This window comes from Serinus canaria, chromosome 1, assembly GCF_022539315.1.
Source record: "Serinus canaria isolate serCan28SL12 chromosome 1, serCan2020, whole genome shotgun sequence".
Lineage (NCBI taxonomy): Eukaryota > Metazoa > Chordata > Aves > Passeriformes > Fringillidae > Serinus > Serinus canaria.
Genome location: NC_066313.1, coordinates 48,296,264 through 48,368,352, shown reverse-complemented (window position 1 = coordinate 48,368,352; position 72,089 = coordinate 48,296,264).

The following is a 72,089-nucleotide window of genomic DNA, read 5'->3' as shown; positions in this document are numbered from 1 at the left end:
AAAGTGCACAAAATGCTCAGTGTTTTAAATACAGAAAGTATAAGAAATGTATAAACATTTTTTCTCTTCTTTCCCTCAGATACCGAGCCATGTCACTATTTGGAACAGTGCAACAGGTTCTGCTATCAGCCAGGACTGTCGTGCTGCAACCAACATTTCATTTTATTCATCTCTGAGTGAAAAGAGCACAGGCCTGCTGCAGGGAAGAGAAGACAAAATCTCCCACCTTTCCTGTCTGGCTCAAGCTGTTCAGTTTAGAGTTCACGTCCAGCATAGATCCAAACTCACTCTTTATTGCTTGTCTCCAGAAACAAATGCATAAACAGGGTGTATGTGGAATAACCCTTTCAAGGCTTTCTCACACATCTATCAGAATTATATCAGGACACTGAGAAGTAAAACAAACCTCAAAAACACCTTCCCCTCACTCCTTCCTGCTCTGTACATCACCTCCTGCAGCACTGCAGGGAGATGCAAGATGGGGGTTGTGGTCAGTTCACCACATGTTTTGGTTGTTGCTTTCTCCTTAGGGAAAGTATTCCTTCCCCTGCTGCAGCATGGGGTCCCTCCCATGGAAGACAGTCTTCCAGGAACTTCTCCAAAGTGAGTCCTTCCCATGGGCTTCAGTTCTGCATGAGCTGCTCCAGCGTGGAGCCCTTCACAGGATGCAGTTCCTCAGGAAGAGACTGCAACAGTGGGGTCACAAGTCCTACCAGAAATCCCACACCAGGGTAGGCTACTGTCTCCATGAGTCCACAGATCCCTTCCAGGACCTGGGCTTCCCTCATGCCTTCTTTTGGTCATACAGCTGTTCCAGCATGGAGTTTTACCATGGGCTGCAGGTTGGATATCTGCTCCTGCGGGGAAGATGTTTTCAAAATTTGGTTTACTTCTCATTATCTTGTTCTGATTTTGATTGTTAACAAATTCAGTTAATTTCCCTAAATTCCTTGTTTTGCCCATAATGGCACTTGGTGAGTGATCTCTTCTGGTCCTTTCCTCAACTCATGAGATTTTTGGTGTATTTTCTGTGCCCTGCCCAGTTGTGGTGGAGAGTGAGAGAGCAGCTTTGGTGGGTGCCTGGCATTCAGCCAGGGTCCACCCACCACATAGGGCAAGGGAGAAATTGGTCATGCTATGACATCCAGGGATTTTTTTTTAAAATCCCCCTGCAGAAATGTAAGAAGCACAGTTTAACTAAAACTATTATTGTAACTGTTCATCTCAGCTGTTTTTTAAGGAGTGTGTCTGTGGATTAGTATTTTCTACTAAGCACCAAACTCTCAGTTTATATGCAAGTACTGTTCTGCCATTAAATCACATTTCTTGTTGTTGTTTGTTGGCTCTTAATTGCTAACAGCAGCGTGACTTAGATGGTCTGTTTCTCTTCCAGAGTGAGACTGGATGCAGTTAACCATAACTTTTAAAAGCAGAGAACAGCCTGCTGTTCTCTCATACTTACACTGGAGACCACTGCTAGCAGAAAGGCAGACATGGATCATGATTTGTTTTTTAAGGAACAGAAAGGTCTATCATTTTACAGAAGTGGCAAGTTCCCTCTCTTACATCAAGTTAGTCATTTTAGAAATAATTTTAGGAGCATATAGTTCATGAGAATCCTGGAGGGAGGAAGAAATTTAATAAGAAAACACAAGAGCATCACTATGAAGTGGTAAAAAGAGGTGTTAAAAATTGCCTAGCAACATAGTGTTTTAAAGTATATTCATAGAATACATGAAGCAAGAATATTCAGTGCAAAAGAAGACTCTTTGTTCCTAACAAGTACTTCTGCATGGCTTTTCTGATGCACAGCATCACTTTTGTTAGTGGTGTAGCTATATAAAGTTCCAGCTGTGCACAGGGCTGTACCTAACAGTTTCAGGAACTCAAAAGTTTAGCAGAATTTTAGGAAAGGAAAGCAGCCTTATACCAGTATTTCTGATAAGGTCATAAATTAATTACAGAATAATTCTATACTATTTCCTACAAATAATTCCTTTTGCAGTGATGGTATTCTGCAATAGGAGAATGTAACTGAAGCCAGAAAATTTTTAGTGAAAGGAAGCAGCTGATATAAGATCAATAAATATTACTAGGAAAAAACAAACTACAGGCAGGTTTTTGGCCACACCACTTTTCTTTGAGTCTGAAATCTGAAAGAATTTCAGCTCTTTAAACTTTTACTCCCTATTGTACTACTGAAAGAAATAAAATAGATTAAATTGCATGGGAAAACAAAACGTGGGTCCCACCACACCGCCTTGAGATGGAGATAAAAACACTGTGTATCATTATATATAAACCACTAATCATTTTTGAAAGGCAGTGATGTCACAAATCTTTGGAGGACTGGAAGAAAGTAAACTCCACTATGCTCTTCAAGAGGGGCAAGAGGGGAGAGTTTGGGGAACTCCTGGCTGGCCAGCCTCACTTCAACCTCTGGGAAGATGACGGAGCAAATAATTTTGAAAGCCATTTCCAAACACAAAGTACAAAAAGGTGATTGGGAGAAGTCAACATAGACTTACAAAAGAAGAACGATAGTTGATACATTTCATACTTTCTGGCATGAGGAAACTGGGTTGAATGTTGTTTACCTTGATTTTAGTAAGGCTTTGATGGAGTTTCTCATCACATACTCACTGAAGAGCTGATGAAGAGGAATTACGGGAACAGAAAGGTGGGATCAAAGTTGACTGAGCTGCTGGGCTCAAAGGGTTGTGACCAGCTGTGACAAAGTTTACCTGGAGCTCAGTCACTCATGGAGGATCTCAAGCATTAATACTACATCCACTACATTTTAACAAATTCTTTGGCCTGGAATAATGGAACACTCTTAGGAAGCTTGGGAAGGATGCAAAATTGAGAGCAGTGGCTAATACACCAGAGGGTTGTGCTAGCCTTCAGAGAGGCCTTAACCTTCTGGAGAAACAGGCAAACAGGAATCTCATCAAGTTCAGCAAAAAGAAATGCCAAGTCCTGTTGAGAAGACCTCACATTTGAGATGGAAATGAGCTGAGACACACACTCTTGTCTGTCAGCATGAAAAGGGTCCAAATTTATTCTCCTTCACAACTCAGCCATCCTGACTCCAACTACAGCAAACTTCCACTGTAGGCTCCCCTTACAGACTTTGACTGCAGATCCAGATTGACCTCTCAGCAAATCCTTCACAGAAGTAATTCCCTCTCCTCTTTAGCCCATCCACCAGGCCTTCTGAATCACTCACACAGTTCCCCTTCCCCAGGATCCTCCCCTGCCTAGCCAACCCACCCTTTTGTCACACTCATCCTCATTGGATACAGCTGTGCCTCATCAGGGCGAGGTTCTCTGTAATTCCTTCTCCTAGGAGGTCCTGCCCCTGCAAGGGGAACAATAAGCCTGTGCAGCAGCACACACTGGTCACTGAACCCCTGGAGACCAGCTTTGCAGGAAAGGATTCAGTGGCTCTGCTGGACAAAAATGCAATGCTCCATTGCAGGAAAGATCAACCCCCCCTCCCACACTGCATTGCCAGCCAGCCAAGGGAGCTGATTCCTCACCTCCACTCAGCACTGTCAAAGACGTATCTGCAGTGCTGTGTCCAGTTCTGGGCTCTACAGAACAAGAGAAAGATGGATTTACTACAGGGAGCCCAGTGAAGGGCCATTAACATGACTGAGGGACTGGAGAGTCTGACAAGCAAGAGAGGCTGAAAGTGCTGGTATAGTTCAGCCTGAAGAAAAGAATGTAAAGGAGAAAGGTCCTAAGATATGTTTTGGCTGTAATAATTGTAATTAATTGTAAGGAAAAGAGATTTTAAAGGTTATAGACATTTTCTGCTTCTTCCTTTGCACTGCTGGGTGAAGGGAACATTTGATTTCAGGTATGAAGTTTTTCCAAGTTTAAGCTAACCTGCCCAGTTATGAAACAATTTTATTTTTCTCTGTATGTGTCCAGGTTGCAGTTGACATCCTCCAGAAAATTCTATATGAAGTGTGTAATACTGGTTGTTTGTACCGTGAAGCACTATGTAGTCCTTGTGAAATGAAGACAATTTAGGCTTTGTATGTGAAATTTGAGGACACTTTTTTTTTTTTCAACTTCCAGAAATGTCAGTGTCACAGGCCATTATCTAGAAGTCCATGAAAGTGACTTCTTGTTGAAGTGGACAGCAATGTGACCTTCAGTGGTCTTCCTCACATGCTCGGGAGAGGCATATGTTTACACACATACTGAATCAAGTCTTCTGGTGGCAACAGATTGGGTGGAAGAGCTTTTTAAATCCATCAGCTGAAACCATACAGATGACAATATTAACTAGGCAGTGCTTCCATCTCCCTTCCCACCTCATATGTATGTCATACCATACAGTCTACCCAGTGATTCCTTGGGTCACTTCCTTGTTTTTCCTTTGCTTCATGTTGTAATTATTTGCCTGCTATCATTCTGTAATACCATTAGCATTATGCAGTATAATGCAGTTGCAGAATATTGATGCCACTCTGAGTCGACCCAGCAATTACTGTGGAAAGGCCCAGAAAGACTACTGTACATTATAAAAGCATTAAAATGTGAGCACTACACGATAATGATGGAATTATCCCTATTTACTTCCTGCCGCCTTCTGAATGTCACACACAAATTGAATACTAGATAATCATATTCCTACCTGGTCATTTTCCACCTCTAGACTCTATATAATGTCATAAACAACTGCATCCTTTTACTGCAGCAGTTGTATGGGCTCTACTAACAAAACCTTGCATAAAGAATTAAATATGTTAATATTGTAGAATAATTTCCTGTTTTGTATTTTTTCCCCTTCACTTTTTGATGAGCTATATTTCTATTCAAGCTCTAATTCATGCACTGGAAGAGAATTCAAATTCAGACTTAGTGTGATCATTGTTAGACCAGACTCTTTTTTTTCTTTTTTTGATCATTTGTAATGAAATAGTTGAAGTCAACAGAATATGAATTGCCTAGCACAGTGTGCATATTCTCAGCACACTGAAGAACATAAGAACAGAATAAATGCTTGTCTGGGTCAGACCATGGTTCTGTCCAGCTCCCTGTTCTCCCCCTCCACTGAGAGATGACAGGAGATGCTGTTTCAGCATTGCACACAAGCCCCACCATTTTTGGCTGTCTCTTCTCCTTGTACTCCTCACAAACCCAGCTGGCATGTTAGAAACTATATATTAGAAAGAGCAGGACTTTCTAAATATTAGAAGTTTAAGACTTCTGCCTGTAATATCTCTTCATGGACCTACAGTGTATGAGTTGTTTGATACTTTTCTGAACCTGCTGATATCATCTGCATCCACAAACACTTACACTGTAATTGCAGAGGCTCACTACACTCTGGAGAGGGTTACTTCCTCTCAGATGTTTTAAATCAAGCTCCTATTGGTTTCAAAACCTATCTGTAATTCAAAGTTTGCACAGTTTGTTGAATAACAGTTCTAAATGATCTTGTATGCTGGTTTCCTGGCTTTACAAACCTTAGTCATATGCCGTCCAGATTTGTCATCTCCACAGACAAAGAGATTGAGACTTCCCCCCTTGGCCTTTTTTGTTTCTGCTTTTAAGTCATGTCCCTCTTGGTCTCTCCTGAATTTCTGAAACTAGAGATGTCTTGTCCATCTTTTTATTTTGTGCAAGTCTCACTGCAAGCACTTCTGAAACCAGAGCAATCCCCCTGTCAATCTCTACCCCTCAGAAAGAGGAACAGTAGGGTGAATATGTGCATGGGCTGTTATTACCTTGCACCACAAGAGCTGAGCATCAATTGCTTCATTTGGTTTGTTTAGCAATTGCAAGTATTTACCTCCTTTGCTTCTGTTTGAATAGGCTGTCTGAGTATTTTGGCAGTGATTTATTTTTTCAGGCAGCTGCTCCTTTTGTGTTGAGGTTTTAAGTGATGGTTTTTATTCCTGGCTATGGTACTGTGGGTTGGATGCAGACCTGCCAACCTTGTACTATTCCCACTAAGAGAAAAATAACTGCTTGAGGGAGAAATTGAGGTAATTTCAACAGATCTCAAGCACATTATTATTTCTGCATTTTATAGTGTTAGTTTCCTTTATTCTACTTATTATTCCAGCTGCTGATTCCATTTTGCCTCTTTTGTTTTTATTTGTAAAGCTCGGTCAATTTTCGAGTATAGAAGCTCTTTATAATTTTTCACTCTAATTATTAATTAATTATTTCACCATGAGTTCTTTACACTGTTCTTTACATTCTCTTCCTGATCTGTAAATAGGATAATTTGAGTTGTCCTTTCAACAGATTACTGGACAAATGGTTCCTGATATGCATTGTTGAAAATGGGCACATATAGGTATTTTTATTTCTCATTTCTCTGGAAATGGTGTGATGGGAGTGCTGAAGAGGTCATGATATGCTGAATGCTACCAGAATTATCTGATTTTTAGTTCACATTAATTTTATAATCTGGATTGGTTTTGCCTTCAGATATTGCTTATGAACCCTGATAAAGCACAGCAAACTGAGGACTGAGAAAAGACTTGGTCTCAGCACTGCTGTTTATATATGAGTTGGCTAATTCTGTCTTTCTTGTCTGGTCGAAACCTTTTGATTTTAATTGTTTCTAAGAACTGAATAGAGAAAGGGATGTAGTTGAAAAAAAAACCCTGAAGATTTTCTCCTTAGATTTAGCAGACCTTTACAGCTAACATATCCCTTGTGACCTTGCATCAAGTAGAAAGTGAAGAGCAGATCTAAGTGACAGAGATAGAAAGTTATAATATCTGTAGTAAAGGAGAAAGGAGAACAAGCTAAATCTATGTTAGCCAGGAAGTTCTACTAAGAGAACCTCTTCATATTTAAAAAATAAAAATCACTGCACAGGTGGCTGCTGGCTCACTGTTTCCTATCCATCATTGGCAGGGTAAGGGACCATAAAAATTTTATCTGATCACTTTCTACTTTTTTTTTTTATGATTTGCAAACCAAAACCTTTTACTTGAATGTTTAGAGAACACAACTGTGTTTTCTAAATGTTTTACAGTTCTGTAAAACATTCCTGTCTCAAATCAAATGCTCTCAAGTTTTCCAGCTGAACCTAGCCTTTTATTCCCAAAAGCTTAAAGATTCAAACAGCGTCTAAGCATGTGGAGGGGATCTGCTCTTTCTCTGGAACAAGAAATCATTATTAGCTTTTTTCCACATAGAATTGTAAAAAACCTTGAGATTGTTTAACTCAGTCTGTTCTGAAGATGCAGAAAATGTTTGTTTTATCAACCAGAGATAAGAGTAATGTTTAGGTGATGGTGCAATGAGTTCTTGCAAGACAAATCTAACCATAAGCCTGAAAGGACTAGTTCATTTGCAAATATTTCAAATCAAACTGCAGCATTCAGTCTGCATACAAATCCCCATGGAATTTTTATGATTTCTATAGCCATTGTTTTGAGCAAGACAAACAAAACCAGAGTGTACAGACTGGATAAAATCTGAGAGCATGGTTATCTATGCAATCTGTAATTGATATATGTTAGATGTGCCTGACACAGTCCTTTAGTTCCATGCAACCAGGGTTCAAGGCAATGATAGCCTACACATGTCCCAAGAAGTAATAAATCCCACTCTCTCAGACTCATATTTGCTCTTACATCATATAATATCAGGATTCTTTTTAAAAAGGGCCCAAGGTTAATTCATCCACCAGAAAGTAGCTCTATGATGAGGCCACAAGGGCAGGTTCTTGCTTACAGTTGGGTCAGACCTGGTGTGTCCAGCCATGGAAAGAAACACATCAATTTATGGTTATCCCATGTTAATGCAGGTTTCCTCTTTACCCTATAACACAACTGTGTAAGATGATTTAGAGCTCAAGAATATGCTTGCAGCCTGGGCTTTTAATAAAGTGTACATACATCAAGTATCGTATCTTCTTTGTTAGGCAGAGCTAGGTGATGAATGGAAGGCCCTATTTTGTGCTATCAAATCTTTAATGGCTTCTAAGTCTATTACCATCAACTGTAGCTGTCAAATCAGTCGTTCAGACTCTCATGGTGTCACAAGCATAATAAATATTAACTGCTTTTTCAGAGCAATTTTGTTATGTTGTTCTCTTCAGCAGAGGAGCCTTCCTTAATATAGTAAGTAATGCATGGACAGTATGGGTAGAAATGTTGTGGCACTTGATAAGGATTAATGTGTTTGTTTATTATGTTGGAAATTATCTTCTCCTGAGCCCTTTTAATGTTCTTGTCCTGAAAACTCTTTTCAAGGTTCATCTGTAATGATGTAAAAGTTAGTTCTCTGAATCTGAACATGTCACCCTAGATACCCTGTGTGCAAAGAAATAGGCACTCACGAGGGTGATGCTTGGGACACACATTTTAGCACAGCTCTGAGCTGCCTCCATCACCACCCTAGGGAGAGAACCTCAAACCAGGTGTTGCTGACTGTGTGATGTGCACATCATCTTTGCCTTTTCATGAAAATTGCCCACGGCCAGCTTTGGCCCAGCCTTTTCTAAGTCTTTCATGGTGCCCCATAAATAAGGCCCTGATGGATGGGATTGAACTCAAAGCAGCTAAAATAATCAGGGGGCTTGTTTTGCCGTGTGAATGTGTTTTGTGACAACATTGGGGTGCAGGGTGGTGGAGCAACATCAGGAGTGAGGCCTGCCAGGTTGTGGTTCTGGGATGCCCTCGGGTGCAGTATGCCATGCTGCCTGTCCAGGCAGGATCACCCTGCTGAAAACAATTGGTGTTTGCCGCGCTGCTGCATCGAGTGCACTTTACTCCCCTGAGAGCGGGGTGGGGGGGAGGCCGTGGCTAGCTTGGAGCACAGCAGCAGCTAGCAGCTAGGGGCACTACCCGGATGCGTCAGGGACGTCTGGGCAGCGCCTTCTTCGGCAGAGGCAGCAGTATCGAGAGGAGCGGCAAAGGCGGAGAAGCCAGAGAGAAAAGAGGGTCTTAACTCGCCTGGTGCAATCCAGAGATTTAATGTCTCATTTTCTCCAGGGGATCCAGGAAGGAAAAGGCGAGGAACAAAGGGCAACATCAGTATATGAAGGGGGTGTAACATAGGTACAAGAACCAATGGGGGAAACTGAGGAGGGGAATTGAATATAACTGACATGGACAAGAAGTAATGATATAAAAGCTAGGGAGGGGCTCGAGGCACCTGCCAAATCACTTTCTGAGGAAGGGAGAAGTTTCTGGAGAAATGGGCAGGGCCCTGGGAGATGGACAGGGCTCTGGAGGAGGGGAAAATGTAACAAGTGGGGTGGTTGCTAAGGGAACGGGGGTGGAGACAAGGGCTTGGCAGCTTTCTCAGAACAGGAGGGAACCAACTCAGGGAGAGGGGGAAACCAGGGCTGAACCATCAACATAGGCTTAGGGATGCAAAATGGGGAGAACATTATAAGATGGGGAGAACAACACCAATGGGGAAAACAATACAAATGGAAACTGAACCCACACCACAACAGGTGTTCATCATCGGGCCCTCAAAGGCAGGTATCCAATGTACATCATCTGGATTTCAGGATCTGGGAGTAAAACGGGAGCTGACAGTGCACATAGGAAACCTGGGATGAATTGTGTCACCTCCATAGATATCTGTTTCTCCACCAACTGTAAAGCCATACCAGGAAAAGTACACAGACTTTGACTTGTGGTTTCCTAAGCTAAAGCAGATTAATTTCTCCATAGACACCAGAGACACTGTTTGTCTCCTGTCCCCTTGGGTTCCTTGTGTAGCGGTGCTAAACAGGAAGGGGCCGGGTGAAGAGGAAATTGTGGGGACTGGCTCATGTCCGGGCTGCTGAGGAGGAACCACATTACAGCAAGCCTCCCTCTTATGGAAAGAGATGGTTTAAGCAGTTCAAATCAGCAGCAGGAATTGAGCACTGTGGATGGTCAGTGTCTGAGCCCACCCTTTCACAGAACCCTGTTTTCAATGCAGCAGTGTATGCCTAACCCAGGCATTGTGTTGGAGCATGCAGAACTCTAATCCTTACAAGACACAGTGGTGGAAAGGGCTTTCTCTGGAAACTCCTGGGGAGGAGGAGGAGGTGATGCTTTCCTCCCAGCTGGATACAGCATTCTCACATACAGTGGAGGATACTTCTGCTTATGAAAGCTATCCAAATTCATGTCTTCCAGAACATACCATAACCACCAGCCAGTAGACTGGTCACTGGGGAATTCTACATGGAGGACTTTTCAACCTGCTCTTGCAGGATAGATCTTCCTGAGGGAAAACAGGCCAAATTAACTCTGTCTCTCACATACGGTCTAGCTATTTTATAAAAATGTCCTTTCTGGCTGTTGTTGTCTGCTGTTATTAGATGTGCAGTGCAGGCATTATAATCTTGGTGGCAGCTGAACAGCTGTCTGAAAACTCCACCTCTAACCTGGTTTTGCAAAACATTGCTGTAGGTACAGTTTGGTAGCAAAATCAGCCTTTTTTTCTGTTACCAAGGTGTAGCCCAAACAAAAATAATTTATCTAGCAAGGTTATAGCACACCCGTATCCATGACAAAGCTCTGCCATTTCTCCATGTCTAAAACCCAGGCTGTGATGCTTCTGACTCCCCTTGATACATTGATCAGAGCAATATTTCAGACTGCTTCTGCCTCGCAATCTGGTTGTTCATGTTTCACCTTGATTCACCCTCTTTTGAGGGAACACACTTTTCTTTTTTTTGTGGGACTGTGCATATTGTTCCACCCATCCAACTGAGTTAGCACAATCTTTAATAGACTACGTGTCTATCAATCACAGCTGTCTCTGAGGACTGCTTTAAGTGGTGTTTCAGTGAAGTTGTTAGATGAGTACACATGGTGATCTGTCCTCCAGCAAGGCCTGCCCATTTTCTCCTCTGCCTGAACAGTCATCTATTTTAGAAGAAAGAAAAAGAAGGGATATGAGTTTGCAGCAGAGACTCCTGGGTTCTTCAACACCCGTGGAATAAAAAACATGTTCTGAGGTTGCTGAGTGGGGTCCACCCTTTTCTGTCTGTCCCTCTCCCTGTGATCTTATGCAATTCAGAGTGATTGATTTTGGGAGTCACAGTGTGAGTCACCAATTCTTTACTCTGGTTGTAAGAAGAATCTATTTACCTAAAGCAAGGGTTTAGACATCACAGTCGAAAATAGGTGCTTTCAATTTAGGTCTTACAGTGCCCTAAGTAGATTTTTGTTCATAAAAGTCCAATTTGTAATCCAGAGTACAAACCAATAATTTCACAGTCAAAAGAGACCATGATTACTTATTTCAGAATTGGGCAGCCTGGGTGTCTGGTGGAACTCCACAAACCAAGCACAGCAACTATCAAAACTTTTTATTATTTATTCATTTTAGCAAACAAAGAATTATTTTCATTGCCTACAAGCTACCTAGTTCTCTTATTAATTAGTATTCTGTCTTCTATTGGTTAATGATTCTCTCGATTCCCATGCTAATTACTCTACATAATCAGAATTTCTCTTGTGTTGGTGAGTTCCTTGGGTGGTCAGCGACCTGCCTTGATGGAATTATCTTTTATCTACTGGGAGATGATTTCAGCACAAATGCTGAGAGGGCTTTGTTAGTTTCTTCCTTATCTTGGGAGTTCTGCCAAATGTCCTTGTGGTCCATAAATTCTGCATTCTTTGTGCATACTGTCAGTAGGCATCCTTCTTCCCAAGATTTTTAACTTCCCTTTAGGTCTGAGAGAATTGTCAAACCCTAAACCAATTCCCAAGGCAATTGTACCATTAAGTAATTTGTTTTTATAACATCTGGACATCACTTCAAGTTTGTTATCAACTCTCTCTTTCAGGGATTAAATCTCTCTTCCTATTGATTAATATACAAAGATGAAACATCAAATATTCTTTCTTAAGAAAATTTTATATATTCCACATTTTTGCTCAGGGCTTGAATGACATATTTTCCTAGCAATTTCATTCATATTGTGACCAATTTTGAATCTACCAGTGCCAAAAAATAGAAAGCTTCTGTATAAATAATGTGTGATATAACCAGTTATGAAATACCCTTGCTGAGTGTTATCTTTTCACACAGAGTAACTTGGAGTCCTGGCTCTTAAGCCAAATCATTTGCCAAGTTTGCTCTAGCTCTCCTTATCTGGCAAAGTGAGCATATTACTGCACATCAGACTCATGTAGCCCTGGATGTGCGAGAGAGCACATGTAGATTAGGGAACTGGGAAGCACCTGAGGTGGTAGTAGTGTGGCTGAATTGCCATGCAAATATTCCCTTACCCTCCAATGTTTCAAGTGAGCATACAAGTACTGTAAATACAGCAACTCCAATATCATGAGGAGTGGAGGATATAGTGTAATACAGTTGAAATAAGAGCTTTCCTGAGCATTTACGAATTTGCAAGTTTAGAAGTATAGAAATTCAGTATATTCTAACTTGAGAAATTTTAAAATGCAAATTAGAGAAAAGTAGAAATGCCAACAAAGAATAATTTGGGAACCAGTACCCAATCCACAGTATCTACTCCTTTTTAGGCACAACTTTTAAACAATTAAATGGACAACTAATTTAGGACCAGAACCTCTCTGTACTGATGGATGTGTTCAAACAACATACATCACATTCTTCTTGCATATATCTAACCATATCAAACCCCTTTAATTAATGTCTGTTTATTCTCTATAGATCTGGATTTCATAAGCAGGATTCAGTAACCTGCTATTACTTCTGCTTTTTGAGACAAGTGAATTTTATGCCGCCACACAAAATCAATTCATCTGAAGGCAGAAATGCATACATGGTTGTCCTGGCCTATTTCACTCATCTCTTCTGTCAGCTCAAGGAATGTTAATGATTTAAATAAAAGCTGTTTGTCACAAATTATGTAAGATATTATTTTCCTCACATACAGACTTATTTTACCAGTAAATCGTGTGAGTGGTGTTATGCCCACCATTTAGCAGTTCCTCCTACTAGGTTACATGAGTCAAGTGACAGCACAGGACCTGCCCAGTCTGTAAATAGAGCACCAGTGCCTCCTGCTCTCAGCCACAGGAGTTAAACCAGATCCGTTTTTTGTTCCACTTATGCACCTTTGGAATTTCTCCATTGCCAGCATTGTGCCCTGGGGAACAAAAATGGTAAAGATTGAATCTGATCTTGCACAGACTTACTGTTTTTAAAAAAGTAGTAGCCCAGCTCATGTGCTTAACTATGTGACTGATTCTAAGAAAACTTTATAAGTAATCAAGGGTACACTATCCCACAGTCCTAGAAACAGGCAAGTAAGAATTCCAAAGGTCAACTATTGGACAATACAGGTTTACAGATATAATACATACCAGGACAGCTTTATTGTCTCTCAAAAGAAAAGAATTAACCTAGTAACCTCTAGATGGCTGACTTTTTAAAGCAAACCTCAATGGTCTGTCACAAAAATATTTATGTGAAAGACTGGCACATTTTCTGCACAGAAGGTCCTGACAAAATTGATTGCTCACTTTTTTGTTCACAGAAAATGCTCATCATCTCTAGGATATCTAAACAGTTTAACAAATCTATTAAACTGATGACTTTTTAGTTGCAGATATTAGTAATGTATGAATCTCAACACTTTTCCTCTATTTATTTCAGACGGGGTCCAATACCTGAAGATGAGAAGGGAATGAGAAGATTTATTTACTCTTGGCTGGACAGACCAGTTCCCCTAACTCTAACTCTTTTACAGATACAAATGTAAAAAAACCAAACAAAAGAAAAAAACCAGCCAAAAATCTAAACAAACAGACAGCTAATCTCAGCAAAAGAGAAAAGGAAAGAAAATAACTGAGAGAAAATTAAATTCATCAGTTTGTGCATACTGAACAAAAAGAAACATGTAGGATGACATCTTTAATGAATTAAAACAGCTTTTAAGCTTTTCTCAAATACTGTGACAATGGGAGTTTTTCAGACTCTGCTAGTAATATACTGCATGAAGACACAGAACAATCACAGTCTTCTCCTGTCCTGGTTAGAGCCAAGTCCTGCTCTTACACACATGAAGTTCAAATCGTTTATACCTCTTTTCTAGAGGCTGCACTTCCAATGAAACTGTATCTGGTATAATTTTTACTTAGATAGATTAAGTTCTATTTCTTACACCCTCAATGTTGTTATATTCAGCCTTATTTTCAAATCTGAAATCTCAGTGCCTTACACCACCATCCCTACTGGTATACAATTGAAATAACTCTTTGACATCCAAGGTAAGAAATGTTCCCGTGATGGTCCCCTGTGATATACAGGAATCATATAATATGCATAAAAAAGGGAAAAACTCAAGGAAACTCTTCAGAAGTTTATATTTCAAGTTTATATTTTTTATATTTAAGTTTATATTTTATAATCTTCAAAAGATTATATTTCCTCCTCTCATACAGAGTGCACTTCATTTTTAATCCATAGAGATTGTGATTCAGGAATAATTTTTAGGTATCTTCCTTTCACATAAAGTGCTCTATTCTACTGTCTTGCCAAAACTTTCAGATGGTGAACCAAAAGTTTCATTCCCAAATGGGAATCTGCTAGGCTGACTGATTGAAGTAACTCTCCAGTGTGTGTTCATCTGTGGGAGGTCTAATGTCTTTGCTGGATGGATGGACTGGAGGGCATGAGGTCACATTGGTGAATTAGAATTGGCAATTCCTAGGAAAGTGCTAGCACTCTCTTTGAGTAAATGCCATCTTGGCCATATTGAAATTATCACAGTAATCAAACCTCCCATACCAGCTGGATCCTGGCAACTCCACTTAGTTCTTCTTCCATTCCTACAGCTTTACTAAATCCACAAAATTCAGCCCACATCAAAACTGGATAGGCCTCTAGGCTACCAAAATATGGTTATCCAGTTATTGATGTGGGTGTAGTTCTCCCCCTGGAAAACACTACTCAGTACCAGCACCAAAACTACTGTAAATAGCTTTTGGACTTAGAGAGGAAGGAAGTTAGTTTAATTTTTATGTAATAGTTTAGTTTCATTTCCATTTAAATCCACATTTTAAAGCTACTGTGAAAACCCAAAACCAGACCAGGTGGTGAATGCCAATGCTCTTTCCATCACAGCAAGACATGATATAATATTCTTTCTGGATTTACCTGCAGTTCCGTTTGTCATTCAATGCTCCTGTTGCCATGGATGTCAAGGGAAGTTTTCCCATCTAATTCATCTGTGACATTTGGAAATTGTCCAGCAATGAACGTCCTAGAAAACTGTTTTTTTACTAGGAAAGCATCATTTGTTCTTTCTTCCTTGTCTGAGAGCTGTTTCTGTTGCTCTTCTCTCAGGATGGATGGGACAGGGTTCTAAGATTTGTGAGGAAGGAAATTATGCCTTTCTTTGGATAGGTCTTCTAAGAGGTGTTTTATCTATAGTAGAAGGGGGTTCACATCTAATCTGAACTGTTTCAGTGTCATCCTACAATTTACAGTTGAAATGGTACTTCCTGTCTTCTAAAGATTCAGTTCTTTCAGTTTATTCAGTACTGTCACTGCTTCCTCATCATTTCCCAATGGGTTTGCCCTCGAGATGAGCATAACAAGTAGAAGTGCTCCTTGAGTTCTGTCTTGGGATCTTCTGTAATTAGTGGGTCGAAGGTGACCCCGTAACTTACAAACCACAGCCATGTCAAAGGTTTATTTCAGAGAGGAAAGATGAAAAGTGTAAGGCAGACAGTGGCTGGAGTTCTGTTTTAGGCAAAATTCTGAAGCATGGAGAGAAAGCTTCCTCTGTACTGGTAAATGAAAGGGGGTCAGAAAATGAGCTTCAGTGCTGAAACCCATCAACATCAATGTTACTTAATTATTAACAGGGTCCTTGATCTCTTTTGGACTGTTCAGATGAGCTCTCATCAATTCCAATGCCAGCAAAATAATCAGGCTTACTTCCCTTTCACCTGTAGTGGCATAAGTGAAACTCCTTCCATCATTGTTAAAGAATAGCAAATCAAATTACTTTTTTTTTTTTCTTTCTAAGTGTTGAAAAGATCTTGGTTCCCCTGGACAAGTGTTGGCTGAAATGAGAAATTACTGAGAATTTCTTTTTGGTAAAATAGATCTTGATTTCTTTTAAGAAATTTCTACCTTCAGGGGATTTTTTTTTTGTTTGGTTGGTTTTGGTTTTGTTTGGGTTGTTTTGTTTTTGTTTGGTTGGTTGTGGGTATTTTTTTTATTGACATATTATGAGGCAGATGTATGTATGCATTGACTTGCTCCATGTTCCATGAAATATAGATTGATATGTAGCAGGAGGCTTTCCTGCTTTCTGGTCATACTTGCATGACAATTAGTCCTTAGAAGAATACATTTTCCTCCTTAAAATATTCACCCATGTGTATAAATCATGTTCTTTGTAATCATCTATATTCATCTACATCTGGAAAGATTAAACACAGAATGTTCTTTTAAAGTCATAGTGGGAATTTTATTTGCCAAAATGTCCATCAGCTATGCTTTGTAAAATTCTAAGAAAAAAATAGTGTTGCCTGTAAAAAGAGATGGCTTTGAAATATTTATGATAAATTTGGTGTTGTTTTGATAGATTTATGCTTTTGTGATGTCCTAAATATGTATTTACAACAAGTTTTCAGGTTGCATTTAAGCTGATTAACCTAAATCAGCAGAACAGAATAATAGAGCCTTGCCTCTACAAATATAGCAGAATTAATAGCAATTCCTTCCTTTATCTTCATTCAGCTTGTCCATCTTGATTAGAAGGAACATGGAGTTCTTCACATTCATTAAGTGCTGAAACCCCTTCTGAAATGAAAGGAATCCTCATGTAGTGAAGGTTATTTACCTTGCTAGGTCTCTGAGAACCTGTGGGATGGACACATGAATGTAAACTGCCTTCAAGCTAGGTTTATGGTGATAAAAGTGAAGCCTTAGAAAAGGAGGATCTACAGTGGTATAAAGAGGAAAATATTTGTCCTCTTCCCTACTAAGTACAGTTCACTATATTTAACACAACCACCAGGCCTAGTGTGTTAAATAAATGTGGATGTTCACATGATGTTCACTACCTAACCTACATAGACATCTAATGGGAAAATGGGAACTCTTATGACATCATTCAATTGATCTTTTTCAGACATTACCATCAAGTTTGAAGCAGTTTTGGATCTATGCGTCAAAAGGCTTGTTACCTGAACCCTATGGAGCACACTGGAACAGGGACAGGCAGAGGAGCCCCAGAGAAAATGAAGCATCTGGATCTAGCTCATTCCAGGACTGTCTCAAAGCATCAGCCAGATTTTCCAGACATGACACCAAACAGTGGGACAATAGGAGATGCTGCTTCCATCACCTTTATACACGGAGGGGGTAACTCCCGGCAAGGGTCTGGGAGACACTGTGGGGTGCAAGGGAAAACTATTTTGGATTTGTACAAACATTTGTATGAAGGATACTTAGGGAAGAACAGAATGTGGAGAAAGAAAGGGATCAACATGGTTTGGGGAGGTATCAGAGTGGTACAATAGAATGAATAAAGAAAAAAATGCGTAGGTCACGTGTATAGAGGTTGCTGACTGGTACACTTGCCCTGCCACATGTACCAATTTTGTCTGATCACAACTATAAGTCCTGTTTTCTCATTCAGCTCCATCTCTAACTATTCCTTCTGGTCAAGGCGGCTCCACGTGCATGTGTACATGGAGGCCTGAGAGCCAGCAACTGAAAGAGGGACAAAAAGTCACACGTGGGGGGCCACGTTCCTGAGATGGCAGCAGTGGGGGAGGACAGGGTGCACATTGTGTGGGTGTGAATGTCAGTGTGTGCAGGCACTAGGGAACATCAGTGGAGACTTGCCTAGGACTACAAGAAGAATCTTGAAAGCCACATACCGAGGCAATCAGAAGTGTACAGGAGAGTCAAAGTGAACTGGAATAATCTGAGGTCCTTGCTTCTGGAGTCACTAGGATCTGGATGTTTGCTGAGGGAATAAGATCAGGGCACTGGTGCTGTTTGAGTTGTGTGGGTTTTATGGTTTCTGTCTCTGCTGATTTATGTGACTTCCCATGATTTAAGCACATGTATTGAGTGCACATATAAAGACTTTCCTCTGGCTGGATGGAGGGACATGAAGCCGCAGCAGCCTTGCCTCTATCAGGCTGCTGTGTTGGTGTCTCCTAACACCCTAGGAGTGCTGGTTGTGTCCCTTGACCAGAGAGGGTCTAACTCACCATTTCACACTAAGTAATCTATGAAACAAATGTCTACATGTGGTCAGAGAAATCCCTTTCTGCAAACCTGAATGAATGATCAGCAAGTGCATGGTGCTGCCTAAGTATCAGAGACAATTCCCCTTTGCTACCTCTCACATAACCTAATTGAGAAACTCCTGAACAGTCTGAAAGCATCCCACAATGTGCAAGCACACCTCTTCTGAAATCAGCAGCCCTCCTGCTTTGGTAGAGAGTGTCTGGGGAGAGATTGCTGCTGTAAGCCACAGGCTGGGCACAGAGGTTGTGTAACGTGCTGTTCTCAACTCCAGTGAGCAGCACTTTTGAATTAAAGAAAAGTGAAGGCTTTAAAAGGCTTCCAGGCTGAAGTGCCATTTCCACATGCACAAACACTTCTCATGCAGCAAGATGTATTTGTACCTTTTTATGCAGAATGCTGTGAAAAATTAGCAAGGGCAGAGTATGTGCAGTCCCTGGGATGCCTTCCAGCATGTGTGCTTTATTATTTCCATCGGCCAAAGCACATCGCCTTTCTGATCTAAGCCCTACTGATTTTGCTTCAGGCTGTTAACTCTCAAGTCCCCTGAACACTGGAAGATTCTGGCCATTATGTCACACAAATGGAACCCATTTATTTTTAAAAGCGTAGGGCTGGATGCTGGGCTCCCCCAGAGCAAATTTGTGATACTCTTCTAAAGTGAGAGGGCTGAGTCTGGTTTAAATTAATGTAAATGGAAGTAGAAACTATTGCAGAGGTTTTGGTTTACAGAATGTGTGATTTCGACGTCAGTTTTCTATTAATTCCTATTTTCCCAGACATATGATGAACCAGCAATTAGAGCTCAGAATAATAACGAAAAGATTACTGTTGTCAGCTGATCACACAGAGACACTCCCATTGCAGTCAGCAAGAAAAAGTATTCTATTCAATACCCTAGATTGCAAAGAAAGGGAAAGTGTTTTGAAGAGGGATTGTTTGGTGGGTTGTTCTTAGAAAAATGCTCTATATTAAAAGTAAGCAATTTATAACATGTATTTTCCTTCTTGAACACTAAATATGTGTCATATAATGGAAAGTCTTGCAGCAAAATTAACTTTTATCCTGACCTTTCACTTCTAGTTTTTTCTCTTCTGCTTGAAGAACACAGTCTCAGGAAACTACTCAAAGTCTCGGGATCACTGTATGAATATATACAATTCTTAAAACCCCTTGATATTAAAGGCCTTTTCTCTAAACATTTTTTTTCATTAATAACTCATGGGTCTGTCTATACCTTTGCCTTGCAAACAAAAAAAATCTATTAAAAATACACTACAAAAAAAAGAAATCTGGAATTTGAAATGTTCATTAGTTGAATAGTTAACAGAATAGGTAAGAAAAAAAGGTTTGTCAGATGAGAATTTTAACAACACTGATGAGAAAAAGTCAAATGAATAAGAAGTGCATTTTATTACAGCACTCAACTGAGCTAATTTTGAAAAAGGGTCTGCCCCATGCACATATTTAAAAACTGACTTTACCTTGGATTTTTGTGTTATTCAGACTGATCATGTCCTTCTTTACCCTAGGCACAGCCATCTTCTTGTCTTACTCTGAAAAATTCCTCCTCTGTGTTTGGGAGGTATTTTTCAAGGTGTCAGGAAGTGTCCTATACATGAAGAATAACCTGTGCTCCAATGTTTTGGGAAATTACTTGCTACCGTACCATATTTGCTTACCTAGAAAACATACCTTTCCCTCTAGCTTAATTCCCTCCCTCCACCCTGTTCTTTGTTTTACTTTCAAACACAAAGGTCATGCCAAAAGGATATTCTTAAATTGACAATAATTTGATTTTATTGCAGGCAGAGGACATGGCCATTTTTTTTGCATACATATGGTACAAATACTACATGTGGCACTCTGATTCTCCTACAGTTTCTTCAAGGCAACAGGACATGCATTCCATTTCTTGGCTTTTCTGGCATTCTTTGTGTGATGCTGTCTGAGCACTAAAGCAGAGAAGCAAAGAAACAGAAAGTAGTCCTATAATTTGAATATGCAGATAGCTCATGATGTCACAAATTGTCCAGATATTTCGAGACCTAAGAAGTCTACTGCCTAAAGTTTTGAACATAAGCAGGCAGTTTTTGAAAGCTAATGGGTATACAAGTGCATGTTGTTCATATGATTTCATTAAACTTGTCACAAGAAAATTGAGATAGAAAATACCTGTTTAGGCAAATGCATTTCAATTTAAAACTTGTTTGCTGATGTCTATGGGAATTATGAAAGTGAAACATAATGAAATGCAGAAAGTAAATGGTGGCATCAAAGCAAAAACATTCTGGAACCTTCAAATTGGTTTCAGATGCATGTCCAGCTCTGCAAGTGTTTTATAACTCATTCTCAAGAGAGAATGTCAAGCTTTTGGACTCACAGATAATGACATGAGAGCCCATAACCCTTCTGAAGTACTCTGCCCTTTCATTAAAAGGAAACTCCTGAAGGTGGAGAAGAATACAGGAAGAAAGACAAATGGGAGGTGAAGAAAGATATCATATGAAAGAGAAACAAATTTCTTTCTTTGATTTCAGGAAGTGTCACACTTCATATTTCTGATTATTCTGTGTTCAAAGAGCTCAGTGGTGTTTGTACCACTGGAAACATTTTTCTTTTAATAACAAAATTAAAACCAGAAGAAAGCCAAAAATATATACTGGGGTAGATGTCCCTTATTTTCCTGACTCCTCTCCTTTCTTCTGGACTTCATTCTAGTCCACTAAATTTCGACTACAGAGTAAAGCAGGTGGTCAGTAAGTGTTGTTTGTAAGGTTATTTTCTTTCTTGAGCAAATTGGTACTGGGAGTTAAATTACAGAGCTTTCTCTTCCCATCTGCTCTACAACTGGAGTTTCATCTAAGAAGAAGGGAGAAAAGCATTGTGCCAGTAATAGTTCAAATGGATATCAACAGAATATTTGCAGCCCATTGCGGCTTCTCTTTGTTTAATACACACATTTAGACCTCTATGTAGAACAGACCTCCCAAGATGTGAGTGTTTCCTCTTCTAAATGTGCAACACATCAGGACTCTTTTGAGATATCTGCATCTCTGGAAGTGCAGAGAGATGTGTGAATGTCTTTGAGCACACTGGACAATAAGACATGAGCAGTAGTTGTTATAAAAAAAAGAAAAGGGACATTAGGAAGTTTGTAGATGAAGCCTATATTTAACTGTGAGGATCTAAACTTTTCAGGCTCCTTCTGTAGTCCCTAGGAAGATTTCTCCCAGGGACAATTTAGAGTGGGAACCCAACTCATTATTCTGTGAGCAGCCTCCTGGAGCAGCCCCAGGCAATTAGAAAAGGCCAAGTCAGAGAAGAGCTGCATCCTGTGGCTGCTTTTTCTTGTGGGATTCAGCTCGTTCATGTGTGGGCAGGTCCCCATCCCTCTGCTGCACTGAAAGGGGCTATCAAAGAGCTGCATGCTATAATTTTCTCTGTCAGTAGAACTGTAATCTATTTATCACTTCTTCAAATATAACATAATTTGTTAATTTGAAACACAGTCTTTAAGAGGATTACACATTAATTTTACTACATAGTGCAGGAATTTTGAAAAATTAAATGTACTTTTAAACCTTCCTCTATGCCCTGTTTTGAATGATGACGAGGATTTCATTCCAATTCCTGTTCTAGGACCAATCCACTTATGTTTTTGAGTTATCAGTACTGACAAACCTTGTTGTGTGGAGACAAAGTTCAAATTAATACAGTTCTCTTTCCTTTTCCACACAAGGCATGGAGATATTAAATTTCCTTTATTCATCTTCAAACTGTTTGAGTTTGGGAGTTTTTCCCACACTGTTATGATCAATCAGAAGGAAGGAAGGAAGGCTGCATTTAACCAGAGTACAGACTGCTGTGGTGGCAAGGATGACAGTGACAAATTATGAGCTGCATTTGGGCCATGTCTGAAGTTGGCAAAGTTATCCCTGTTGAACTGTGAGCCTGACAGCTGCCTGGGCCTGGAGAGGTGAGAGCCCCTCAACTTAGCAATGGGGCACTTCAGATTTGATTAGTTCTGCAATGTTAGTGTTCGGTTGTGCCCATTTCTGGCTGACTGATCTAAAGAAATCACCTTTTCCCTTGGTCTGCAACTGTCTCATCTGTTTGTTGGTAACTCCTGCTGTCAGCTGCTGTTTCCTCAGAGCCCTTCATGAAATCATTCCCATCAAAATGAGGACACTTATCAAACACGAACTATTTGAATCACCCACCTCAATAGGACAGAGATGAGTCAGAGGCTCCTCATGTGCACAACATTTCAGCAGATCTCAGTGAGCAAAGGACTCCAGAGGAAAAGCAGTGGTGGTAATTTCTTCAGGCAGCAGAGACAAAATGTGTTTCTTGTCTCATTCTGTGCTTAATATACAAGCAAGCCCATGCAGGTGCCTTCCAGAGCCCTAGGAGAAGACTACACTTGGGAAAGAAGAGTTTCAATTTCCAGGTTGACCACGTTCTGTCTTCAAAGGATGCGAGGCAAAGGGCTGGAGTTTCACTGTGCCTTTAAGCTCTAGATCTAAAACATTTATTTAGACCAAAAGTGGCTTGAAGAGACAGGATTTGTCTGCTGTGTCCACTTGCAGCAGCCTGGGCAGCAATAAGACATGAGTTGCATGTTCTTGCAAACTGGCTAGAATATCTAGCAAATCTAGTGCTGTTATTTGCCTTGAAGCAGTTTTTGGTTGTGTTTTTTTTGTTTGTTTGTTTGTTTGTTTTTGCGGTTTTTTTAAGTTTTCCTCTAAAGGAATAAGCCAAATAGCTCTTCTGCCCTGTAGAAATGTGGCTGACATTTCCCAGTTTCAAGCAAACTGGATTCATTTAAACTCATTACTGGAGTCTCTTTAATTTATAGGGTGTGACTTGGAGCATATTTAGGCTCGTGGGTCATGTTGTGTCACATGGGAAAGAATATCTAGAAAGTGCTATTAAAGAGATTTGATTTTCTGGATAGCCACACTTCCTGACTAGAGAAAATCCAACCAACAGCCTCCTCTAGTCTCTATTCCTAGAAAACCCTGTTTGAGACATAGTCTGGAATGATAACATGCTGAATTACTTTCATAATTTCAATTTGATGGAATAAACCTGCAAAGTGTTTTTATGATTTTGGTATTCCTACAGAGGTTGAACAAATAAATGTACATTGAAAAAAAGAAAATTTCTAAGCTGAGACTTGGTGTAAAATTATGCTTAATGCTTAGCTTATCATTAAGTACAGTATTGCCAAACAAATTTAAAGAAAGAGGCAGCTAAGAACAACTGATATTGAATCAATTAGTAAAATTTTCATATTTTAAATGGCCATGTCCATAAAAATTATTGCAGTACTGACAACCTGGAAAATGAATTGGTAACTGTGATAAGTACATTTATTATTAGCATGATCTTGTGAAAAAAATGTTAACATCCAGCTTCTTTTCATTCTATCAGTAGTGAATGTTCTAGGTAACACAATGAAGCAATGAAATAAGGGCCAGGCATTCTGATCATCACTACACAAATATTTAGCACTTATGGCAAGCTGAAATGCTGCTGAGCAAACTACAGAGAAGTTGCCCAGTTCTGAGGGCTTTTTTCTTTTATTTGAAGGGCTTTTTATGTAACTGTTCGCTTGTGAGCACTGAGGTTTTGTGGGAATAAAAATTAGAATGGCACAGACCCTTGTAGATACTGCATATAACCATGGCAAGTTTGGATAGCTGTGTTTGAGTGTCTGCTCAGCCTTACCTGGCCTCTGCAGGCAGCTGAAGGGATTGATTGGCTCCTGTAAGGTCCTGCAAGGTCCAGGGTGCCTCCTGTTCCACTCCTGGCTATGAGCATTTGCATGTGGGCATGAGTGGACAGGCACACAACCCTGACCAAAGCCCCAGTACGGTCCAGAAACAGAAGTGGGAGCTGCCACGCTCCCTGAGAAACCAGGTGGGTGCTCTGGGCAGAACACACAGAAGAATTTGCAGCCTGCACTTTTACTGTCGTTGCTGGCTTTCACCAGATGCAAAATGCAAAAACAGCCCTGGGAGAAAGCTAAACTGGCAATTTACGAGTACCAAAACAAGATGTTGTAGAGCCATGGCTGGCCAGGGCCGTCCATTTGTGCTTCACAAGAACAATAGGGTTGGCTGTACCACCAGCCATAACAGGAGTACACAGGGGCTCTACAGCTTGCCTTCAACTGGAGCAACCTAAGAAGAAAGTTAGGGTCAGAATGTAAACTTATATCTAGATCTTGCACTTCCTAAGAAAACATGTTAGCCAGGAATGTGTAATGAGAAGGGTAAAAGCCATGAGACCAGGCATATTGCCTCCCGTGCTTACATTTTGCAAGGACACGAGTAAGACACAAAGGAATTTACATTCTAGAATGGAGAAGCTTCCACAGATTTCCACAAACAATTAATAAAAAGAATCACTGGAAATGTACTGTGGAACAGTCTGTGCTAAGTATTTGACCATTGCGTTAATTTATTTTATTTTGTTTTTAAGGGGAGACGTCTAAAAAGCTTTTGTATTTCTTGGGTTTCTATGATTGTGAGTAGACAAGAATCATTGTCATTTGTTTCTGTATCATAAGCTGGAATGTCTGTATCTTTTATCTACTATATCCACTTCCGAGGTCAAGGTTACATTCCCAGCCTTAGACTTCGAGACTTAATTATCCACAAGGACCTGTGTAGCCACATAAGGGGGTGGGGAGTTTTATAGCTTGTGTGCAGTAAGAGGCAGATCAGTCAGACCAAACAACCTAATTATTTGTTTCTACCAAAAAAGAAAGTCATGAATATTAGTCTGCAGTTGTTACAGTTCTGAAAAACTCACCCATGACTCATTCAAACCACACATGACTGCCCAAGCTAGTTGAAAGCAAGCAGAGTAACTCTTTGAGATTTGAACTTCCCCATTTAACTCAGCAAGGTTTTACTCAGCTGCCCTTGACCATCTAAATTTTGGTGTGAACTGGCCCACCCTTTAGGCTAATAAACAAACAGTAAAAAGCAGAAGTAGAGGGCAGTAGATACAGGGGAGGAAAGAAGCTAAAATTCCTTACAGCCACCCAAGACCTCATGGTAACAAACTCTAGCACAGTAGGTCCAGAGAGTATATGCACCCATAACTTAAACAGCTGCCCCTTGGAATTTGATTTCCATGGTTCTAAGTGGAAACACCCACTTGTAAAAAGACAGTGTTAAATGCAGGATCTGAAATGTGATGCTCTGTAACATCAGTGCCTTTGTAATTTCACATCACTCATTTAACTGCTAATGTTCACGTTTTCCTGGATTTTCAGTATGCTCTGATCTTACCCAGCAGAAAGCTCAACACTGGTCCTTGATCCTTCCATGACCTTCCAGTGCCAGATGGGACAAACCACTTATTTTCTCTATGATTCAATTCCATTTATGAAAAATTTTCCTTATGAAAAACGAAGATAATATTATTTCCATGATTTGCAAGCCATGTTGAGGCTAATGAAAGAATGGTAACACATACAGTAATAAAATATGGAGGAAATTGCTTAGTTTAAGGATACTGGGAATAATATCACTCTTTGATTAAGGAAGAACTTACAGCAAAAAATACATAATGCAATTTTACCTCTAAGAATTTATGAATTCCTTGCTTCAAACAAGACTTAATGGGTTTCTGTGAGATAAAACATCACTAATCCCAATTAAATCTTTACAATTGCTACTGATTCTAGGCAAGCACTCTAAAATCTTACTTGTATAAAAAATATTCATCTCAAAAGCCATTATTTTGTGAGAATCATCTCAAAGCTGTTTTATTTCTAGCAGAAAAATACATTACTAAACTTTCATTTTGAGTGAACTGCATCTAACATATTAGAAGAGTGGCAATGCCAGAGTGTAAAGTGCTTTGTGACAAAAAAAAGGCCTCCAGTACATCTCAATTATAACCAGTCTGCCACTTTTGAATCTCTTACTTTGAATTGCTGGTAAGGAGGGTGTATGTTTAATAAATAGACATCATATGAGCATATATAATAAATGTCTAAATGTACACTTATCCCAGAGATATAGAGCTCAGGGTTTTTTAGTCAGATCATTCTAAAAGTTGATTCAAGTGACAATTAGTCACCATCTATTTTTAGGAAAGATCAAGAGGCATTTTGTCCAGAATGATCCCATTAGTGTGTTAACAGGATCAGGAATCAGATCATAACAGGAAATGGAATACCAGATCATGTCATCTTTTCTTCTCACATTTTGTCTCTAACATTGATAGATTTTATCATAAAATTATCAAAGAATACGATAGTCTCCTTCCCCAAAAGTTTGTCAGATCTTCACTTGGTAACATTTGCTGTATCTCTCGTCCTCTCTCAAATACATAGCATGCATTTTTGTACCTGTATATGCAAAGCAAAAGTGCTTTGTTTCAACTGTCACTATTCTTCTAGTTTCTATTCACCTCTAATTTTTTTAAAATTTAAATCTTGCTAAATATCCAGCATGGTTATGTAATGAAAATAAGTTTCCTATGAAATATACTAGCTATACAACATACAATTGATCAATTTTTTAATTTTTTATCAGTGATATTGTGGCCAGCAGGACCAGGGCAGTTACCATTCCCCTGTACTCAGAACTGGTGAGGCCACACCTTGAATCCTGGGTTCAGTTTTGGACCCCTCACTGCAAGAAGGACATTGAAGTGCTGGAGCATGTCCAGAGAAGGACCGTGGAGCTGGGGAAGAGTCTGGAGGCTAAAGAAAAATCAATTTCATTTTGATTAAATTCAGGTATGTTTTACCATTCTCCTTTTTTTTTTTACCAGGCTTAATTTCTACCAAATTCTGTCTCATCACTTTTTACAGCCCATTCACTGTGGGGTAGTAATAGTGCTTCAAAATCCAGATTCCAGATAACATCTCATAACCTTTTTGGTTTTTTTATCAAAGTCATTTGTTGCACATTACTGTAGACACAGTTGTGTCACAGCAGGTATTGTTGTTTTACTCTTCTACAACATTTCATATAAATGAATATGCCATTTACATCTTAAAAAAAAATTAATTATACTATCAGATCATAGAACTTTCTGGCAATTCAGAAATCGATTTTAATTAATATTGCATGTGTAGTATTTACTCTGCAGATTTGCAATAGATTGGCTAAATTTAGAGTAACCTGGGACCCTGAGCTGAGACAAATGAGACCAAACATTTGTCCTGTTTTAAGGGATAAAATTTTAAGTCCAAAGAAGCTTCCTAATACCTAACTGTCTCCTAATAATGCCTAGATTTCACTCAGCCCTAAATCTGGGGAAGAAAGATTTGATGAATATGTATAGTTGTGATTTCTTCTTTCTTTGCTTTTTTCATATGATAATTTACATCAACTGAATTCAGTCCCAACGTTTCCAGACTGGCTTCTTTTTTAGTCGCCATGCTTGAGCACTTGTGTTGGATATTTTGTTCAAAGAGAGAATTGACTGGGGGTTCTTTCTGACTATCACAGGTAATGGGAGAATGGGCATCCTGGTGAGTTCACCCAGAGGAGCACCTCGGGGTATGCAGGATCAAGGGTGCTTTCCTGGCCCACTGGTGTGCACACCAAAGTATGGCACCACTGTCAGACACCTTTATTTAAAACCCCTCCCAGTTTGGGAAGTAACATAATTTCTTCAGGACATTTATTTTCAGTTTGTAGCTCCACCAACAGCAGCACTGTTGTCTCCCTCCGTTGTCTGAGGGGCGACTGAAGAGGAGAGGGTATGAATCTCCCCTGCCTACAGTGACAAGAGTGAGTGCCTTTGGAAGCTTCATGGTTCAGCACCTCTCAGACAGCATTTCAGTTTCTACTCAGATTTTTGACACACCAATACGGATTCTTAAAACACATAATTTTGCTCTCATTATCATCAAGAGAAATTTGGAGCTCTATTCAGTTGCCTAAGTGTCATTTGAAATGTCCTCTAGCTGCCATTCTGCAAGTGAGGGGATATCTGCTATTCATTCCGACGTTTTTCTTCTGAGAGCTAGACAGAAAAGAATAAGAAATGTAACTCAGCCCTTTTTTTCCTTCCCCATGGGCTTCAGCCTCCCTTTCAGCATGATGGCTGCTACATCTCTGAGAGCAAATCCTGATGCCACCCAGGCTGTGTCTGGGTCCCTGGCACTGACATGCTCTCGAGTCAAGTTGTCCACATTTGCTTCTCAGACCTGCTGGGTCTGCCACTCAAAAATGGATCCAGCAGTAAATAAGTATTTTCTAGGAAACAAGAAATAATATTATTGAAGCAGAGACCAGAACATAACACTGACCCTCTTAATAGCATGATTTCCCTACTTAGGTTCAGTTTGTTCTCTGTCTCTTGCTTGTTTGCCCACTGTCCTCTGTATGGCATGGCATGGCATTTTCTCACACTGTTCTCACATCCCTTTGATTTTTTCTCTTATGCATCTCCCTCTGTATAAATCTTTTCAACAGTGTAATCACGCATGGCAGTCCTCAGACAATTTAGTTCGAGTTGGAGCTCTGCATGCTTCAAGTAGCCTGGTCTGTATTTCAAGCACAATTGTCTGAAGAGAGCAGAAACAATTTCCTTCCCTTTGCTCAGTATTGACATTCACATCATTATTTTTATTCTTTATGGGTGGGTAGTGTCCTTAGTATCAGAGCTCCATCGTATAAAACATGGCAGAAATAGAATCAGAAAGTAGAAAGGTCTCTATTCTGTATAGGTCTCTATACCAAATTATTTAGAGATGAAATATATAAGAACAAGAGTTCTACTCCTTACACTTTATGTGTGGAGAATGGGTAAAAAAATAGAACTATCCAGATACCTACAGAACAAAAGCTTGTGGGACTGTCAAAAGTGACTCATGAGGAATTTGGGAATATCTGTTTTCTGAACATGACCTAGTTCTCTGCCAAGAGAGTGATCTCATCATACCTGTTATATATCTCTGGCTCGACTTCCCTTGAGGTCAAGAAGTTGTTTTCTTTTCATTCCATCTCTGCCTGCAGAAACTGTCTATACTGCTATTCCAACCAGCTGTAAATATTACTGCATATACAAACACATCCTTGGAATGCTAACATTTCTCTTATTCAGATTACTTTTATTTTTCTGGGTCAATGTAAAAGAAGTAGACACCATTTGCAGGAACTGGCAGCTCAGGAAAGCGATAGCATGATCATAGTAGTATGGTTCTCTATCCAAAATAGTAAGTTTTGTTCAGAAATCCAAATGATAGAGTTGCTACTCTTTTGGAGCTGTACCCAGAGCTGTGATGTAATTTTCCTTAACTTCCTTACCAGTAGACCTAGCTGGTTTCAGCCTTTGCAAAGTGTAGCTATGACCAGATAGCCTAAACCTTTTGCCTGGGAAGGTACTGGAGAAAATTCCTACACCTCAGATTATAAGCACTTGAAGGATACTACAGTAATAAAAGCAGATCAGTGTGGATTTGTCAAGAGCAGTCACATGTCTCTAGTTCCGTTTCTCAGTAGGATAGCAATGCCTAATGGATAGGGTAGGAATAGAAGATATGATATGTACATCTTGACTTTAGTAAAGCTTGTGGCACAGTTCCTACATTTTCATATACAAATATGGAAAATATGGTTGAAGTGGTTTTATCAAGGATTTGCTTTCAAAAAAGGGAAAGTTCTGACAAATTGTGAGGCCCTGGAAAAGTCCCTCTCCTTTAATATTCAATATAAAACTTGAATATTTTGGTGATAAAATGGGTAGTCCTGTGAAATCTGCAGATTGCAATGCTGAGAAGTCGAGCATGCGCTTCAATGGTCAGAAGTAGAAATGAGAATGAATTCTATAAATTAGAGCACTAGACTTGAATCAATGCATGAAATTTAATAAGACCAAAGTAAAAGCTCCTCAGGTAGAACAGAAAAATTAAAATCACAAATGCAAATGAGATAAAAAATATAATTTACTGTTTAGCTAACAACACTGCAAGCAAGGCTCAGGGGGGTGGTTGCATGTAATGAGTCAGTGTTTGAGACACTGTCACAAGAGAGACAAGTCTCATTCTGAAATGTCATTACATACAAGACTTACTGATAGCTAAATATTAGCACACAAGTAATTATTAATATACTGCAAAGCTATTACACTCCTTGGAACAAATGCTAGAGACTTGATGACAACATCATATTCCATTTTGAAAACCATCATTAAAAAATCTATGGGTAATGTGGAAGGAAACCCGGAATGATGAACAAAAAAAGTAGTCTAAAAAATTTGCAGTAAAAGTTGAAGAAAATGTTCAGTCCAAAAAAGAGAGGACTGAGACAAGACAGGATAATCATGTTAAGAGATTTGAGACTGTTTGAACAGTAATCAACTGTTCTCAATTGGAGTGATCAAAAAGCAAGAGGAATTCAGACTAATTTATAATGAGATATTTAAATTAGACATTGTAAATGCTTTTTTGATATCAAGATAATTGAACACTTTATCTAATTTAATTTTTAAATTTAATTATCTCTGAAGGTTATGGAATTCCTGGAACTGGAGATTTTGAAGAACAGGTCCAGTGAAAGAAGTGTATGTCAGGAGTAGCTGAGAAACTGTGTTACATCTTATTTCAGAGCTAGGAAAGGCAGTCAATGACCTTCTGAGATATTCTTCTAGCTTTTGTTTCAATGGAGGACCAAAGGGGTTATGCTGGATCCATGGGTGGTATCCATGGGTGGTGACTATCTTCTGCTTGCTGTCTCTCTCCTCTCTCTTCTCTTTTCTGTTTCTTTCCATCTCACTACCTCACTCTCTTTGTTAAATAAATTCCAAATTGTTGACTTCTGCATATTGTCTCATTTGCACCTTAATTCAGGCAGAAGCATCTCTCACTAGTCTTACCTTACCACACATATGCAGCTGTCATTTCATCAACCAAAAATTAAAAAAAGATCAGACACCACCAGGAGAAATGTGCAGCACCATTTTCCAGCATCTATGATTCATGTCCCTAATGTGGCTGGATTTTATTTTGGATCAGTTTGCAGCATTTCCAACTGCACATCCTGATTCCAAGTCCCTGATGCTGTCACCTGCACCTTTCAAGGACCACTGGTTCACTGATTTAAGCCAACTCCCATCTGTTCATCTTTCACTGGTCTCTCCCTTGAGTGCTTTGCCCAGGCACAGTAGCTCAGTTTATTCAGATGTAGGTGTAAGGAAATATAGAAGCCACAACACATATATTTTAATCCAGTGGCCTAGTGTAAACATTTATCACTCATTCTCTCCTTCTCTGGGAAACACAAACTCAATAACATTTGAACTCATGTTGAACTTCTGAACTCTCAATTTTGAGGCAAAATTGAGACAGCTTGTACTTAGCTGACTATGGAAGAATGAACAATACTTTGTCATTCAACCCTGACAATTTTTCTGTAGTTCAGAGCCATGTTTCTGAGTATTTTGGATAATAAGAACTATGAGAGTATTTCCTGAAGCTACTCAGTTAAGTAGTGGCCCAGCTACGGCAGAAATTAAAACTCTATTCAAAGTCTCTCATCTTGAAATAAAAATAAAAGAAAAATCCTGAAGGGGAAAAAATTGGCAGTGAGTCAGGGATGGGAGAAGATTTACTGCTCCCATTTGTAAAAGATGCCCTCATTAAGCTGACGCAGAGTGAGCGCTGAAGACATGCCCTTTGGGAATGGGGCATTAAAGAGAGCTAGCTTTCAACAGAAAAATCAGGGTACATTCTGTTGGTATGAATAAATGTCTTTCTGATTATGGAGATTTTAATAAATACACTGTAGCATAGATGAAAGTTACTTACATGTTTGAAAGATCATTCTTCGAGATTGAGATTTTTAGGCTATTGAAATCTTTCATAATTCCTTAAAAATACATCCTTTTAGCGAAATCTACCGTGCTTCTAAACTCTTTCCTCAGAACCCCTTAGACCATCTCTGAAGTCAATGAATAGATGAAATGTTACTGATGTATGAGGAGAGTTATCCTCTAACCAGTGTTACTGAATATTTTTATCCTGTGCTTTACTTTGGTCAATAAGTAGCATTCCCAGTGCCCTACAGGGCACTGCACTTCACCCCAGGATTAATCTCCCCCACAATGTGTTTTTGCTTCTCTCATTTGATTTTTAACTTCAGGGATAAGATATACACACCTGCATATTGCAGAGATGTTCTGACACACCTTTTTGTATCTTCTCTGACAGATATCATTGATATTGTCTTATATCTTTCAGTTAGTGACTTGGTTGTAAAAAGTTTCAGAATTCCTGCTTTAAGGAGCATTTGTCTTTATCTGTGTTGGCTATCACAGGCTGGGCCAGCTCAAAGTTGCTATACATCCTATTGGATAGGGGACAAATCTATAATGATGTGCAATGCTGTGTGTGATTTATATTTCCCATGTATTCACAGTTGCATAAATCCTAGTTTATACAATCTATAAAAAATATAAAGGACTTATTGAGTTAGAAAGTTGACCAAATTATTTTGCTGTTCAAGTACATTTTAACAGATCTCAACAGCTCCTATGTACTGTAAGGAATCAAATCAGAACAGAAAACATTCCCTTGTTTTAAATAGGCAAGTAATCATTGCATAATTCAACACAGTACTTAAACACTGGCTTAATTCAATCAAAAATTACCTACATCCTCAATATATGAAGGCTAGAAACATCCAGCAGAAGACTGTTTCTTATCACAGGTGTTCATGTCTAGATGAATACCTTCTATTTTAGCCAAACAAATTTCAAAATTTGATGTGAATGAGTATGAAACTAATTGTGAAATGTATTGAGTGTGAATATAGAAATTTTAAAACTGTAAAAAGACCGTAATCACTGCAATAAAAATATGAAACACCATCTATTAAATTTTATCTCTGATGTCTAAGATCTTTCAAACTTCTTTCTGTGCTTCCCAGTGAGATAGCTAGAATCTAGGACTTGTCTGCTTTATTAACACTTCCAAATCACTTCCCCAAGCCAATAGGAGTAAAAATACTTAAAAATAACACTGAACTAAATATAAAAAGTAGGGTACATCAGATTTTTCTGGATAAATGGTAGGACTGGTTATCCAGAGTAAGAGTACAAACTTACAAACTCAAGTAAGCAACATTGAAGGCAAAAATTGTTGAGAGTGAAATGGAAGTTTTGTTCTGTTTAAATATCAATGTCTGCTCAATTTCACAAACAATAAGATACTCATCATTCCAGTTGTGCTTTCAGATGATGATTGGAAAGAAATTACATTAAGGGTAATACTTATTGATAATCTCCAGATTCCAACTGTGACAGCAAGCAGTTTAACAAAAATGCTTCAAAATAATGTATATCTGAAAATTGAGTTCTTTGCTGTTGTTTATTGCCTATCAATTGTCTTGTTGCTGAACCTTATTCATTTGGGATTTCAAGACACCCCGTTTCAGTAAAAACAGTAAAAAACAGAAAAAAAAACCTCTGCAAAACATCTTTACAGATCTAGGGGGGAAAAACACACAAGAAAAGAAGTTGTGGAGGCAATTTTCTCACCCTGTTTACACTTTACTTGTCTTTTCACCTACCAGTATCTGTCTGTGACCTTATTCAAATACGTGCTCTCCCTAACAAAGGCTGCCCACCTGGTGGAAGGTGTTCCTGCCCATGGCAAAGGGATTGGGATTGGAGGATCTTTAAGGTCTGGTCCCTCATACCCAAACCATTCTGTAATTCTATTATCTCCTTGTGTGCTCACTGCTGTTTGTGTGATGTCTATACAATGAAATATCACCTGATATTATGTGAAGGTACTAATTATAGAAAGGATACCTACTGCAGCTATAATGAACATTTGAGTCAAGATTTGGGAAGGCTTATCTTGACATTTGAGGTTACCATTGCATAGATATATAGCTGTAGGTCTTACTAAGCATCTTTCACAACAGACACCCTAAAAGGGAGACAGAGAAAGGAGATTGTTTTCTTGAGAGCCTAAGAACTGTTAAATTATCACCTTGCTTTCCCGACTTGCTTTAACATGCAGAGAAGATGTCAAACTAGAGATTTCTCTGAAGGTGAGAATAGCTAACTACAATTGCCTGCAGGTTAAAATCAAGGAAAAGCTGTGGTGGCAGTGTGGCTGCTGAGAATGGATATCCCAAGCCCCCAAAGGATACTTTGGTTACTGCAGAACTATGTGTAAGGGGTTCTACCATCGTGTCTTCCCTCACCTTCTCCCAAAGAAATGGAGTGTTTTTTAGAGAGTATGGTCATGTCCAGGCATACTTGCTGTGATCTGAGAACCCTGGTCACTGGCTCCTCTGGACATGGAATGAGACAAACCCAGACATTTTCTGGATCCTGGTTGGGAACCATTGTCTCTGCTGGGAGGAAACTGTGCCCATCCATGCCTGGCATCCATCAAGGGAGCGGCACTGCCCAGACAGAGCATCCTGGGTCTTCATCATGGATTTCAGCCCATCAAATGAAAAGCTACAGCGTTTTGGCACTGAGGTTGATGTCCTGCCTGGCACCTGGCTGTTGAGCTGCTGCCTTTAGCTGGTATCCTCAAATATTTCTAATCCAGGTTATTTAGCCTTTGCTCATTTTGTTAAACTACAGAACACAAAATTGGGATTCTTGTTTTGGCAATTTAAAACAAACCCCCTCCCTGGCATACAACAGATGAAAAAGAAAAGTCTGGATTCAAAAAGCATTAATAATATCAAATGCCCAATGTGATTGACTTTTAAATTGCACAGAAATCAGATGCAGAGAATTTTCTTCAGTATTCACTAGGCATTTGATAAAATAAATCGCAGCATATCAGATTTCCTTATTCTGTATAACTGGAGTCATAACCTCAGCTAACTGGATTTTTGCTACTTTTCAAGCCTGACTGTGGGAAAAAAGTGTGAAAATTGATTAGGTTAGAAAAACTGGCATGAAATAAATAATTGATAGAAATAAACTGAGTAAGAAAGGAAACAGCTTAGACACTTTGTTGGGTAGAAAAAATGAGAAAACATTTGATATCAATTCATAAAAACAATTATCTTTAAAAACATATAAAATTATTACCTTCTGAAGAGCACATGGTCATGTTACAAACACTTAAGAAACTGTAAAATCCATCACTAAAGCAGATTCTGTTTTAGGAAAATCAGAGGTTCTTTTAAAATGTAATTAATAATTGGCAAAAAGTACTTATTCCTTTGCAATTGTAAATAATTTAATAAGATGCATTTAATAATTTAACCATGATAATTAGTGATTATATTTATTTCTACCCAAACATAAGGTTGGGGGTTTTCTGGTGAAGTGAAAAGACTAATTCAGTCTCAGGATTTTACCTAAGTAAAATTATCACCTCATCAAAACAGAAAAATCTGATTGACCAAATGGAGATTACAGCAGATGTGTAGGAACAGATATATGTTATATAGTGACATGGTGGAATCAAGCTGCTATTGATATCAGATTAAGTGAACGCTGCATTTAAAATTGGAACTGTTTAGGTCACTTTAGGTAAGTTAGCAAAAAGTCGACGTTATGCTAACAACCCAGAAGAAGTGCTAAAAAAATCAAGCAGTCAAATTTTACAAAGCCACAAAGGCAGGCGATAACTCATTCAAGTCCTGTCAGCTTTGACTCATTTAATTGGAAAACCTCCCGGACACTAACAGAAAGTGTATCCATTCCTAACATAGGTGCTGCAGCAAAATGACATTTGGGAGCTGCCAAACAAGAAAATTGCTATTCCTGCCATTGAAATATGCATGAGACCTTGTGTATACAAAGGCTCTTGTTAACCAGTGGGAAACCAGTGCCACTGCTTAACTAAATTAACAATCTTGTTTCACAAAGGAAATGATTATGAAGAATTACAACCTTCAATATAAATTGCAATAAGAAGGCAAACTGGCTGTTTTACTGGCATGAGTAAAAAAGAATTGATGTCTTCTAACAAAATTCTATCTCAAAATCTGCAGTTTTTATCTGTTAGACCATTAAGAATACATGGCCTGTATATACTTGTTTTCTTAGACTTTTTTGCAGACAAACTTACTTTTTTTTCTGTTGTGAAATAGATACATTTCATTCAAAACTTATATTTAGAAGTGTAAAATATTAATTTTATTTTTTGCTTTTACAGAAGCATCCCAACATGGTATTCAGATCACCAGCAGTAGGCATATGCCGCAGGTATAATATTTACTTATTTTTATAGGAATCCAAGGTCTAGCAGCAATGAAGAGCAGGGAATTTCAGAGTGACTGAAGCTATTCCTAGGGCAGACAGACATAGGTTGCCTGTTGGAAACTTTAGTGTCTGTCTTGTAGGAGCAGCAAGAAAGGGTAAATTAATGCTTGCTGGAAGGCAATGGGAGTTTGGGCTTTATCTTCTTGAGAGCAGTTAGGAAGCTACAGTGATGATGAAAAGGACAGGAGAAAGTCACCACAATCCACCACTGCAGAGAAACAGAGAATTCCTTCTGGAAATGCCAGTTTCCAGACACTGGACCTACTCTGAGAAATCCCAGCACAGACATAGCCTGCTTGTACCAAGATGTGAGAGCTGGGTCAGGGTGCCAGCGCTGTCTGAGTGTGTAATGCTTCTCTGAAGAAGAGGCAAGCCCTGCAGCACTCCTGCATGGCTATAGTTCAAATATTCCTACTGATGCAGGCATTCAACCCCCAATAGATCATGAATATTCTCAGAAAGGTTTCTTGGAAGTTGATTCAGGGTGCTGCCCCAGTTTTCCTGTTGTATCCACTGCTGCACTCTCATGGCTCCCAGTTCTCTCAGGAATATTCTTGAGGGAAGTCACAAGACAATCCTGAGGAACTTAACCTTCTAAGTGCTGTGTTTTAATTACACTTTGTAGTGTAATTAACAACTTCTCTGTCTTGCTCATCATTGTATTCGTGCACAAAAAAATTGCTAGGAAGGCTGGAGGTGTCATCTTTCAGCCATTCAGAGATTTGTAAGACTATCTTAGTCCCAGGAGAATTTGCAGTGAGGGTCTAATACTGACATTCAGGAAGCTTAGCCCACAGGTTTGCTGCAAAATAGGATAACTCCATTTCATGTGAAAGTCTGATACCACCTCTGTGACCATGGAGAAAAAAGTACCAGATACATTGGGCAAGGTGTACAGAGAAAAGAGTTTTATTTGATAGTATAGTGGCTTGAACCATTTCTACAAGAGGGAAAATAAGGATCCCTGACTGTCAAGACATCTTTGTGTATTTTATTTGTATGACTTTTAATGCCAAATGCAGATATATTTTTGACAGCAAAGACAAGAATCAAGCCTCAGCCCAGTGGTCCAGCCAGTAGATATGACAGGTATTGTGTCACATTGCTAACCAGCGAAATCATATTTGAATCACATTGCTGAAGTGATAAAAACATGCATATCTTTATGCTTCAATCTGAAAATGGAGTTGAGCTTGCTTCCTAGAGGAGAGATCTACAAGCCAGCCTATTTCATAAAATTTATGCCTCTTTCTCATGCCAAAAGATGGTATAGAAGCTGGTAGGGAGTTTAATTTTTGTGGAGTAGTAGGTAGCCTTTGAGAAGCTGTCACAGGCTGTAGGAGAACTGGTGATGTCAGAAATTTATGCAGTAGTCACAACACAGAGATTAGGACAAGGGTTCTCTGGGGTGTGGATGATTAGTAGGCAAAGTGGGGAAAAGAGGCTGACAAAAATAAAGACAGAGAAGGGTCAAAGGTTTATGGATAAGTACACTGGAGGAAAGAAACTAGAGGCCTGAAAAGAGCCATGCAGGAAATCTATTTTTAGGGTGTGAAACCTAAGCAAATAGACTTAGATTATATGAACACAGAGATTGAGGCTGAGAAGGGGGTATGCATAAGGCAGGACTGAGATGTATCTAAACAGAAGTGATCACATAGGTGTGAGAAAGGCAGATACAGCTGTGCACACTCCTCTCCAGAGCTGAGAGTGGAGCTCAAGGCTCCTGGCATTGGCCACTCCTCCAGTGCTGTCTGGTTTCTCAGTGGGAAACTCTGCCATCCTATATTCTGCTTCTCCCCATAAAAATGATCCCCTGCTACTCCTATCAGCTGCTCCCTGGGCTGGAGTGGTGGAGCTCACTGCAATGATTCCTAAAGCTTTATCCTGCAGGGATGCTGGTTCTCTGAATAGCATTACTCTGGGCTTTGGAAGTGAGACACAAGGAGCACTCATGCTGGTGTTGTTTTTGTGTTGAATAGTCGACTGTGGAACTTTAATTTTTTTTTTTTTGGTGTGCAATAAATATCATATGGATGTAATTACTATCTACAGAATTAATAATTGCCTTGCATATCCAAGAAAGTCAATTTACTCAAGAAAAGGTCAGAAAACAGACTGTAGTATAACTCCTTCTGCCATCTGACTTCGAACGGAAAACACTAAGTTTTCTGTAGATCTCATTAAGCTTTTAAATTCAAATCTACATTTCTAAAAAGATGAATTTTCACAGGCAAGACTCTGAACTTTTTAATTAACCTGTACAGACACACACAGAGAAGAGGATGGCAATATTTACAGAGATCAATGTGATAACAGTCCAATCTATATTTCTATTATAAAGCTGCTTCCCTGCTCTAGAGACAAATAAATCTCCGCTGACTGATTTTTCCATATAAATCCTACATGAGGAAGAATCTTATGATTTTTCCTAACAATAAATAATGACAGTTTTAAGTTCCAACAAGTCAACTCAGAAATGAAGACAATCCTCATTGACTTGTGCTGATGGCTTTCTTTCTGAAACTAAGCAATAATAATGTGAAAAAACGCAAAAAAAAAAAAAAAAACCACACAAAAAACCCAACCAAAAAAACCCCAAACCAAACCCAAAACACAATAAAAAACAAAACAACAACAACAAAAAAAAAAAACCAACCAAGATAAAGCCATACTTTAGTAACTTTACAGGGCAGAAGCTGTGTGGAGACAGTTCTTTGGGACTTAAGGACACTCAGTTTTTCATAGAGCTACCAGATAAACAAGTGGCTCCTATTTTGGCATGGAGAAACAAGCATCCCTTGTTGCTACACAGGGATACTGTTTTTCTTTCTTTGCTTAACAAGATAGATAACTTTTATTTTGACATGGGGATACTGTTTTATTCCTAGTTCCTGTCCAGCTCCCGCTTTGCTGTGCCTTGCACTTCCCAGGCTCCCAGTGCTCCGAGGCACCAGCCAAGCTGTCAGGCTGCCCATGCACTTTTAAGTGCTGCAGGGAGCCACCTGGCCAGGAGCAAAATGCCAAGGAGAGGGGAAGACAAAGCAGCAGCCTAAGTGAGGGAAATCATTGAGCCAGCTTATTGAGAGGGGTTGCCTGCTCACAGTCTTCAACCAAAACACCATAACTTTTGTCACACATAAAATCACCTTCTTCAACATCTCAAACCCTGGTAGTCAAAGCACACATTACACTTTCCCCATGGCCATTGTGATGATACAGAATCATTTAAATTGGAAAAGACCCCCAGGATATCAAGTGTGTCCTTTGACTGATCTCCACCCTGTCAACTACACCATAGCACCAAGTGCCATGTCCAGTCCTCTCTTGAAAATATCCAGGGAGGCTAAAGCAAACAAGAACACGTGGACATAGCTAGAGCATGAAGATTTTGGTAGATAAGACAGGAAGGTAGGATAGATATTAGATAGAAATATAATATATTTCCTCTCTTCCTCAAACCTCAGGGATGTCACCGGGGGGAGTAGGACAAGACCAGCCCAGTGGCATCGGGGTGACTCCACCTGTGGCACTCCTATGAGCACAGACTTGGCCTTGTTAGACACACACAGCTCTGTGCCTCCTGCCACATCCCCCATGGATGGCATCAGCCTCCCCTCTCAGCCACAGTCTTGGAGAAGGTTTTAGCAGCTCTCCCCTGCCCCTGGACAGGTACAATCCATAGCACATGCCATAGGAAATGGGAGTCAAAGGGTCAAGAGAGGAAGTCTGCAAGACCCTAGCTATTTTCCCATCTGTAGAAAATTTACGTTTTCCTAATGACTTCACTTCTGGGAATCTTCTGAGCATCAGCTTGACCTTGGTGTCTGAGCTATTAGCCAGCAGCCAAACAGCTTTGCTGCTTTAGTCAGCTGTAGAGGCACTCAGGGAGGGAAACCTAGTCACCCTTAGGAAGAGAAGAAATTCGTCTGAAGATTTGACAATGCCAATATTAGCCTTAGAAGCCTAAAGAGCTGTGGGGAGATGATCCTATTTTGCAGTAATTTCCTCTTAATAACAAATACTGCTGCAGATTCACCCAATGGTCACATGGAATGGCTGTTACTGCAATAAGCACACTCACAAGCTCCAAGGGAGCTGTGGATTGCCAGTGACTTTATAGAGGCATTTCTAATAACCAAAGCTCAGTTTTCAAAGTTAGGGGAAAGAAAATATCCATGTAACGGTAGCATATGATGGTTCATGAAGATAAAATTCTTCAGTTTGTTTTGAGATCTATCTCATGGAAATCATGCACTTTCCTTTATCTATTGGCATACCATGAAATTACTTTTTTTTTTGGTGGAGGATTAGGTTAGACATCTGCTATCTATGGAACTTAAGTTATATTATTATGATGACATAAACTTTGATAACAAAGAAGATATAAAATTAAATAGCAGAGTTTGCAATGGAAAACAAATCAGGTTTAATTACACTTCAATTCCTTAGTGTCAGAACAGCAAAGTAATAAGGCATTTACAGTTTAGCCAAGGGAATTCACATTTCATGATAAAACAGCAGCTTTATCTCTTCTTATCTTTTGGTTCTTCAGAGTTTGAATCCCATTGCTAGTGAACTTGAATCTATCTTTGGAGCTTCCATACATACTTTACGTAAATAAGCTATCTGACAGTGAAGAAGTTACTGTGGAATACTGTACAGTAAAATTAAAAGGCTCTGTTTCTTCCTTGAAATGTAATGTGGCATGGAAATGGCAACACACTTCAGAACAGATTCCAAGGGGCTTAGAAAATCATACCATGTGAGTTCATTTTTGCATCTCAACTAAATATTAATAAATTTAAGTGTCCACTCTGATTCCTCTATGATTGTTCCAGCACTATATATTCTTCATCAAGACTGAGTTGTAAAATCAACAGTGTATTTATAATTTATCAGAATACTTAGTGAACTAGATTTCCCATCCCAAGAAATGCAGAGTGCCTTCTCTCCATTGCCTCAGTGGGAGTTGTGGGAATTCAGTTCATCGCTGTATCTTGTTCTTAATGCAATCTACTTGAGTTTGTGTTGTTTTTTGCTTTACAAGAATAAGATAAGCTTCTAAATTCTCATTCAAACACAGAAGAATGATAATTTTTGCTGAGATCCCTGCTAATAGGAATGCTGAAATAGCAGAACCTAATATGAAGTCAGACAGTCACACTTCCATAAATCTTTCATGTAGTAAGCAGCCGGTGGTGCAAAAGTAATAACACCCTCACTGCTACACAGCTGATAAAAACATTTTGTCTTCTGTGCTGAATTTCACTCCACCTCTCATATAGTCAGATATGTACTCAAAGTGAAAAAGGCAAAGAGAAATAGAACTGCCCTGGTTAAAAAGTCAACAATTAATTAATTCCTATTCCCTAATATCTTCTATGGGAATGCAAAGCCTGAGTTGATGCATTTGGTTGAAATGCACTTTACAGGGTGAGAGAGGGTGGGGGTCAGGCATGACCCATGAAGAGTCCTTACCATTCATGTTGTTCATGCAAGCGCAGGTGAGTCAGGTGCTCACTGTGTCTTCTGCAGCTCCTGGGGAGTCTGCACCATCTAGACTTTATGAACATCACAGAGCCAGCACATCTGCACTCTCAGGCTGAACATAAGACCCAGGAGCTCCAACATCAGCAGCAAGAACTTAAAGATAAATGTCTGCTGTCCCATGCTGCTGCAGAGCACAAAGTACATGTTCAGAATCTATGCAGAAGGTGGGACTAGGAGGTGACAGTCCTCACCTCTCCTTTCTGTGCTTTCTTCCTAGTGACAGACCCTTGGCAAAACTGCAAAGACAGGGGACAGGGAATGATCCATGGAATACATCAGCCAGAAAAAGAAATATATTAGTGTGTGTAAGTATCAGAAATACATAAACAGCAAATTATTTGTTAAATGAAACAAGAAAACAAATTTTGTCTTTCTAGTTTGTTGTGCATCTCCAGAAAGCCCTAGCAAGACACTGTTAAAATCCATTCTTCCTTGTTTGTTTCAAATTATTCTTCATTTCATTTAAACATAGATCTTTGTGTGGAACAATATACTACTTTCAGGATATGACAGCCCCAGATACAAGGACTGACCAGAAGGAACTTTATAAGGAAACTTCTGGGAGTTACTGAAGCAAATATTGCTGATTCCAATGTCTTTTACACTTCCTCAGGGACCTGACCCTTTTATGAAAATTAAAAGGTTTTTGTCTTTGCGAAAAACACTGACATGCAGTGAATAGATGACCCAAAGCTGTAGCCACTATCCCTTCTAAATGTGGCTTTGTATCAAATGCAAGGAAAATGCACACAATCTGATCGTGCTGTGGTCAGTGAAAAATCACTGTAAGCCAGCAGGCAACAGTAACAATTGCCCTTTCCTCCTTCCCAGGCTGTGCTTGCTTTCTTCCTATGGTCTTGCTTTCGGAAACTGCTGATTAAGAAAGCCCCCAAAATATCATGACCCGAGAGGAGAGGAGGAGGACAGGGAGGGAAAAGCACAGATGATATTTATGATTAAGAATCTCAATCACTCTAGCATAAACGATGAACTTAAGATCATTGGCAATAGAAATAGTTGGCTTAACAGATGGTAGTCAGCTCCTATAAGAGGAAACCGTTTTGAGCATGAGCTTAATTGAATGGTTCTGATCTGTATAAATTAACATGTTTTAAATCCGTGCATATATTCAGCTTGACTTTCAGAATAATCTTTTAGAGGTTTTAAGATCCTCTAAGTGAAAAAATTATTGTCTGAAATAAATTCCAAATTTTCAGATTCCTATAGGTAAGAAAAGATGAATGTCCTATTACCTATCTTCAGAAAGCAAATGTTTGGTAAGGCAAGCTGTAGTCTCCTCCTGGTGCTCGTGATCTTAAGAGTGTTTCTTATGGAAATTCTCTTAAGTAATTCCTAGGAATAAACATCTGCTATTTTATTAGACAAATAATTTGAATTTACAGTAATCTCCCTGTTTGATGATCTTGCAGTAAAAGTAATAATTAAAAAAATTAGCGACAAAGAGTCTCTACACTAACGTTTTTCTTTAAATTTTCACAATCCAATGGATTGCTGTGTGTTTGAGAGGACATCATCTCAATAAAATAAATTGTTTTGAATACCCAAATAGTTCTTAGCACCAGTGTGTACCTCAGTATAATTGCTCGTGGGAGCTGTAAACAAGTGCTGCACATTACACCGACATTTGCAACAGAAGTGTGAGCAGTGAGTTTTCATATATTGTGGGGCAAATACAGGGCTGGGAGATAAAGGGTCCTGAATTCAGTACAAGTAGAAGAGCAGGAATGAGATGTATTACCTAGAAATATCAAAATGACAGAATGGTGCAAATCTACTTAATTCATCAAGTTTATAAGAAGTTTAGAGGGTAGGGTTGGTACAATGGTGAGGCTGATTCTCCACCTCTTTACCCCGTGTACAAACAACCCCCAGGCTGAAAAAATCAATGGAAATACATACACAGTGCAAAAGCAGAGTGAAAATATCTGCCAAGATCTCTGTCAAAGAGCTGTGTCATTTCAGCACATCATACCCCCTAAACCAGGACACAGATCAAGTAAATTTGAAAAATACATGCTTATTAAGTTTGTGCCCTGTCCTGGCCCTCTGCATATCTGTGAACCTTTTCATGGAGTACATTTTCAAATGCTCTGATGTCTATTTCTGCTCCTAAGACCTCACAAATGCTCATTTTTCTATCATTTTTGCCAAGGTCAAAATGGTTGAGGCTAGATATTACAGAGCAGTAAAAGTGGCCTTCTGCCTGCCTGTATTTTGGCATCAAAGAACCTTTTTATTTATGAAAATACTCTCTTATTTCAAGGTAACTCACATTAACTGCAGGTGATGGTCCAAATTCCCTGCTGGCCTAAGGCATTCCAGTTCCATCAGCTTCAAGGCACTTGTGTGCCCATCAGTCATGCATTTCTGAAGAAGCTATTGTGAGTTAGTGACAGTATTGATCTACAGCAAATGCTTAACTCTGCAGTAGCTGCCTCTGTAGTTTGTTCAGCTCTGTAGCCACCGTATTTCAACAGCACTCTTTTTTCTTTGAAATATAACTTTATGTTTGTAAATTCAAATTGTAAGCAAATTTGTCAAGCAAATTGCAAATTAACATAAAGACTCCAGGCCCCTCACAAAAGAGTAAATACTTGTTTCATGTGGGTCTCCACTGAAAATGAATCAGTTACTGTTCCCAGTTGTAGGAGGGATCCACAGTGGCCAGTGTGAACAGCATTAGAGAAAAGTAGGTGGTTGTGGCCAGACCCTCTGTGAGGCAGGTATGAAATTACCTTTTTTGTTCTTTAGAGTATGAACAATGAAAGACATCTAAAGACTACAATGGTTCAAAAGCCAGATTTATCAGAGCAAAAAAAAACCCAAAACAAGGTAAGACAGATGTTGCTTCCTACCATGGCCTTCCAAGAGGCATCTTTTAATTATGCTTTCTAGTCTATTGATTTTCAGCAGCTTTCTGGGCTACCCTAATTCCCCAGGGAAGGGCTACTGTAGGTCCCCAGGACAAGCAGAGGCCTTTGTTTCTCTTGGGATGCCACGTGTTGTGCCACTGCAGCCATCCCTTGCTGAGAGTGTCTCTAGCTCCCCTGCTGCCCCACACAGCACTCTTGGAGCTGCTCCTAGCCAAACCTGTCCATCTGCTCATGGGAAAGGCCAGACCAGTCTCCTCTTCCTTGGGGTACCAGCCACTGAACTCCCTGTCCAGTACTCAGGACAATAGAAGGAGTCCTCCTACCTCCTCATTGCCTAGTTACACCTCCTAGCAAGACATAATAGATGGAATATTTACAGTAAACTGTGCCCAAAACAGTTCTGCCATCTGTCACCGTTGTGAATAATGAGTTCTTCATACTTTCACAGAGTTATGCATTCAACAATCTCTCCATAATTGCAGATAATAAATGTGGACACCTGCCATTCCACTGATGACTATATTGGTCCCAGTTAATAGATGGGTAAAACAGGGTATGAAACTATTAAAGGTAGATTTTTACCTCACATAATGACAGCTATCTAAATATAAGGCATCTTGTCTATTCTACTTAGACAGGCTCTGTCTTTATCCTATAGAAAGAGACAGGCACCTCCAGAGGGCCTCATTTATCACACATTTTCTGAACTCCAACCTTTGGAATTAACTGTCCTCTGGAAATTCCTGTCATTATTCATTGACTGCACAAAGAGGCTTGATAACCAGACTTGCAACAAAACAGCTCCCTTTTAGAAGTCTAAAATTAGGTGAGATGATTTCATGCAAGAGTTGCCATTAGGCATCTAAGTCGTGAGCTGAACCAACTGCACAGTTCTGGCCTCCAAGGGCAAGCAGAATGGCCACACCACCTTACCTGGAGGGAATGTGGGAAGAGGCAGATCCCAGCCCCAGGGATGAAATGACATGTATTGTGAGGAGTTCACACTTTTAGCATAGCTGCTGACAGCTGGTACAAAATCTAGTCTTTGGAAATTGGCATCTTGGTGGGGAGTGGGAATAAAACTTTATGGAGCAAATTAAAGAAGCAAAGTTAACAGGTACTGTAGAGGACTAACAGAAGCACAGCAAAGGTTTCTGAGATAACCAAATGATATTCACAGTCACTGAAAACCTTTCTCTTGGTATCAGATTGGTCTTGTAGATAGGACAGGTGGTTAGTGGAGCTGTTCAGGTTAGTCCTCACACCTGCCTGCTTGGAGAGAGGCACGATTCAGCTGAGCTAATGCCAGACTAAAACTTGGAAGATTTGGTTTCCAGCTCTGTCAGTCACCTGAAAAACAATTGCCAGATCCTTTTCCCTTTTCATGCTTCACTTTCCTGATTTATTGAGTGAGGGTAGTTATTCTGTAAGATTTCTTTATAAAATATTTCTGGTTGACTAAATGGAAAATCTCACTTCCAGAACTAAAGGTTCTTGATTACATGTCTAATGCCATCTTTTGAACTCACTTGACAAAAAAAAAAAAAAATCAATTTTATATTTTTTTAGAAAGGGTAGAAACCTAAAATTAATTACTAAATACATCCATCTATGTAAATACAGGGAAACATTACACTCTTAAGCGAAGTTCAGGCTCTGTTCAGGTGAATTAAACAGCAAAGTCCCACCTATATATTTAGTGTTAGAATTGAGCCAGCTGGGAGTTGTGTGGTTTGCTTTCAGGGGTGACAAATGCCAAGGATAGCAGTAGTTTGCCTTTTGATTTTGGTAGAATTAGAGGAATTTGATGGATAGGTAGCAAGAAATTTACTACATTTGGCCATGGCTTCTCCCACGTTCTCCCTACAGCAATCTGCAAATATCCCTTGGCTGTTCTGTGCACAGATTTATCAAGCAGAGATTGAATGATGGGGGCATACCACTGAGGTAGATTTATTCATGTAGTGACTGTGCTGGTGTGTTTAGGCAGTTGCTATGGCTCCTCAGTTGTTCACCAAGTACATATTTTGCATCCTTCCACGGAGCCTGTTTCATTAGGGACTTGCTAACAACAGCTTCCCTCAGGCATTCTAGTGTCTGTCGTGGAGCATGCAACTCCTTGGAGCAAAATCCTTTCCCCACTGAGATCAGTGGAAGTTTGCCATCAAGGGAAAAGTCTTTACTCTTTGTCTTCAAGACTGATTTTGTCTAGTTGTATATTTGCCCATAGTATTTTCAGATCCTTTTGCACACCTGAAAAAAGGGAAGCAGTTGTTTCTGTGGAATCCTGTGATAAGGCTTGAAATTGTACTGTGATATGATTCAGGGCCTTGAAGCAGAAGGACAGTAAGTGTAGATGAGATATTAGGAAGAAGTTCTTTTCTCTGTGTATGGCAAGGCACTGGAATAGGTTGCGCAGAGAAGCTGTGGATGCCTACTCCTGCAGATGTCCAAGGCCAGGCTGGATGGGGCTCTGAGCAACCTGATCTTGTGGCAGCTTCCTTGCGCATGGCAGCAGGGTTGGAACTAGATGATCTTTGAAGACCCTTCTAACCCAAACCATTCTTTGATTCTGATTCTATCAGTTGCTATAAGGCAGAGCAAAATACGTATGAGTGCCTGATTTGCATCACCCAATTTTCAGATTATCCTCTGTTAGATTCTATTGCTGGTTTTACCTTGTCTATGCTGCCCTGGATGAACAATGAAATAAATAGGACATACATATGGTCAGTTAGATACAAAGCTATACAGCCTATGGAAAGTATCAGAAAGTTAAAAGTGTATTTTCAAGTATAAGGGTTGTAAAAACTGGGAAGCCATGTGTTCCATCAAGAGTTTGTTCAGAAATCACCAGATCTTTCTTGGTAAGGAATATCACTTCTTTCTGTTTTAGTCCATTATACTGGCAGGAGGCAAGGCATATACGAGTCTGAAAAATTTTTATCAACATAGTTTATTGACAATAAACAGTAGAAATGTACAGCTTGTTACACACCAAATGAAAAGTCATTATTGGCAGCATCTCTTCTCAGGTCCTAGATGCACAACCATGTCCATGTGTTTGTTCCCTATGAATACTGCAAAGCTGTAGGATATGTACCCACTAATATGGAGAAGACTCATCAGCTCATGCCAGAAAGAACTCATATTTTTTTAGATACTTATATATATCAATTTTCTTCATTCCATTTCCTTTGATGCTAATCATTGTGGTGATGATAATCTTCCAGATTAAATTAACATTTAAAAGGAATTGCTTGGATTCAGAGTCAGTGAAAGTATTTGGTTGAACCAATGAAGATGTCTACCTAGTAGTGAAACCAATTGGCAACTAAGCTGCACCAGGAGCTCAGACACACAGCTCTTAGCTTTTGCAATATGAAATAGCCTAGTGCATCCAATATTCACACAGGGCTGGAGGCTCTGGCAGAGAACTCTGCCCGCTGGAACTGCAGATGGAGACCAGCTGCTGCAGCTGAGAGCACCCCAAAAAGCCACAGGACTCTGCTAAAGGTCATTGAACCAGACTCTAAGTTCAAGAGTATGAATCTGAATCCTATCCTTATTGGGGGGCAATTTTATGAGACAATATCCTCCTTGTGTCTCCTCAGAGTGTCAAGAAGATTGCCACATTTTCTGTATAAATGAATCAAAAGTGCAAATTGCAGAATCACTGGAGTTTTTAAAAGTTCTGAAAATCTTCCCAGAACTCACCAGGAGATGAAGACAGTTGGATGAAAATTTCTGTTAAAAATATACTTTTATCTAACTTAATCAAAAAATGGTAAAATTGCCCTCATGCTTCAAAAACTGTTTAAGCAAAGCTTTTTATGGCAATGTATATTGTTTTAATCTATTGCTGAGATGGAGTAGGTAGTTGTCTTGTTAGCTTGAGTGAAGCATTTACAGTACTAAGACTTATAAATTTTTTTTTAATGAAAATTTTTTGCAGTTTTTTAACTTTAGGCAAATGAGAGTATCACTAAAGATTAAGTTTCAATTACTGTTAATAATATTTGGATTCTTTCAAATACATGGTGAAATTGCCTCTCAAGCCACAACATTCAAAATGTTGAGAGCCTGGCTGTGTTAAGGAATTTGCTATCCTCTGAGGTATTAAATGAAAACTAAAATTTAGTCTGAAATAGAATTCATTTGGTCAGAGTTGCTATCAGGACAATTACTATTCATTGACTCCCATGCAGAAGTCCCAGAAAAATATGGTGGGATGCATTACTGTGCTAACCTCTCTTAATACCTCAGCACCTGGCAGAGAGGGCTCTAGATGTGATGGGGAAACAAACGGAAGGGAAAAAAATGTGCAAGATGGTTGACTTTGGGATTTTTAGCAATATATGAAACTTGAGGGTTTAGCCACCTTTGTCTGCTTTCCAAAGCATGAGCCACACAACCCACTTAAGCTGTCTAGATGATCCAGAGGTTTGTAGAGAGATACTGCCCCTGAAAACTGTCCCTGGATACCTCACAGGGATAGTCAAAAACCCCATGAGAGATCAGAAAGAAGCCTTCTCACCATCTCTGTAACTTTGGTCTCTGTTCCAGGCTAAAACTATTTTGCCTTTCCACACAGCTTCCCAAGCAGGCTGTATTCCTGTCTTTTTAAGGCTGCCTGACAACTGTGCTGATGACATTTTTTATGATAGACCAATGACATAAAAGCAGTGCTCCAGGAAGGGGCAACCTGGGTTTCCAATCTCCTTCAGGAGACGAGGGCTCAGATCCTTATTCCCAGATGCTGTCCCATAGAACACATTACAGACCCTGTGGGAGGGAAAGAAGAGTATTTTCCTGGCAGGCCTCAGCTTGGCATGCAAGATACTCATGTTTAAAAGAAAAACAGTGAAGGAAGAGCATAACTGCAAGATTTCTGTTCAAATAACAGGCCCTGTGTTTCTGCTCCCTCACCCCTGGATGATTGCTCCAGCTGAAAGTCTGCTGTGCATAACTTGTGCAGTGACAGCAGCTTCTCTGAGGTTCCAAGTTAGCATGGACAGAGCGTAACTCCAGTGCCTGGGAAGCTTTCAGGTTAGCTGCAAGGTGCCTATTGATTTTGAGCTGACAGGCATTACACAGGGCTGCGCTGCTGTCAAGGCAGAGATGCGTAAATTGCATTCAAATGCAGTGGCAGCCAGGGCTGTAAAGATGTGTACCTAATTCTTTGTCATCAGAACTTGGCCTCTTAGAAATCTTTTAACACCTGCATTTAATTCAATAGAAAAAAAAAAGTAATTATAAAAGAGATCTTTCTAGATCTAGTGGAGGTAAACCAGCAGAAACAAAGACAGTCATGCAGTTTACTGCCTGCAGGAAGAAAGCACACTGCAAACACTGATAGCAAATATGGAACAAAATGAAGTATGAAGGAGCATATCAATGAAGTCAAATCACTGAACACTATTAATTAATCACTCCCAGTATTAATGACTGTTATTGGAAAAAAAGTCAAATTTTCGAGTTCTTCAAGGAAACAAAATCATGGCAAACATCACAGAGCCACAGGGACACTATAAATATTAGACAAGATGATGCAGATATTATCAGTCTCACACAGGTACCACAGTCATGCTGATACACTGATCACAGGATGAAGAAAAGCTGAGTAGGTGGGATCCAAGTTCAGACAGTATCTTTCACTCAAGCCAGTTATCATAATATAAATCTGCCACAAAGTCTACTTAAAATACATGGTAACAATGATATCAATTTGTTAGAAACCTGGCAGTAGGAGGCTAGTTTTTCAGCAAAACATCAGCAAATGACACGATGTACAGAAAGTATATAGTAGATCCTTTAGGGCAGAAAATGCTGTTCCACAGTGCATAGAAGCTGCCTTTGTCCAATGTGGGGAAGTGTTACTACATTCATCATTGGCTCCATTTCTTTCCCGGTTGTCAGCAGCAACTACATCTGTCTTAGCAGCTCAGGATATTATTAGGTAAACTATTAACATCTTCAGAGGTTGTAGGCTATCAGGGCATCAATATATCTGTCACTTTTCAAAATCATCAATGACATGTAGTCAGTTCTCTAACTGACTCTTCTCAGTGTCACAGCAGGGAACTTGTCAGCAGCTGCTCAGTGCTGGCAGCACGGTTCCCCTTGCACAAGTCACTCCAGGTCACCTTACCAACTCACTGGGGCAACTCACCTTTCCCAGCCACCAGAGCTGCTGTGCAAAAGCTCTCCCTAATCTGCCTCCATGTAACCCCAACGAAGGAGTGATGCTGCCCAAGGTCTCATGCTTGCTCCAAAGGGTAAAATATAATGGAGCCATTGGTGCCAAAAAGCTGCAGGCAGGCTGTGGGCTGTGGGCTCACCCCAGCTCAGATGCTGCCAATGTGGCAACAGGTATCCTCAGTACAAAGCTCCTTACCACTCACTCAGAAGCATCCTCACAACAACAGCCCCATACCTCAGACATGTTAGAGATGCCTAAGGACGTTTGTCTTGGCACCTTCAGCACTAAAGAAACTCAAGGGGCAATTTGCAGTCTATCCTTGGGAACCTGCTGAGGGCACTGCACTACACACAGCACTGCACTATGCAAGGGTCATCCTCATCCTGCCAGGTCTTTCTGTTTTGGCTGCTGTGGGCTACCTGCGGCTCCCTGCAGCTTGGCAGTCCCCCAGCACCATAGCCAGGTCTCTGGAAAAGAAGCTGGGCCTTGGCTATGGAGGCCATCATGCACATACATGACTGTGCCAGGCACGTTGTCTGCAAGGGCTGGCTGATGTGCTTGCTGTCAGAAGGCTGTTGGGGCGCCTCTGGAGGCGTATGCCCAATGATAGTGGCAAACAGCACACATATTGCCCCTTTAGGCAGTTTCCTTGCCAGGGAAGATCATTACAGACAGCATTTTCTGCTCTTAGTAAGCCCAGCAAATGACATCTATTAAAAGTTTAGATTTTCAAAGGAGTGCTGAGGTCCTAAATGGTTTCTGTAAACATACATCATGCAGCTGGTGAAGGAAAAGAGACTGCAATATTTTCCAAAGCTAGAAAAGGCTCCAAGTACTAATATACTTGATAAGAAAATCTTTGCTTTCTTTTCAGTCAGGCTGACTCCATAATGCTTATTGGATACCACCATGGGGATATTACAGGAGAATAAGAAGCAACTTCAATGACTTGATTGGTTTTTGTATAAATGCATTTTTTCAAAACCTAATCTGGCTTCTCACACTTGACTAGTAGAGACAGCGTTCCCAAAGATGTTATGACCTTTATTGCTAAACATGATGATACTAAATAAACAGTAAGAATAAAATGTATATATAGGAAGGCAAATTGAGACCTGGTATTATCCCACTGAATCTTTCATATTCATGGGAAAATATGGATTTGCACTCATGCAAACACCAGCAATGAGGTAAAAGTTTCAATGGTTCTCTGTTGTGCAATAAAGAGGCTGTCATGGACAAGATGAGATTCTCTAATATACTGGACTGTCTATGATGATGGCTGCAGAACTGAAATTTCGTTTCCTGTTTTTTTTCTTTTGTCACTGGACCTAATTCTCTTCTCAGCTGTGATGGTGTAAAACAGTATTGTTGGAGCCATATTGGAGCATAAAACTAGCAGAAATAAAAAAGGTGAGGCTTCTTGCTTTCAAAAAGTACATCTTATCACTATATACTAGAATTAAGAAGAACTGTAGATGCAAGAAGGTACATTTGAAATTAATTTACATATTTGAACATTATTAATTGCTATATTCTGTATAAAATACTGAAAATACAATTAGGCTTCCTGAACACTGGGAAAAAAAGATATTTCAGCTGTCTAGGACAACCAGGACACAGAGCCCACTTATAAAAATTACCTTACTATCCAGTACCTTTTCCATAGCAAGACATTTATATTGTTGAAATACACACAGCAGGCATGCATTAATTAGTCCGTTGATTGTTATTAATACTGATAGACTGGTTGCTGAGCTAGGTTAGAACACATTCTTATCAGCAGGAACTGCTCTAAAAAAATCACAAAGTAGGAACTGTAAACTATCATCTAATTTAATCTTCAATGGCTTAAAATTAGAGACATCCCAGAAATCTCTGTTTATCAGGGTCAACCTATGGCAATATCTTTCAGATTCTCTCCCTGTGCTAATCCATACGTTTTCCAGTAAAATGTTGTGGGTTTAATAATTAATATTTTTAAAATTTAATTATGGTCAATTTGTAAATGAGAACTTAGAGGATTTAACTTTTTTTAATTCAAGGAAGTGCACATTTTTATAGTCACCTCATATCCCTTACATTTTTAGGCATGTTCTTCCCAAGTCCTTTCCCACAAATCAGTTCAAAATCTTTTCAGAATCCTCTTCTTACAGTTGCATTAGTGCAGGCCAAGCAAAACTTTGGTTATATCAGCATTGTCATGAAATCGTGATCTGTCAGCAAAAGGCTCTCCCTGGGTAGGCACAAGCTCAGATTGTCTTAACCACTTTCCCTCATGAAATTGTGGGGTTTATAGTTTCTTTTGCATAGTAAAAAGACAATTTGGGTATTAATAGGAGATTTCCCAGGAATGATAGCACACTTGTCTTGGCTTCCAGAGGCAGAGAAACACAATATGCTGAGGGTGAGAAACCAGACTTCAGTGATTTCATATAGGCACTTTTTCAAATCCAGGAGCTGATGAAAACTGACTGCTCAAAATCTCCTCAGATCTGGTCTTTTAGACTTCTATTGTCAAGTATACCCCAGAGTGAAATATTCTGTAATTGAACATACTGCAGACTGCATCCACCAAAAACATAAATCTAAGTAACATGGTCCTGAAATTATCTGACATGGATAGATCTGTGTTCATAACTTTTAGAGGCCAACATTTCTATAAAATCTACCAAGTGAATAGCAATACGTAAATACAACCTTTCTCAACCTCTTGAACTAAAGTCAACTTTAAATATTGTGATGTCTTTAGAAAAAGGAGTGTTACAACCACATTTACATTCTTTCTTTGAGATGATACACCACCAGGGAATATGTTATCATTCAAAACTTCCCCATTTTCAATGACTGCTTGCAAACACCCCGAAGGAGTGCTGGTATAATCATACATTCACAAGGGTGTACAACTGCAATTCGTAGAGATAAAAAGTCTTCCTTGTCTCAGTACATATTACAAATGTCCAAAGATGTTACTGTATTTAATTGTTTTATGTTTGACAATAGGACCAGTTTTCCTAGTCAATTTGGTTAATTTGTTTAAAGATGATTTGGAATATTCTCTGTCCTGCTGCAAAGACTCGTGGAGTACATTACCCTTTTGTACCTATTTTAATGACTTCCTTGCTGGCCTCAGCTTTTCATTAGATGCTACCTAGACTTCTAGTGTCCACAGCTAAATAAAACAGGAATATGAGCTTATAGGGCTCTCACTGTAATAATGTGGGACTGTCTTGCATCATCAATGCTCTGTCTAAGATTCCCCTACAGTCAATATGTCTCAGACAGAGAGAGTAGATGTGAGCAAAAACTAAGAAGAGAGAAACTAAGAAACTATAAACTGAGTTGTCAGGGCAGCCCTCCCTCCTTTGTCAATCCAGAGTTACAAATCAATGACATTTATAGTCCTGCATACGTATTGTGCTATTTTTTTATTGATATACTATAATGTGCAACCTACCTGAAAAGGCTATTATGGTGTCTAATCAACGGGCTAAATGTGTGTTAACTTCCAGGATTTCTTGTTCTGGGGATGGGTGCATTGTAAAGTGACTCATACAGATATGCTAAAACATGTCAGGTCTGTATCAAAACAGAGGCAGACACTCTTACAGAGAATGAGGGAGACATGTGTGTTGCCTTTACCTGCCTCCATTTATGTGCTTGATTTTTTTTTTTTTTTTGTTTTTTTTTGGTTTTTTTTGTTTTTTTGTTTGAGTGCATGAATTTAAATCTGGAGCATCTCTTAGCAGGAGCATTTCCTTTGCTCAAACAGAAGTTATTGAACTCACTACAAGGATAAATGGGTGAAATTAAAGGGCCTCTGATATATATAAGATGAGAATAGTGCTTCTAATGGTCCCTTCTGGGCTTAAACTTTATGAATCTATGTTTCATTTCCTGCTTGCTCAGTGATAGAGATAAGGTATCTCCAGGGCAAATACCTAGAGTCCTTCAGAGAACAGTGGGTAGGCTATTAATCTCAAAGTGCCTACCTGCCTGGTTCAGGCTTAGGTTAACAAGCTTATTGTCCCACTTCTATGGCTTGAGATCAGAGGGCACTTATCTGTTTTAAAACCTTTCTAGAGAGGAGAAGGGGAGAGCAAAGAGACTTGGGGAAAAGCAATGCAGGTGGACAAAGAAACCAGGGGGAGGCAACATGGTGTGACTGTGAGGCAGTAACTGTAAGGGATCGTTCCAAACGTCATCAAAAGCCCAACCAAACATAATGTCATAAAGCCTAGAAAATAAACTCAGGTGTGGGTAATCCTCAGTGCAAGTTTAATTATGTTCCCCACTTAGATAAAGTATCAGAAGAAGAATACTCAACTGTGCTCTAGAAGGTTGTTTGGGATCACTGTAAGCAGCTGCTGCTGGCAGTTTTGAAAGGATAATTGCCTCCTAAGACCAAGCCCACTCAGATCAGTCAGAAACCAGAAACCAGCACCAGTAAAAGAGACTTTGGAACAGTGACTACAGGAGTGACTGAACTGCAAAGTTTTGGTGAGGACCCACAGATCCAGTGTGACCCAAGACAATTTGTACTTGAGACAGTCAAAGGCTGTTAAGAACATACAGTCACATGTTTTAGCCATGCCTTTCCAAGTCACAGCAAATGGCTGATCAACATGTTCGCAGCCTTCCTAACCTGTTCCCTGTCACTATAACTCACAATGCTTTGCAACCCACTTGGTCTTACTGCTTAGCAGCACACCTTCTCCTATTTCCAGATGTTGTGTCCATTTGAAATTATTAAGATATTTGCTACCACAGCTAAGGGATAAATGTTGAAATCAGGAGGCGAGGTTCAGTCTGCATCTTTTCCAGAAGAGTGTCCATGATGTGGTGTGATGTATGCTACCAAGACCATGGCTCCTCATAAATAGAAACATACTTGCAATACTCAAGCTAAATATTAAAGTTCTATATTATGCCCAAGGTGTGTAGACTAGTTAGCATACATACTGAGCACACTTCATTGGTGCAACATGGCATCCAGCATAAATTATAAATCTTGCCCTAAACTCTGCCTTGCCGTAGTTGATAATCAAATCCACTGGTCTCAGGACACATTAATTTTTCTATCTCCTGTATGACTGGTTAAGCTACCATCAGTTTTTCCTCACAGTAACAACATATTTTGACAGAAAACATCCCTTACCTCTCCTTTGATTTCACATGTGGCTCTCACAGTCCCCTGGGTCTGGATCTTTCCAGGCAATACCGTGTCTTCCTGATTTGTTTTTGTTTCTCATGAGTTTGTGTCTCTTCCAATGAAGAATTGCACAGATTCTATGTTACCTTAACATCATGAGTGTCCAGTTCTGCTATTAGTTTGGTGTCTCTCCATTATTCTACCAATTTATTTCACCCAGAGCCATTCCACATCCCCCACCCCTTCTCTTGTTCCTTAGGATATAGCAGAAGGTGTACCCTCAAAATACAACCTCAACAGCCTTCACATGCTCATGGTAATTTCTTTCCTCATGGTATTCAGGAGCCCTGATCCCTTGAAAGGTTGTAAGGTAGGGAATAGCTGCATTTTTTCAGCAATAAAACTTTTAATAGTATTTGCAGGGATGCCTGCCAAGCTGGGTTATACTGATATGTCAGAAGCTCTGTTATGATAGCAGACTGTGGATATTTCAGTTCAAAGGTTGCAATATCCTGCCAAAATAAAGAGAGATAAACTTACATTATATATGGAGTGTATTAGAACAATCTATCTGTAAAAGAGAATGCAGGCAGAGAGGACATTATACAAGTTCTATCTATATGAACTTTGATTTAACCCTTGACAGCACTGGGCAAGAGCCAGGGACTGCCTGGAGGAGGCAATGAGGCCAGCTGGGGCAGCTGCTTGGCTCCTTGCTTCTGTTCAGCCTTGTGTCATTCCTTCCTTTGGGTTCCAGTTATGTCCCTACACAAGGCTGATGCTAATAATCCGCTTATATGGCAACACTAAAAAAAGCATAGCAGATGCCTATCCTGTGTTATCCGCTAGATTAAGGGCTCCCTTGCTGTTGCCTGGGACATGCTGATGGTCTCAAGAGCAGCAGTGGGAAGTTTAGAAATGCCATTATGGGGGCCAGTATCAGATCTGTCAAACCTTCTGGACCCAAAGAAGAAGTATCAAGTTTTGATGTTTTTTTGTCAGCAAACCAAGCATTTCCACAGATGATTCATTTGTATGAGTAGTGTGAGCCAAAATTAAGTTCAAACTCTGCACTTATACCAATAAAGAGTGTAGGAGGTTGTGGATTTTTTAGGAACCTGACTAAGTGATGTCTTATGTAGTTTGAAGATGATGCATTTATAAGTGCTTAAAGTAGTTCTTATTTCTTTTAGCTACAACCTATCCCTAAATCACCACTCTCCCCTGAGGTGTTCAGCCCTGCACCAGCTTCTTTCAGTGCAAATGTCAACTGTTACACTCAGTGAGTGAGGGAAAGGAGACAGAACCATGTTACTTATATAATCCGTTGTCTCTTTTGGATAATGAATATTGTATTTTACACCTCTCAATATATCCATAATCCCACACATGCATACAAGGAAAAGATGTGACTCATTTGGAATAATTGCAGTATGGAAGAAAATTTTCATGAGTCTGCAAATAAATAATTAGGAAAAGGTTGATTTAAGGCATTAAAATATTCACTTTCAATCGTCAAATCAGTTCTAAATGTATCTTCCAAGCCGCCAAGTGACTAAGAAAACAGTGCTGTTGGTGCAGGATTAGTCACTGTGTTGGGATGTGTTTCTGCACATGCCTTATGGATAGATTTCTGTGGGTTGAGATAAACTGCATGTTTCTGACATGCTCTTCAGCATGAAAATGTGGAAGTGAGTGAATGTATTTGGGTCTTCCTGTGTCTTTACCCAAAGGGCTTGAGACTAACCTCTGAAGCTGTTTTTTTGTCATGGTGTAATGACATTATCTACATTGCTATGGCTTAATGAGTGAACTTTAATTTAGTAACACCTGTTTTGGCCCATAGCCAATGACTTTCAGAGAACAGGACAGCTGACAGTGGAAGGCTGTCTGTGAAGTTCACAATCTCAGCCATGTTTTTGCCTATACTTCAGGCACCTGATCTCTTCACATTACCCAATGACTCCAAAGCGTTAATGCAAGAGCTATATTTCTGTGTGAAAGGAAGCATGGAACAAAATTGGCCAGGCCATCCTTTATCACAGTAAAATCTGTCATGGTTATTTTGTCAGCTTTTCTGTGATGCATTCCTTCAGGGCAAAGTGTGTCTCTATTTAAAATGGAGAAGAGGGTCCATCATGCTTCCAAGGTGTCCAGCAAGAGCTGCCCACCTGGACCCATGTGCTGGAATTTTGCAGTGTGTCTGTCTTCCAGACAAAATGTTTTCGCTGCCAAATCTCCCCACTCTGCTCTCGAACACAGCCATGTCCCTCCATTGTGGCTTTTGTGCAATGCTCAGTACATCTTCCCAACAGGAGCTAGAGCTCAGCAACTTTAACACTGCAACAAAGGCAACTGTGAGTGTTTGCTGCACATTGCCTATGTGGACATCAAAACATTTAAAAGACTCTACACAGCTCAGCTCACTCACACTTGCAATGAACTCTGACCACATAAGAGTAGTTCCATATTTTCTCAATAATTATGAACACAAATATGATAGATGACCGTATCAGCTTTGTTTCCCAAATTCCACCCTTGCAAATTCAGTCTGGGGTTCCAGTCAGTGAATGCTACTTTTTCCATCTCATGCAGCAGAAAGAGTAGCACAAATACTGTAGGACACTGTTAGGATCTGAGTTATCTGGCCAGATTTAGTGTCTTCAGCTGGAGTGTCAAGGACTCTTGTTTTTGCAGCACTGATGGGTCCCTAGGAATGCAGTGTGTGACTCGCACTGGCACTTCTTAAACAAGAATGTACTCCAGTTTACATTCAATTAAATTGTGTTGCCTCAGACAGGTTAATACCACAAAGGTGCTTTCCTCTTCAACATAAACAGGTGTAATCAGGAATACATATAAAAGGCTGATATGCGAAGTAAGACTGGGCTGGTATTATTCCTCATGGTCGAGTAATCCACTAAATTATTTACTCAAAGTTACATTCAACCTCTGAAAGAGAATTTCCATTTTCTAGGCTCTCAATATGGCATTTTTACCACATGATACCTCCACCAGGTTACAAAGAGATTGTGCCTTCTCACGTTACTGTTTTTAGTTTTCAAGTAAAATGTCTTGACAACTCAGTTGCAGTTTTCAATGCCAGAATAATATTGAAATGAAAAACCCCAGTTTGAATAGATTAATGTGGAGCAGAAGTACTCTTCTTGTGCACTTGAGCATTGATAGTTTGATGTGATCAGCCTATTAATTTGGAAAAAAGTATCACAACTAAAAAAAATTCTACTGAGGTATCGTATTCAGTACCCACAAATCAAAATATTTGCTTTTTGTCTCCTGAAAAAAAATTTGCAGGTATGCTTTTTTCTTACAACTTACACTTCTTCAGTGCCTTAAGCATATAAATATTTTACTAAATCTAATATCTAACATTTACTGATTAAATGGATTTAACACCAAAACGCTGACACATGGATCCTCAAGTGCTTTCCAAAATTATCTTGATGTGCAAGAGAGGGGCACTGCTGCACCCATTACAAGACAGTTAAATATGGACCATGAATTGGAGTTATTGATCTCCCAGACTAAGCCACATAATTGAGCTTAAGAGATTATTTTTTTATTTGTGTTGTGGTCGATAATTTAGCCTAAAGTTCTGAGAGAAACTGATGATCTTTGCACAGTCTTGTATGGCTTCAGCCTATCATTATTTTATTACAAAGCACCATATTCTGTCTCTGTGGAGTCCAAAATGCCTGTTCTTCAGATAAGAGTTAGACCATGGTACATCAGAATACAATGCAATGTTGTCACAAGCGCTATTTCAAAGCCCTGAGGGTGTTGTAACGCAGATTTCTTTTTCACTGGACATGTTAGCACTTTTCAGGCATAAAATGTTCTTTCTGCACTCCTTTAGTTTGGACACCATCAGCCTACCTCCAAGCTATTGGCAGTGAACTTTAGCATTCCTGCTGGGAGGAATATTAGAGGCTGGTGATATCAAAGGCAGTTCACAGCACTGACTCAGGTCCTGAGTGTTTTATAACATAAGCTTGCAAGCTGGCAAATGGAAGTCTGGAGGTTTCAGCACAAAGAATCTATGAACATTTTCTTATGTAACGTGCATACAAAGTTTTGCTTCTAAAACCCTTTCATTTTATTTTTCAGCTGTGCAAATTGTCCTTAGACCTTTATGCCCCACACATAGTGCATAGAGACAATCCAAATCATATACATGCTAGTTGTGTACTTTTGAGCCTGATAAATGTGATCACATATGGGGCTGCTGCACTTCAAAGATTAAATATTTAACTTTATTTTTGCGATCGCTGTTGCAAATTAAGATCAAAGCAATACAGCTACCTCAAGGGCAACTTATGAGATAAAAGTTAGTTGTTTGCTAGTGAGCTCATTATTTGTACTGTTCAATGTGCCTTGATCCAAGCACCATTCCTCTAGTCCTGCCCTGGGCGCTGTTCTCCAACACAGTTCTGGTATTGTCAGATTATTTAGAATGTTCACTTGGTATAAAAAGCCATTCTTTCATGCATCCATCCCACTTTTTCAAGTAGATCACAATTGGCCTGAACACTGACAAAGTAAGCAGGCAAGAAGAGGCAGGCAGACTGAAAATGCTGAAGGGAAAGAGAAAGGTCCTGAGAGAATGGGTTTAAAACAGTCTGTTAACCCAGATATTGCTTCCCTTCGACTCTCTAGTGGCTGGCTCACATAGAAATTTCATTTTCTATTATAGAAGATCAACTAAAAAGAACTTCTTAATAAAAAATGAAAGTTTTATATCTGCAAGCTGCTGGAGAATTACACACTTAAAAATAACCTGCACAGTCTAGATGAGAAAATACAAAAACTTGCCACTGAATAGGGTCAGAATTTTAATGAAAGAGAAAACATCGTCAGCCTCCAAAAATTCTGCTATCTGTCTCCTGTCCTAAATCCTTGTGTGTTTGGTACATGTTTCTCTCTACCAGTCTTACTGTCTTTCTTTAGTTTTTCTAACATATTTTCCTCCTTCCACATTTGTACATTATGTTCAAACCAACAATCTTGCCATCCCCAAAACTAAAAGAGAGGTTCACTGAATGAGTCAGCTGTAATATAGGAAAGATTAATTGTGAGTGAAGGGTTTAGAGGTGATATGGGCATATCATTCATGTCAGCAGTAAGGCAGAATTATAGCTCCAAACAGGAGTAAGAGCTGCTTGCTTTACGTAAAGAGTTGCTCTCCGCCTCCTTTATTAAATCAATAGCAGTAGAGGAGGACATCAAAAGATAGCCCTGAGTCCCTGCTCACAAATCCTACAAGGGTCACATTCACCCCAGTGAATGGTTCATCACTCTATGGTCAACTGGTGGAGTAGAGAGGCCCTCTGGACCATTTCAGGCTTGCCTGACCTAGAATGGGTCACCCACGTGGATGCTGCATAACAGCAGAACCCCAGAGAAGAGTTATACCACAGTAATTGGAATGGAACTTTGTCATGAGTATCACAGAAACTGCTCTGGGGTCTGGGATACGAGTATTACTGCATGTATTTTTTTCTCAGCTCTAGGTTCAGAAATCACACGAATGTCCTGTTGCAGCCCATCAGTAAGAACCTGAGGATTTTGTTGCCGGCACTGAGATGGAAACGTGGGTGTTGGTGAGAATGAAGATCCTTCTGGGATCATTAGGACTGTGCAGAATGGAGTGAGCCAGATCTCGTACAGGCTCATCAATACTGGCTTTTGGAATTGAAGTACTTGCCTACCTTACCTGAACACTGATTTCAAAGACCGGCTTGGGGTGGTCCAAAACAAAAACCGGATGCAAAAGAGCGATTTTCAGGAGTGAAGAATTTGCCTGGTCCCATCATTATTTATCAGAGTAGCTGTATCAGCATGACCCCTTTGCAGAACTTTACTAGAGTGCCTAATTACATTGATTTACAACCCCCAAGAAGCAAAATTGTATAGCAAAGCAGTGATAGTCATCAGGGTTTGTCCTATTCCCTTTCTAGTTTTAAAAGGGAATTTTACATTACATTTTACATTTTTCTAGATGTAAAAATGTGAAACAATTTGCTTATTTCCAGCACTGGAACAGGTGGCATTTTTGTACAAAGTGGCTGCACCTCTAGAGGCAGTGCACATCTGTGGCATCTCCAGATGACATGGACGCAGGGGAAGGCAGAAACAGTCTAATAGGTTTATTGGGAAATCTTCTGTAGGACTTAGCATAAATTAAAAAAAACACTGTAACTGTTTCTTCATCCAAAACACTCTTGAATGGAGCTAACTGATGAGATTGAAATAGTCAAAAATATGTCTAAGGCAGTTTTCAAAAGGTAGATGAGATAAACAAGTACTGCTTGATGAAGATGAAGGATTGGTCAGCAACTGAGGAAGCAGAAGGAAAATCCAGGTTGACACAATGTTTTCAGCTAATTGTGCAGATCATGGCTTGTTGTATTAATAAGGGCAGACTCTCAGGTCCAAGTTAGGATGAGAGTTATGACATGTAAAGCATTCACTGCAATCCACAGCTGTGCATATGTAACATCTTACTCCTACTCTGAGAACCACTTTTTCCATCCATTTAACAAAAAGCAATAAAACAAGCAAAAAAGCACAAAAAAGGAGGCTTACACTTCAAGCTTTTCTTATCTTCCATTGATTTTACCTTTTTTTCTGGCAACAGAGAATTTGATGGTGGAGAAAACATCAACCTGTCTTGTCCAGGCCTCTTAATTATTGTAAGACAAAATAATTAAATTTGTTTATGTGGTCTCTGCTTGGAGGGTCTTGGAAATTAATTTCCCAATCTTTCACAAGAAAGAAAATAAATACTGGAAAACATAATTCTTGTCTCTGTAGTTCTGTCTCCCAGAACTTTGTAATATGATTTTATTGATTAACACCCAGAAAGATTTTACCAAAGTCACACTATTCTTAAAGCAGCACTTCACAATGTCTCTTGGTATCTATGTGTAGTCACCAAGGACTTTATGAGCAACTGCCACAAGAAAACTTATTATTACACAGTTGCATTTTGACTGTGACTGTCAAAACTGTTGCCACTGGGAATTTGGCAAACACAGCAGAAATGTGTTTGAGAACTATGAGGATATGTCTAAATGAGTACATGCAGAGAGATTTGAGCTAACTTTGATTGTGCTCAGAGCTGGTCTTGGAGTGCTGTGCTGTGCCTGAGCTAACACACCCAGCTGAAAGGCAACTTATGGCTTTGTAGGCTGGACCTGGGACCATACAAATATGTTTTCTGAACATTCAGGCCAGTATTATCCTGTGCAAACTGTGCTGGGGCTGTGAGCTCCCCCATGCAGATGTGCCCATGGGTGCTGAATCTGGAATACCAAAACACTGGCAAACTGAGGTAACGGCTTCTGTGCATGGAAAACCCAACCCATGGATTCTTACTAGATTTTTTACTATCACTCTTATCAGTATTTTGATACTTTCTCCTTATTTTCACCCTTTTTCAGTACATTTCTGCTATTTGTCTCCTAGACAACTTGAACTATTTTTAGCTTCATTACAGCAGGAGCTGTCCACTCAATCATAATTATCTCTGCATACTTGGGTTGTAGGCACTTGTTACTGGCAATTGATGTCCCTAATGGACAACAATATGTTAACATTTAGTTCTTTATGAAATATACTTTATATACTCAGATGCATTGGCATCAAAGGAAATAAGAGTGCTTCATCCCATAACCTCTTATGAAGTCATCCAAGCTGTTTTCACTGTGCATTTATTTAAACCTTGGACATCTGTCACACAAAGTAAATGACTTATAAAAAGCCAATGAGAATTTTTTTTCCTGCTATGTGTTACGTTATAGGCTGTGCACATGGGTGCACACGGATGCAACTGGAATTGCTGGTAGTGAACACTCAGTGGGGTTAGTGGTAATTATCCATGACCTCATACATCCTTTCACACTGCCAAGGAAGGGCACGCAGCAAAGCTATTCTTCACAGTGAGAGCCATCGTTGCAGTGTGCTTGCAAGCAAATTGTTTGCATTATAGAATAATCCCTCTGAATGTACATTGCCTTAAGAACGTTTTTAAAGCTACTTTTATTGCCAGAGATGACTGTTGTTGTCATTCTCCCATGTATTCTTCTGTCTACTAAGTGATACTGCCAGCAAAAAAAACAGTCATCAGACCTATACTATAATACATGACAAAATAGATCTGACATTGTCATTGGCATTATCTCCTCTGACAACAGCCAAATTAGGCTAGTGAGTTTATGTCAATAGCAAGGAACCTTTGGTACCATCTCTTTCTATACATAGCTGGCTGACAGAGCGACTCACCACCTGAGAAAAAGCTTTTTCATACATGCCAATTAATCATGCCATGTCATCAGCCCAAATGGCAGCAAACTATGCTTCTGGTTCTGCAGGGAGGGTTCCCTACTCCAGAGCAAACTGTGTTGGGAAGAAAGGCTGCTAATAGTGGCCTAAATGTACCTCTAACATGTACTTCTAACATCCCCTGAACAAAGAAATTAAAACTCTTCCATCATATCTTACTCCTCCCGATATAATGTCACATTTCTACTTCTGTTCCTCTCTGTGAGTTAGTCAACCTGTGGCAGAAAATTGAATTTGGCACTGGATTTCAGCAAGGATGGAAAACAAAACTTTTTGAAGTCTTGAAATCTGATTCTTTTTTGTGATGCTGAATGAAACTGAGCCAATAAAAGCCATAAACAAGTGCACAAAAAAATAGGAAAGTAAAAGTGAGCTTTTCAAGAGTAGCAAATTGTCTGAAGTCACAGCATTCACCTGAGGTGGGAAAGATCCCTTTCTACTGCAGTCTCTAAAATTGCTATTTTAGAGCCAGTTATGCTGTCAGATAGGGGCTCTTGGCTGTGTTGGTTGCTTCTGAAGGCCCTGATGCATTTGTCTGCCCAAATTACTGTATAGTCCCTAAGCAGGAAGTAAAAAGCATGTATTGCATTCATGTTCCATGTCCTCTTTTTCTTAATTTAATCTTCATTGCCTAAATGTAGTAAATTGTTCTGCACTTAATAAAGTCACTCTCAGTCTTATGGGACACAAGATGGTTCCTCAGAGCCACCTCCTTTGGTGTAGGACAAAGTCTCTGTTCCCTTCCTAATAGCTGCTCCTTTTCCCATTTCTGTGTTTTCCCTTTACCCTCTCCCTGCCTGCAAATGTTCAGTGCTTTAGTGTCACAGGTCATCAGCAGCTCTGCCCTATGCCAAGCAGAGTATGATGCTGGTGGTGGGAGTAGGGATTTCTTCTTGCTCACCCCATGGAGCTATTGTTATGTATCTTCTATCAAAATGTGCTACTTTGCTTTTTTTCCATTGGAAATGTGTGATTTCATATCCATGAGACTTCATATATGCTGGATACTTCTTCCTTGTTTTCTTTGTTAACCCTAAAACCAGTTTATCCAGTCCTCAGGACTGCATTTCTCCAGCTAACCCATATAATTTGTTTACAGCAGGTTACTTCCATGCCTGTAATCCTCCACTCTCTGTCCCTTTAGATAAAAGCTCCTGCTACTTTACCATTCCTTTACATCACATCAGTTTTCTAGGGTCAAAAATATGTTGTTCTACATAAAATAACAGCTTGCTAAATAGTATACACATAAAAATTATGCTTATACCAGATGATTCTAAAAAGCTCAGCAAAAGTAGAACATAATAGACAGTAGCCACATGTTCATTAAGAAGCTGCTGGTAACAGCTGCAGCAAGTAAAAGAAAAGCTGCAGGCAGCCCAGGACACAGCCAGCCAAACCCTGACAAGTCTGGGGGCCTCATGGAGTCACAGTGCATCTCCTGGCATGATGCTGGCAATGGCAATTCACATCTGTCGAGTTACAGGACTGCTCTTAGGACACTGCTCAGGATCCTGACTTTCAGTCATCTTAAACAGTGAAAACTCTTACAAATTTCACCAGAGTGCATAAAACTTATTTAAAACTCCCAGCAGTGTTTAAGATCAGGAGGGACTTGTGACTTGCAACTTGGGACATTGGCAGCCACAACATCACAGGTTCCCACCAGGCCGGTCCCAGAGCGAGTTGGGCGCTGCCCTTCCCTGCTGCAGCCAAGCTCCACTGCAGGAAAAGCCTGTTCTCTCCCTGCTGGGGCACAGGGATCAGCCAGACACCACGAGTTCCGTGGGCTGCTCCCTCCACCTATGAGGGTCCTGCCTGACATCTTACTTAACTTTCCCACTCCTCATTGGGAATTCCTCACTGCTGCTCAGCAGCACCATTGGAGCTGCCTTCTAACTTGGGGTATTGGTCTCTGCTTGATTAAAGTCTGCAGGTATCTGGGAATTTTATCCTAGAGAATTACTTGACAAATGATAGCTATGTCTTGATACTGCAGCAAAACCTACAGGATCTGGATGCAAGTTCCTAATGAGGATGCTTTGTAGAACAGTCTCAGTGATGTTGTTCAGTGTTAGCACCAATTTGTGGCTTATTTTTGCAGCAACTATGGATGGAAGAGGGATTAAATAGATTTTACCTTCAAATGTAATTTGATTTGCTACTATATATGAAAACTGTATTTCTTTTTTGCTCAATGTGTACACTTCTATTTTTTTTTTCCAGGAATACCTGCAACTGGCATATGCTTTTTGCTATGGAAGTCAGATGGTTTTTATCTGTCTTATCTTTTTCAATGAGAAAATACAAAATCAAATTGAAACAGCAGGGGAAGTAGTATATATATGCACAAAGCAACATGCAGTCATGCCTCCTCCAGGCTGGAGCTGTCGTCACTTACAATAAAGCCAACAGACTGCCTGTGCAAAATATGCCAATAACCCATCTTTCTCTTCAAGTCATACAGAGCTTTGCATGAGGTGTGATCCAAGGGAAGTACTGGTTTTGGGAGAGAGCCAGTATATGAGAATATTTTCCTCTCCATCTGATGTGAAAGTGCCTCAGTATGGTGCTGCAAACTTTCATGGTTCTGGCTGACAGCTAGTCCAGATGTCTGAGGTCACACGTAGCACCACACCACCAACTGCATCTCAAAGAGACATGTGAAAGCCAGAGCTTTACATACATCAGAAGTCTGTAGGGCTGAAAAATATTCTCTGTATGGCACAAGGTGGTTTGGTGTCAAGTTGTTTAAAAGTCTTCCCAAATATATGTGTTTACTTTGCTCTGAGGCACCAAGTCCCCTTTGAGCACAACCAAAATCACATCTAAGTTTGAAAGGTTGAAAAAGTTCTTTTTTTTCCCTTCTGTCTCTGAAATGGCTAGTTTTAAAATCTGTCATCTGCAGATTTTTTTACCATGGAAGCTTGAGGGGCTGCTAACATGGACAATGGAGCAGAGAACTACTCTAGAGCGGCTGTGAGTAGTGGAGAAACTGGACCATGTCAGAACTGCTGCTGCTGTGACCTTTTCTCCCCAAACTGTCCCACTTACCTACTGGTTGGTGATCTGTCATGCTCTTGAGGCTGTGGAAAAGCAAATTCCCAATCTAAAGCGATTTTTGCAAAGAGAACATGTTTGTCATAATGCATTTTCAGCATTTATATGGAAAAAGAAGATAACATAGAAGGCATCATTCTTGAGTTATATCACAAGCTGCAGATAAGGTCGGCTAGCATATTACTGTTTACCTTGGGAAAATCCTGTTGTTACTGTTATCAAAGCAGACTTCTGCCTGTCAAAAGCATCACTTTTTGTTGTACCAGTTAGGCCTTTCAAGTGCTTGTGGAATTAAACACTTGTTGTCCTGCCTTGTTGTCCTGCCAGAGTGATTTCGGAAGCACAGGAACACAAGACAAACCATCGCAGTTTTGGGAATTAGGGTGAGGAGCAGCATGCTAATGTTGGGGCCTTTCTGCCCACTGCAGCTGAGAATTTATGAGCCTGGGCAGGAGAAGAAATGAAGAATTGGAGTAGTTCACAGGGCCATGTGGATAAATGCAGCTCCTCAAACACATTTTAAGCACCAGGCTGAGCCCTCCTGTATACTCCATGACTGCCTTTCAGAAATAACATTCCTTTATGTCACAATGCACTGGACACCCACTCCCATGACTTGCCCTCTGTGGATCCCCCAGCACTGCTCAGCTCACATCAGGGGTCAGATCCAGCAGGGAACAGTGCCCTGCAGCTCCTGGATGAGAGTTGCAGGAGCAGCTTTGTATCGTTTGGTGCGCATGGAGGTCCTTCTCTGGTCACCCTTCTGTTTCTGTAGAAAAGCTCAGTCATAGTTTAGATCTCTCAGTGACTAAGTCTGCTCCTGGTCCCTCAGCCACTCATTATACATTTGGCATCATTAGTTGCACTGGTGCTAACCACTCTGGGGCTCTGGAGGACCTGGGCAGCTGTGGTCACTTGCATAATGCATGACGTGCCTCCAGCAGCGTTGTACTCCTTTGCTCTCTCACAACAATAGAAAGGATCTCTGGGTTTAATTTTTTCCCTCTTTTCCTCTCTTCACCTGGTCTTATTACCCTCTCTGGGGGTCACCATTACTCGGCATGGCTCCCTCAAAGCACATACCCCCACGCTCCTCACCCATTGCTGTTTGCTCTACTGCCAGGGCCTGGGGCTATCCTGAGGACTAGTTCTCTGACAGAGCCTCTAATGCAGGTCTCTGCACCTCCTTCTCATTTCAAAAAATAAACCCTGCTGTCTGCTATCTTTGTCCACGTGTGCCACGACTGCTTTTTGCTATTTTCATGTTAAACTAACCCTTTTTAGAGACTGACTTTTGAGCAAGAACATTAACAAAGAAGATTTTAATTTTTTTTTTTTTTTGACACCTGTGGTACTGCTGCTGCCTGTGGCCACCTCTGGGGCTGCCCTCTCTCCAAGCCCAGGACCCGAGGCAGCTGGCTACCATGGTTAGTGGGGCTATCTTTAGCTTTCAAAAAGACCACTGCTGCTGCTCTGGCACTAGGGACAGCTTTCTCTGTTACAACTCTTCAGCCTTTCAAAGGTTATTTTTAGGATGCTAACCTTTGAGATGAACCTTCACACTTAATCTCACCAGGTACTTACATGACTGTTAGAAATAATCAGGTCTATGAAATTTTAAAGTGAACCACATTGATCTCTCACTTTCATTTCACAGTTACATCTCTCTTGCCTGTATACATATGTCTGTGCATACACACCCAGAGATGGGAAGGTGTTGATGGGGCAAGATGTCCTTGAACATCTGAAAGTCAGTGACTTCATTGTATCAAAGCCAACACAGTTGACTTAAGTCCTGTCAAGCCAATGAAAATTATTGAAAGTAAATGAATGAAATGAGGAAATGAAAGTTAAAATGGGTTGTGACAAAACTCAAGCTGGTCTCACAATTGAGTAGCTCTACTGGCTTCAGATACTCTCAAATTTATATTTCTATTAATTCAAATCAGATGAAAAACAGAATAAAAATATTAATAGAAAAATTATTCTATCTTGTGCCATTGGAAGAAAATTTTAAAATTCCTTTGTTGTTCACAGACAGAAGCTCTGGTTCTCATTGGTACAGTGAAAGACTTTATTGTGCTATCTGACACTATATTTACAATTTAAGAAGGGTATAGTATTCCAAACCTCACAATATGTTCTTCTTTACAAATGGCTCTCTGAATTCCATTTAAGGTTAGAATCACTCAACAAATACTGTACAAGCTCTGCAACAGTTTTGAGAGAACAACTCCAAATGTCAATAACAATAATTTATTTTTATATACTGTATTTTTAATTCCATAAGTATCTATTTCTTATTGCAGTATTTCCATGTAAGTTCCAGTGATACCCAGCACTAAGCACGCTTTTGACATTCTACCTTATCAGATTTGTACAATATGTTGATTGAGGATACAACAATGTCCATGGCATATTCTTTCTAAAATTCTTTTCTTTTTTTAGAATAGTGTTCCCATGCTTCTTTTTCACTTGTTCTTGTAGCCTACAGATGATGTCAAACTTCATCCTTATTGCCACTAACTACTTTTGTTAGTCAATTCACATTTCTGCAGAGCATTTTTCTGTAATATAAACAGTAAAGACAATGTGAAAAGTAAGAAGAATGGAGAAATAAGTGAACACAAAGAAATAAAATGGCATTCATTCTGCTCTGCCATAGTGTTGTTAGTTCACAAATACTTAGGCATTTCCCTTTTTATGGAAATGTTTATAAAATCTCAAAAGTTCAGAAATCTAATATAAAATGCTTTTGTCAATTTGTATATTTGTTATCTCCCTCTTTGTAAGTTTTCTTTGTTCAGTCTGTAAACAGAAAGAGTATTCAGTGAAAGAAAAGCAATCAAATCCAGCATAATATTAAGAATACAAATGTGGAATATCTCTGTGTTGCTGCTGCATACAATTGCTGATGATAAATTAATTCTTAGATAAAGTGTAGTTCCATTGTTTGAGGATTCCACACTCCCAAATTCTCCCTTTTAGTCCCATCAGCAATCACAAAGCTGTTCAGTGCATGAGATCCAGCAGTAGAACCATGACACAGAGGGTCATATTTTGGTAGGACTGGGGGTGAACCTGTTTAAGGAACTGAAGAGAAAGGGTTGACACATCTCTGCGTGGTTTGGGGCAGATATGATTAAGTATAGGGGCGATGCAAACCAGGGTCCTGTTTCAGTGGTAACATAAGCTTCATACATTTGCATAAGCTACTTGTAAAACCTTGCCCTAAATAAAAAAATATTACAATCTGAGCGGTGCTCTGATTAATTTCTGAGCAACCATTTGGGCATCTAGTGAGGTCAGTGTTGATTACACTCTTGTCCTTTTTCTTTCTTCAAGTCAAAAGTCTACCCACATCTATTTTAACTGAGGTCACTACTATGCCCATTACACAGAGTTTACAAGGCTATGAGTACCACCCAGCTTTGCTCCTTTTCTTTTGTGACAGCAAAACTGCACATGACCCCATTTGGTGTCACTGATTCTTTACAAAAACCCTTCATCCTTCCTCTAAAACATTTTGTCTCATTCAGATATTCCAGTTCAAGGATAATGCAGCTATTTTATCAAAATGCATTATTTGCCTAGTGTGATTTGTTGACAGTAAGTTTAGGATTCACCATCTCCTCTTACCAAGACTTTGCTAGGCTTTGAAATTGTTATTCAGTGAAATGAAGTGGAAAATCTGTCCTCATCCATGGTGCTCAGACCATTGACTGGAACATTTTCGACTGACATTATTAAAAAGAAATATAACCCCAATCTCTTTTATTTTCAGTTTTCTGTGTCTTCAGTGATGTATGAAATTTCTTTTAGGTTATTACAAATCTTTATCAATTTTTTTTCTTCACTTGTCATAGTAACGCAGACCTTGTACTGATTTTCACTAGTGAAAAAGCATGACTTGAAGTTCAAAGGGGCAGAAATCTTTGCCTGGAAAAACTATATATTATCTGCAGTGGGACTTTACCTTCTTGGTCACCCTGAAGTCAAAAGGGTGGGTTACAGTGGAAATTTGATTTTGAATTCTTCAAGATGACATGCCAGCTGTTGTACTCTGACTTTTGTGGAGCTATGCTCACCTGAAGTTTGTCCATGCTTTTTGAACACATGGTCTTTATTCTTCTTTAAGATATCGCAGAAGCACATTAACCTTAGAAAATTCTAAACCAGCTGTTCTTAGCTGGGAAAGACATTCTCACTCTAACTAAGAAGTCTTCTGAGAAATGGAAAAATGGAATAGGCATTTGTAACTGCTTTCAGGAAGGGAAACAGAGACTTGATATTGGCAATTTTTAGATGCAGCGCTTTAAGTACACATTCCTCTTTTTCCTTGTTACTCAGCCACTTCTTCCAAGATCTGTGTGACTGATACTGGCCATGGAAAAGAAGAGTTTCACCTGAGCTGGAACATAGC